Source organism: Eriocheir sinensis, chromosome 33, assembly GCF_024679095.1.
Source record: "Eriocheir sinensis breed Jianghai 21 chromosome 33, ASM2467909v1, whole genome shotgun sequence".
Lineage (NCBI taxonomy): Eukaryota > Metazoa > Arthropoda > Malacostraca > Decapoda > Varunidae > Eriocheir > Eriocheir sinensis.
Genome location: NC_066541.1, coordinates 4,349,748 through 4,420,833, shown reverse-complemented (window position 1 = coordinate 4,420,833; position 71,086 = coordinate 4,349,748). Strand labels below are relative to the sequence as shown.

Below are 71,086 nucleotides of genomic sequence, written 5' to 3'. Positions count from 1 at the left end.
AGGAGGAGGAGGAGAAAGAGTACGCTATCTCGATGCATTTTATGAACTAGGAAACGGAGGAGGAATAGGAGAAGGGGGACGGAAAATTAGAAGATGCAGGAGGAGGAAGAAGAGGAAGAGGAGGAGGAGGAGGATGTAAAAATGCGTGCTCACTTAATGGCGTCGTTAATGGAGATGAGACGCTGTAATTATAGGGTTCACCTGATCCGCCGGGCTCGTGTTGGTGTCTCTATTTACCTGAGCAGGTGAACCTAATTAATTAAAGACTCAAGGTGGGCTGAAGGTGGCGTAATAGAGGTGTGTGTGTGTGTGTGTGTGTGTGTGTGTGTGTGTGTGTGTGTGTGTGTGTGTGTGTGTGTGTGTGTAATGCAACTTTACTGTATATACTTCTCGGATTCTCATGTATGTACAGAATGTTCTTTTTTATATATATATTGTATTTGAACCATTTAATAACAATACATTTTGATTTCATGTATTTTGATTATCTTTGTTTGTTAGCACCATGTGGTCGTTTTTCATCCATATTGGGTCCGCTGGTGTTGAATATTTGCATTAATGACTTAGACTTGGGAACAAGTAGCGGTTAGCAAGTTTTAGGCGAACAGATCAAGACGTTAGTGCCTTGCTGAGCGACCTTTGCAAGTTGTACGGTAAGGCGGGGAAGTGGCGGTTGGAGTTCATTGTCAGGAGTGTAGTGCTCTGAACGTAGAATGAAGGTGCCTGCCCATCCACTACCAATGCAGATTCGCAGCAAACTGCAGAAACCTGAGCAGTCCTGTTCACGCCTCGTAAAGCGACAATTGCAGAAGTGACCGCGTCCCAGCGCTGGGCGTGGTGGACCGCCGTGAGTCTCGACAGGGGATGCTTGGCGCCTGTGTCCCTCTCAGGAAAGCATTTGCTTCAGAGCATCGTGAGACACTCTGGGATCTCTTGTAACTGCGGGTTCCTGTAAGGATTGTTGGTCTCTTGATAACCTAGGAATGAGAGTAATGTGGTGTGTGTGTGTGTGTGTGTGTGTGTGTGTGTGTGTGTGTGTGTGTGTGTGTAATTCGCCACAGCCTGATCACGGGTTGAACACATCATCGCCAGCAAGTGCCCTCCCGACCAGAGCAAGCTCATTATAGTCGATCTTTGGGTACTGCTGGGACCTCCACACACCACACATCCCATCCCCCGTGCTCAAAGGAAGACAGTACCGCTCCTTATCAATGGGAAAAGCCCGGCCTGAACGGGCTCTCTCTCCTCTCTCTCTCTCTCTCTCTCTCTCTCTCTCTCTCTCTCTCTCTCTCCTCTCTCTCTCTCTCTCTCTCTCTCTCTCTCTCTCTCTCTCTCTCTCTCTCTCTCTCTCTCTCTCTCTCTCTCTCTCTCTCTCTCTCTCTCTCTCTCTCTCTCTCTCTCTCTCTCTCTCTCTCTCTCTCTCTCTCTCTCTCTCTCTCTCTCTCTCTCTCTCTCTGTATATATATATATATATATATATATATATATATATATATATATATATATATATATATATATATATCTGTATCTACCTTATTCACTCTTTCTTCCCCCTGTCTCTTCCATTTCCTTCACCGTTTCTTCGTCACCCTATTTCACCCAAAACCCTTCAATGCCTCAAAAACTCAATTTCTTCACCTGCCAATTCGACACAATCTTCCAAACACCTATCCCCTATTCTTCGACAACACTCAGCTGTCACCTTCTCCTACACTAAACATCCTCGGTCTATCCTTAACTCAAAATCTCAACTGGAAACGCCATATCTCCTCTCTCACTAAATCAGCTTCCTCGAGGTTGGGCGTTCTGTATCGTCTCCGCCAGTTCTTCTCCCCCGCACATATGCTGTCCATATACAGGGGCCTTGTCCGCCCTCGTATGGAGTATGCATCACATGTGTTGGGGGCTCCACTCACACAGCTCTCTTGGACAGAGTACAGTCAAAGGCTCTTCGTCTCATCAACCCCCCTCCTCATATTGACAGTCTTCTTCCTCCTAAATTCCACCGCCATGTTGCATCTCTTTCTATCTTCTATCGATATTTTCATGCTGACTCCTCTTCTGAACTTGCTAACTGCATGCCTCCGCCTCACCCGCGGCCCCGCTGCACTCGATTTTCTACTCTAGCTCATCCCTATACTGTCCAAACCCCTTATGCAAGAGTTAACCAGCATCTTCACTCTTTCATCCCTTACACTGGTAAACTCTGGAACAGCCTTCCTTCGTCTGCATTTCCTCCTGCCTATGACTTGACCTCTTTCAAGAAGAGTGAATCAAGACACCTCTCCACCCGAAATTGACCTCTTTTGGCCACTCTTTACTTTTGTCTGTTGTGGGAGCGGCAAGTTGCGGGCTTCTTTTTTTTCTACACTCTTTTTTGTTGCCCTTGAGCCGTCTCCTTTGTTGTTAAAAAAAAAAATCTAACCCTTTCACCCTCCTCCTGTAACCCTTCTTGCACCAGTCATTTTTTGTTTTTTTTTATTCTTCCCATTTTTCAATCCTCCTCCCCTTATCATCGCTCTTGTTTTCTTGTTCATACTTTTTTTTTCTTCGTCTTTTTCCCACTCTTCTTGCTCTTGTTCTTCCTGTTCTTTTTTTCTTCTTCTTCTTCGTCATACCATTCTCGTTCGTGCTCGTATTCTTCTTTTTCATCATCATCACCACCGTTGCCAGATTGTCGTACTCAGAGCATAGTATTTGCCGGTTTCTGACGCTTAACTATTGCCACGAAACATCAGAATCTAACTTTTAACGATAACTATAAATGAGTTTCGCTATTGGAGCCCAGAAGACAGTTTTGGGGTAGGAAGTCGGGAAATATAAGCGGCTGAGTACGACTATCTGGCAACGTTGATCATCACTAACCTTAACTTAACTTATACATCACCCTTACCTCACCATTGTCCTTACCTTACCCTCTATCAGGTCAGGTGGAAGCGAGGTGGAAGGCAAGTGGAAGGGAGGTCGAGGGTTCACGTCTGAGGTTCTGCAAAACTCCTGAAAGACGTCGGTGAGAATTAAAGATGAGCGATAGAGGGTGTCAGGTAACTCTCCTCCCTCCCTCCTCTCTCTTCTATCACTTCTTCTCTTCTCTCACTCCTATCTTGGTCTCCTGTTCAGCTCGTTTCGTGAAGCTGTAGTACTTTTCTTTTCCCTTCCTCCCCCTTCTTGTTTGGGTTCGTTGTTAGTGTTTTTTTTTTCTCTTCTTGTTTTTAATTTATTTTCGTCATCTTGTTTTGTGCTCGTATTTTTATTTCTTCATCTTCTTCTTCTCCTTCTTCCTCTTTTTCTTCTTCTTCTTCTTCTTCTTCTTCTTCTTCTTCTTCTTCGTCTTCGTCTTCTTCTTCTTCTTCTTCTTCTTCTTCTTCTTCTTCTTCTTTTACTACTGCTTCTACTTCTTCTTCTTCTTCTTCTTCTTTGTCTTCTTTAGTTTCTTCTTTATTTTCTTCTTTATCTTCTTTATTTTTTTCTTTATCTTCCCCTTTTTCTTTAGCTTCATCTTTATCTTCTTCTTTATCTTCTTTTTCTTCTTCTTATCCTCTTTTTCTCCTTTTTCTCTTCCTCCTCCTCCTCCTCCTCCTCCTCCTCTTATCGCGTGTCCAAATCGAATCCCGTGTGTGTGTGTGTGTGTGTGTGTGTGTGTGTGTGTGTGTGTGTGTGTGTGTGTGTGTGTGTGTGTGTGTGTGTGTGTGTGTGTGTGTGTGTGTGTGTTTTCCTGAATTACCTTCTCACCTGTCTGTCCTGTTTCTCCACTTTACCTGTTGCTTTGTCTTCGTTTTTTTCCTCATTTATTTATCTTTTTTCCCTCTCCTTCCTCCTCCTCCTCCTCCTCCTCCATTTCCTCCTATTTCTCTTCGTCATCTTTTCACCGATTTATTTATTTTTTCATCATATTTATTTGTCGTTTTTTAATTTTATTTATGTCTTTATTGTGTTTTTGTTAACCTATTCTTTGTTTTATTTCCCACATTTATTATTTATCTTATTTTCTTCTGTTTTTCGTTAACCTTTACAAGTCAGTTTCTTAACAAAAATTTAATCGCAAGAAACCAAATAAAAAAATGCAATAACTCTTCAAAAATAACAAAATATGGAAGCGGTAAAAACAATAAAAGAATAACATGAAAAAACGACTAAAAAAATGAAAAAAAAGGCGTAAAAGAGAGAGAGAGAGAGAGAGAGAGAGAGAGAGAGAGAGAAGAGCAGGTACTCCATCCTTCATTATCTTTAGTGGCTCGTTAATTAGCTTATTACCTGACGTTTACTGCGCCGTTAAGCTTCCTTCGCGCGGGAATTTGCAAACTCATCGATGGCGCGCGGGGAACGAAGAGAAAATGTAAATGCTTCGTGCTTATCTCTATTCTTATTGTTTTTTAGTCGTTTCGTGTTTTTTTCCTGTTTTCACGCGTTTTTTTCTGTATAGCTCGTGTTTTTTTTTTTCCTATTATTTCGTGTTTTTCTATATATTTTGTGTTTTTTCCTTATATTTTAGCTTTTTGTTTGTTGTTTTGTGTTTTTTTCCTTGTTTTCACGTGTTTTTTTTTCATTATGTAGTGGTTTTTTGCATAGCTTTTGTTTTTTTCCCTCCATTTCGTGTTTTCTAATTATCTTGTGTTTTTTCCTTATATTTTAGTTTTTTGTTTATCGTTTTGTGTTTTTCCTGTTTTCACGTGATTTTTTCATTCTGTAGTGGTTTTCTGTATAGCTTGTTTTTTTTTCCCTCCTATTTCGTGTTTTTCTAATTATCTTGTGTTTTTTCCTTATATTTTAATTTGTTTGTTTGTTGTTTTGTGTTCTTTTCCTGTTTTCACGTGTTGTTGTTGTTTTTTTTTCATTATGTAGCGGTTTTCTGCATAGCTTGTGTTTTTTTCCTACCATTTCGTGTTTTTCTAATTATCTTGTGTTTTTTCCTTATATTTTAGTTTTTTTTGTTTGTTGTTTTGTGTTTTTTTTCCCGTTTTCACGTGGGTTTTTTTTCATCATGTAGTGGTTTTCTGTATAGCTTGTTTTTTTCCCTATCATTTCGTGTTTTGTTATATATCTTGTGTTTTTTCCTTATATTTTAGCTTTTTGTTTGTTGTTTTGTGTTTTTTTCCTGTTATCACGTGGTTTTTTTTTATTATGTAGTGGTTTTCTGTATTGCTTGTGTTTTTTTCCTTATTATTTCATGCTTTTCTATATATCTTGTGATTTTTCCTTAGTTTAGTTTTTTGTTTGTTTATTTATTTTTGTTTTTTTGGCTGTTGTATTTTCGTTTTCGTGTGTTTATTCTTTCCATATAATTTAGTGATCGCCTGGTTTTTTTTTTTTTCATTCATCAGATGGCATATCCTTGTTGTTGTTGTTTGTTATCGTTTTTTTTTCTATTTTCATGTTGCTTGTGTTCGTGTTGAATGAGTAGTTTGGTATGACTTTCTATATAATTTTATGTGTTTATATTTGTTTTCATTGAATTTTACGAGACACGTGAATTCTGTTTTAGTTATTGTGTTCCTAAGAAGGGAAGATTTTATTCAAACAGCCTCGTTTGTTGGTTTGCTTGATGATTTGTTTGCTTTTGAATCAAATTTCATGTGTTCTTTAGTCGCTTCCCTTCACACACAAAAATAATAGGAATTTAATTAAAAAAGACAAAGTAAATAAAATAAAAAATTGATAAAGGAAAGAAAAAAGAAAAGAAAAAGAAAAAAGAAACTAACCCAAAAATAAATTATAATGTAAATCGAAATAAAAAAATATCTATAAGGAAAAATAATAGCCTAACCCCAAACCTCTTCTTTACCTGCTCATTCCCTCCCCAGACCCGCTGAAGCCTCCCCTGCTGACGACACCCACCTGCTGACCTTCGCCTGCTGGGACGGGGCTCTGCTGACCACCTACGCCGCGAACAGGTGCCTCCAGGTGGAAAGGTGGCCAGTTACCTGAGATCACCTGGCCCCCTTCTTTCTCCTCTCCCTTAACCAGTAGACAAGTAAGCCGTGATCCGTGAGTCAATTAGATTTACCTGTGATTGTTTCTTTATTGAGGTCACCTGGTGCTGTGGGGCAAGCGTGGGTATTGGTGAAGCGCTTTTTATTATTGTCGTGTGAAGTTAAAGTCAAGGTTACACGGTGGGTATCGGACGAGGCGTAACAAATCAGGCAGCCAAAGTGAGATACGTCCGCTCGCTCGCGTTCGAATCCCCCAACAGTCCTGGCTTGGTTCACCCCCTCCTGCACCTCTTCCTCAGCCTCAGGTCACTCACACCGCACACACGAGAACGCTTCCCCGCCTCACGTCCGCCTGTAACGAGGAAATCATGTGATCGGCGACATGACCAGGTAAACACAGGTGACCAGGTGAGGGACACAGGTGAGGGTGAGTCTGGACACGGGAGAAATGAAGACGTTATGCCGCCCGTATCCTTACACCGGGCATAGGAAATGGAATATAAGGCTGTCCCCTCCCCCCCTCCCCCTCCTCCCCATCCCACCCCTTTCCCCCTTGGCTCTTTGGATTTATTGGGGCCTTTCCTGCAGTCCTTCACAATTACCGCCGCAGGAAATTTGATCAGACTGGAAAATTCCTGTTAAATTAGCTTTCTGGAGAAGGTGGAGTGAGTGAGTGAAGGTGGTGGTGGTGGTGGTGGTGGTGTCCGAATGCCTGGACGAGGACGAGGAGGAAGAAGAGGAAGATGACTAGGAGTGAGGTCTTTTTTCTGTGTGGGTCTTTTAACTCTCTCGTGGTAGGTTTGTTGCATATCAGTAAGCCTTGATGTTTTTAGTGGATATATGAAGCCATTTAAGAGAGGTAATTTGGTAGATATAGATAGATAGATAGATAGATAGATAGTGATAGATATATAGAGAGAGAGAGTAGACAAAATCATAATGAGCAAGAGGACGTTAGTTAATGATAGAAATTTTGAGATTAGAAGAGGTTGGCTGTGATTTTAACTATCCATTGTAAAACTTACCTGTCCAACGTAAGTGATTTGCCCTCCCCGACCCCCTTTACCCTACCTTACCTTCCCTTACCTTTTCTTAACTAACCTTAATTTCATCACTTTCCTTATCTTACCGCACTTCACCTAATATAACTGTTATTGATCTTTCCTTTCATTTCTTTACCTTACTTACCTTCGTCACCTTTCTCACCTTCGATTACTTTATTACCTAACTTCATCTCACCTTTCCTAATATTGCCTTGTCTTACTCTACCTTATCCTACCTAACCTCACTTTACCTTCTCTAATTTTAAACTATTGTACCTTGCTTTATCTTACAGAGCCTTACATAACCAAACCTTACCTTATCTTGCCTTACCCAACCAAACGTAACCTAACTTTACTTTTACCTAATATTGCCTTGTCTTACTTTACCTTATCCTACCTAACCTCACTTTACCTTTTCTAACCTTAAGCTATTGTACCTTGCTTTATCTTACAGAGCTTTACATAACCAAACCTTACCTTATCTTACCTTGTCTTACTCTACCTTATCCTACCTAACCTCACTTTACCTTTTCTAACCTTAAGCTATTGTACCTTGCTTTATCTTACAGAGCTTTACATAACCTAACCTTACCTTATCTTGCCTTGTCTTACTCTACCTTATCCTACCTAACCTCACATTACCTTCCCTAACCTTAAGCTATTGTACCTTGCTTTATCTTACAGAGCCTTACATAACCAAACCTTACCTTATCTTTGGGGGCTTCGTGGTGCAGTGGTTAGCACACTCGGCTTGCAATCGAGAGAGCCCGGGTTCGATTCCCGGGTGGAGTTGAAAAATTTGGGCGGCTTTTCCGATACCCTACGCCCCTGTCCGCCCAGCAGTGAATGGGTAGCAGGTATTAATCGGGGGTTGTGTCCCGTCTCCTGGGGTCTGTTCCCTTCTCCTATAATTCCTTCCCCCTCCTGTCTCTCTCCGGCATATGACCACAGATGTTGCGCCGACTAAACAAAACTTTCCAACTTTTTAACCATATCTTGCCTTACCCAACCAAACGTAACCTAACCTTACTTTTACATTGCATTACAATACCTAACCAAACCTTACCTCACCTTACCTTGCCTCGGCTTACCTCACTCTCTCTTCACCTCACCTTACCTCACCATACCTGTGATCAGTTCGTGTTCAGGTGTGGCCGGAAATTTAATCAAGGGATTGCCTTTTGTGTGTGTGTATGTGTGTGTGTGTGTGTGTGTGTGTGTGTGTGTGTGTGTGTGTGTGTGTGTGTGTGTGTGTGTGTGTGTGTTCCTTTACCACTTTTTCCCTTCCCCCATCTCTCTCTCTCTCTCTCTCTCTCTCTCTCTCTCTCTCTCTCTCTCTCTCTCTCTCTCTCTCTCTCTCTTATTAGAATAGAGCTGAATAAGAGAGAGAGAGAGAGAGAGAGAGAGAGGCGGGTTACTGTAAATCGCTCGTGTCCTGCAAATTATCCTGAGTATCGTGGGGGTCTTGTTTAAGCCCTGCACTTATGTCTCTTCCCGGATATCGTGCGGGGGGTGGCGGCGGCGGCTAGGGTGGGAACCTTATGAAGCGATTGTCTGGCCCTCCTTTGCCTCGCCCTGGTGTTCTAATGATAGGAATTGTGCACGAAATGTAATTGGAGGCTTTTGTAACTGGCTTGGGTTCTTATTGCGTTAGAATTGTGTGGCAGGTGAAGTTGAGAAGGGGAGAGAAAGAAAAGGCGGCCGATGAACATTATCCGAGTCTAAAAACTTGTCTTTATTGTCGTATTTTATGTTGTAGCGAGAATTTAAATGTTTAGGATGATTTACTTGTTCTTTTTATGTGGTTGATATTTTTTGTGATATTTTACGAAATATGCCAAGATGAGAAAGTAAGAGAATAAGAAAGAGTAAGTTTAAGCAAGAGAGGGAGGGCAGTGGGTGAGCATCTTTCTAAAACCACCTTCGTGACCTCACCTTCGCTCCATTTGCATAAAACATAACCGTAAAATGTGCAGAGTAAATGTAAATGGTGCATAGCCTATATAAATGGTTGAGGCTTCTCCTTCTTCTTACTTTTTTCGTTTTCGCCTATGGCGCCGGTAGGCTTTGATGGTAGGACCTGATGGTCGGCCACCAGCCCGTTGTGGCGCAGGCAAGTGTTTATAGTGGCGCCATCTTGCATTGGCTCATGCTGCCCCCCGGAGCTCATCTTTGATCCTAGAATCTAGAGTCCGGTTTGATAGGTGGCCTTCTGGACAGCATGAGGGTAGTCTTAGGCCACTCGGCGGTGACTGAAAAATCCCAGCTTGTGGCACCGGGTGGGGGCGATAACCCGCGTCGTCCTTGACGCGAAGCCGTCACGCTATCCACTCAGCCACCGCATCCCCAAGGTAAGGGCAAAAAAAGAAGATAAAAAAGACGTTTTGGTGGTGTGGGGGCGACAGGGAGGAGGGTGAATATTTAAAAAAAAAAAAAGACAGTACCATCATAAAACAAGAACATTTGGAGTCTGCAGAAGGCCGTCAGCCCACTGCACTCTCGCTCCTGTGGACCTAACCCTGCCTAACCTCACTATCCTTAATTTTATTTAACCTCTTCTTGAAGGTATCTATGGTATTGGCACTCACAACAGCCAAGCCTGTTCCACTCATCCGCCACTCTGTTGATAAACCAATTCTTGCCTACGACTTTGTTGAATCAGAATTTATCCAACTTAAACCTTAACCACCTTATTGAAGCCCTTCATTCATTTATAAGCTTCAATCAAGTCTCCTCGCACCCTTCGCCTTACTAGAGAATGCAAAGATAAATGTTTGAGTCTGTCCTCATATGGCAAGTTTAGTTTGTGATGATATCAGTGGAGGAAGCCATCGTGGGGATATCTTTGGAAAACCAACGACCTATAACTTCACCCATCGCCCAAGTTGCTACAGAGCATGGCCGTGAAGGGTGCAGAAAGTGTAGCCGGTGTTAATATAAAAGGCAGGAGCGGCGTAATGGGTGAGGGCGAGGTGAGGAAGCTGTCAGGGCAGGGTAGGCGAATCACCCATCGTGTCGTGTGGCCATTATCATCCAAACGGTGGACGCGGGTGACCGTCCTCCTAAGTGACTCACCCGTAATGGGCTGCGTGGCGAATTTAATAATACTGCGTCGAGGCTTTTTTTGTGTTTTCCGTTTTTTTGTATTTGATATCTTTGCTGTGGCGAGAAGGAGTAGATCACAGAGACAATGCCGCGCCCCTCCCTCCCTCCCACTTTCCCTTCCTCCCTCCCTCCATCCCTCCCTCTCCTTCGCTGCCTCTTTCCCTCCCTCTCTTCATTCCCTACTTCCTTCCCTCTTGCCCGCCCTCCCTCTCTCCTTACTCCTCTTTCCCTCCTTCTCCCCTTCCCGGCCATCTAGAAAACCAGCAATGCATTGATATCGATTTTACTCCTTTTTTTTTTAATAGACACTAGAATTAAAAACAAAAACTTACAAACACTGGGAATATAAAACACCTTAGAATTAACAAACGCTTGAATTATAAATGACACTAAAATAAATAAACACTAACATAACAAACCTGAGAATCAACAAATGCAAAAATGGATACAAACCTCGACTTTCTACCCTTGCTCGCCCATATACTGCCCAAATCCCTTATGCAATAGTTAACCAGCATCTCCATTTTTTTTATCCCTTCCGCTGGTAAACTTTAGAACAGCCTTCCTTTGCCTATATTTCCCCTTGCCTACGACTTCAACACTTTCAAGAGGAGAGTATCAAGACACCTCTCAACCTGAATTTGACCTCTCCTCTGACCTCTCCTACTGTTATCTTTTGTCGGAGCAGCGAATGACGGGCTCTTTTTTGTTTTGGTTTTCTTTTGTTTTCGCCCTTGAGCTGCCTCCCTTGCTGTCTGTAAAATGAATAAAAATGAATAAATGAGTAAGCAGCGGGATGGATTCTGCGTCGCGGGTTCTTATCACCGGGTCACACTCACGTCTCTGCCTCGCCTCAACGCTGTTCTTATCGCCCCTCGTGCTCTTCTCTCGATCTCGGGGATGTCATGCTCTTGTCCAGCCTGTGGGGGGGGAGGAGGTGGGGGGGGGGGGTTGAGGGGTGTATATGAGTGTTTGTGTGTGTGTGTCTGTATATGTGTGTGTGTGTGTGTGTGTGTGTGTGTGTGTGTGTGTGTGTGTGTGTGTGTGTGTGTGTGTGTGTGTGTCTGTCTGTCTGTCTGTCTGTCTGTCTGTCTGTCTGTCTGTGTGTGTGTGTGTGTGTGTGTGTGTGTGTGTGTGTGTGTGTGTGTGTGTGTGTGTGTGTGTTGCCAGGCTTCCAGGAAATTGACTTACCTTGACTCCTTGCTTCTTTTTTTTTTTCACCTAGTCCATGTTTTTTTCTTCTATTTTTTTTATTTATCTTCGTCGTCCGTCTTTCTATTTTTGTTTTTTGTCTATTGGCCGTCTGTTTTTTTTTTCTCTTTTTTTTGTTTTTGTTTTCTTTATATTTTTATTCATTGGTTCACTGTATTTGTTTTCTTTAATTTGTTTTCTGATTTTGTTTTGTTTTCTCTTTCCTTGTTTCTTTCAGTTTATTTTACTTTATTCCTTCGGTTTCTCTTTTTTTTCCCCACCTGTACATTTTTTTTTCGTATTTTCTTTTCCTTTCTTATCCTCTCAGTTCTTTTTTTCTTTCACTCTTGTTTCTTTTTTTCTTTTCTTCTTTTGTCTTCTTCTTCTTCTTCTTCTTCTTCTTCTTCTTCACCTTTTTTTTTTTTTTTTATGTACATTATGATTTATTTTCACTTTCTTCTTTGCTGCCTCCTCCTCCTCCTCCTCCTCCTCCTCCTCCTCCTCCTCCTCTTCACCCTTGGCCACGGTCAGTTCTCGTTCGTTGCTGCCATGAAAACCTTGCCATAAATAACCTCTTTTTCCGTCCCTCCTGGAGTCTGCGCGGCCCGGGAGTGAGTTACAGCCGCAGACGAGACCATCACTCACTTTGGTGCACAGACAAGGGTACAGACGAGGAGAGAGGCACAGACGAGGAGATAGGCAAAGACGAAAAAGAGACAGACGAAAAGGCAAAGACAAAGTGGCACAGAAGCGGAAACACAAACGTAGAGGCACAGACGAGATGACACAGATGAGGAGAGAGGCACCGACACAAAGGCAAAGACGAGGAGACAGACAGACAAAGGGACACAGCCAAAGGAACAGACGAAGGAACGCAGACTAAGGGACACAGACAAAGGGATACAGCCAAAGGGACACAGACGAAGAGACACAGACGAAAGGACACAGACAATTGGATACAGACTAAGGAACACAGACAAAGGGATACAGACTAAGAGACACATGCAGACAAAGGGACAGACGAAGCGACACAGAGGTAAGACACAGACATGGAGAGGCACAGGCGAGGGAGGGCAGAAAGGGAGGCTGGTGCAAGAAAAGAAAAAAAGGAGTCAGTCACGTATTCGAGGATTTTATAACTTTATCTACTCGGCGGAGGAGAAGAAGACCCACATATCATTGACCTTCGAACTCTGTGGTCCTGGTGTCTCTCTTCCTCCTCTCCTCCTCCTCTTCTTTTTTCTCTAAGTTGAAAGTCCTTGTGTGTGTTTCTTCTCTTCCTACTCATCTGCAATATTATGTCAGTGTTCCTTATCTTCCTTTTTTCTATTCTTCATGTGTTGTGTTTCTTCTTCCTCCTCCTCTTTTTTCCTCCAAGTTGAAAGTCCGTGTGTTGTGTTTCTTCTTCCTCCCCTTTTTTTCCTCCAAGTTGAAAGTCCGTGTGTTGTGTTTCTTCTTCCTCCTCCTCTTTTTTCCTCCAAGTTGAAAGTCCGTGTGTTGTGTTTCTTCTTCCTCCTTCTCTTTTTTCCTCCAAGTTGAAAGTCCGTGTGTTGTGTTTCTTCTTCCTCCTCCTCTTTTTTCCTCCAAGTTGAAAGTCCGTGTGTTGTGTTTCTTCTTCCTCCTCTTTTTTCCTCCAAGTTGAAAGTCCGTGTGTTGTGTTTCTTCTCCCTCCTTCTCTTTCTCCTCTTATTCCTCTTCTGTAATTTGGTATCCTGCCTTGTGTTTTTCTTCCCCTCCCTCTTCCTCCCGTTCTGCAGGTTATTGTCCTCTTTCTGATGTCTGTGTTCTTCTTCCTCCTCTTCCTCCTTTGCAGGTTGTGAGTCCTCGGTGAGATGGATACTTTCTCGTGATCGCTATAAAGTCGACGGTGTAAGCACGTCAGATCTTCATCACTCCTGTCTTCCTTCTGCTTCTCCCCCTCCTCCTCCTCCTACCCCTACTCCTACTCCTACTCCTACTCCTCCTTCACCTCCTCCCCCGCTCCCTTCATCACAGAACTGGTTAAACTTCTCTCCCATAATTTCTCTTGGTGTTGTAATTATTAAGTCGAGGTTTGAATAAATTTTGTCTTAATTCTATTATATTTTGCTCGGCTTCCTCTTCCCAGGCCAGACCTTCGAATAAAGTACGTTTAAACTCCTCTTTAACATTTATTTTACCCGTAAGGAGTCTTCTTTTGTGTTTGGCTTAGTGGTCCGTGATGGATAAAAGGATGAAGGTTTGAACTAGTATCACTCTCGTCCTCTACATCCTCGTCCCCTTCCTTGCCCAGACCCTTGAACGCAGCACAGTGTGACGGAGATGAGCACCGAGGCCACGCGCAGCTGTAGTCTATGCCCTCAACTTCACCTTTCACTGTCATGGCACCTCTTCAGCATTTCCTTACTCTTGCGGAAGTTGTCTCGGCATTTATTATTGTCGTGTTCGTTCAGGCAAGGTTGAGAGCCTGATCTGGTGTGCTTTTCAACCTCATCATCCTCGTCTTCATTCTCAACCCAGCGCAGGCCTTGGAACGCACTGCTCTCACAATTTGTCCAAAGCATTTTTCTCATTTTGGGTGTGTGATCTTCGTCATGGCCACAAGGTCGAAGGTTTTAATTAGTGTCCTCCTCATCCTCGTCCTCTCCACTTTGAACATAGGACTCTCAAAACTCTTCTTCAGCATTCCTTATATTCTTTTGGAGGTTCTCTTTGTTTTGGGACGTTCCTGATGATGCAGAAATTCAACGTTATTTCTAGTGCCCTCCTCATCCTCGTCCTCTCCACTTTGAGCATAGGACTGTCAAAACTCTTCTTCAGCATTCCTTATATTCTTTTGGAGGTTCTCTTTGTTTTGGGACGTTCCTGATGATGTAGAATTTCAACGTTATTTCAAGTGTCCTCTTTCTATTTTCTTCCTCACTCTCATCTTGGTGCTAGGACCTTCGTGATGTTTAAAAGGTCAAGGATGTAACAAGTTGCCTTTTTCTTCTTCACATCCTCTTCCTCATTTTCATCCTGGTATTGGGACGTTCGTGATGATTAAAAGGTCAATATTATAACAAATTTCCTCCTCCTCTTTTACTCATCCCCATCGTCATCCTTTTCATCCTCTTCCCCTTCCCTTGGTGGTGTAGACAAAGATATTATACGTTTCTTCCTTCTCCTAATCTTGTTCCTTATTCTCATCTTCGCCCTTGTCGCCCTCATCCTTTATCCAGCATAGTTTAGATAAAGTCAACGTTACATCAAGCTCAAGTTCCTTTCTCCTCCTCCTCTTTCTCCTTAACATTCTCATCTTCATCTCTTCGTCCTCATCCTCTTCCTAAACCTTCGAACACCGGGCTGTCATAACTCTTGTGCAGGAGGTGAGTGTCCTCTTCGGTGGGTGGCGCCCGAGATGACTACGAAGTCGAGGGTTTGAGCAAGTCACCTCCGCCGCGCCTCCCCCGGTGGGCCGCGCTTAATTGATTCTCGGGCCACGGAACGTCTTTATCATGTGTCCGAGGTGAGGCGGGCGTGGGAGGCAGGTAACTGTGCTACGAGAGAGAGAGAGAGAGAGAGAGAGAGAGAGAGAGAGAGAGAGAGAGAGACCCGTCACATCCCCTTCACCCTCCTCTCGTCCACTTCACCTCTCCCTTCCATTCTTACCTTCCACACTTCCTTCTTTCACTTCATCTTCTAACTTTACTCTTCCTTCCTATCTTCTTTACTTCCCGTCGCCTCCTTCCCGTCTCCTCCTTCCCTTCTCCCTTTCCCTTCCCTTCTGCCACTTCACTTCCAATCTTCCTTTTTTACCTTCCGTCCTCCTCCTCCTCCTCTTTTTCCTCCTCCTCCTCCTCCTCCTTGCCAGTGAAAAGATGGGGCGAACCGTTGAACTGTCATACAGGGCTCGACCTGTACACAAATTTATTAGAAAGTGATTTACATTAACACGTTCAAAAACCGACACGGGAAAATAATATACTTGACCTTATCTTTTCAACGACAGCTGATCTAGTTAACGAAGTAAATGTTGGTCCAATTTTTAGTTCTAGCGATCACCGAATAATCACATTCAGTAAAGAAAAGTAAAAGTAAAGTAAAGAAAAGTAAAGAAAATGTGCCTGATTATCAGAGAGCGAATTTCGTAAGACTCCGATCAATTCTAAATAATTCTGACTGGACTGTAATTTCTATGGAAACAGATATTGATAAATCGTGGGAGGTCTTCACCACAATATTGAACAATGCCATAAGCATATGCGTACCCTATCAACTTTTAAGAAGAAACCCAAATGGTGGAATAACGAAATTCAAAATAGCCTCTCTTAAAAAAACACGTATACAGTAGATACATATCAACTTAGAGTGAGACTGACAAACTAGAGTTCGACAGAATCCGCCGCGAAACCAAGAAATTATTAAAACGAAGCAAGAAAAAACTTGAAGAATATATAGCGGAAACAAGTAAATCCAATCCTAAAGAATTTTTTAGCTATGTAAATAATAAAAAGTCACTCACTTGTGGTATCGGACCGCTTGCTAATGAAAATGAAATGGCTACAATCCTAAATAACTTTTTCGCATCCGTATTTACCAACGAAGATTGTTTATCGCCCCAACCACCGGAGGTTTAGAAGGACCGAAAAGATGTTAAGTGGCGTGCTCATCGTAGAAAGTGACACTTTACGCACAATTGAAAAGATTAAAGTAAGCAAAGGTCCTGGTCCAGACAAAATTACCCCTAGGGTCTTAAAAGAAATCAAACATCAAAGTTGTAAACCGCTCTCCATCATATTCAATAAATCTTTAACAGCTGGAAAAGTTCCGTCGGATTGGAAACTTGCAAATGTCACACCAATTTTCAAAAAGGGGGACAAGTCTCATCCAGGAAACTATCGACCAATTAGCCTGACATCGATTGTTTGTAAGTTAATGGAGACTTTCATTCGCGATAATATGGTGAAATTCTTCGAAGAAAGTAATATAATAAATAATTCGCAACATGGCTTCCGTAGTAAACGTTCGTGTTTAACTAACTTACTTGATTTTTTTCATGATGTTTTTGAGGTGTTCGATGAAAGCAGATCAGTCGATATCATATATCTGGATTTTCAAAAGGCATTTGATAAGGTCCCCCACCAACGATTGCTCAGCAAACTATTGGCGCATGGTATCTCGGGTAACATTCACAATTGGCTTGTGGACTGGCTCTCTGAGCGGAAACAGAGAGTAGTTCTAAACGGTGTTTCATCTAACTGGCTCGATGTCAGAAGCGGCGTGCCTCAAGGATCAGTGCTTGACCCCATGCTCTTCTTAATTTATGTTAATGATATCGATGATGGGCTCACTTGCAAAATATCAAAATTTTATGATGACACAAAATCGCTAGTAAGGTAACTACGACACTCCACGAAGAAGCATTACAATCAGATCTAGATCAACTTGCACGTTTGGCCTATCAATGGCAAATGAAATTTAACGTTGACAAATGTAAAGTGTTACACATCGGAAACAATAACAATCGCGTTCAGTACGTAATGAATGGCCAACAACTTTCTGCAGTAAGTAAAGAAAAGGATCTTGGAATCACTATCTCAAGCGATTTAAAGCCCGGTCAGCATTGTTCAGAGGTTGTTAAAACTGCAAACAAAATGGTTGGCTTCATCGGACGAGTCTTTAATAATAAATCGGAAAAAGTAATATTAAAACTGTATAATTCTCTGGTTCGACCCCGTCTAGAGTACTGTGTACAGTTTTGGTCTCCCTATTACAGAGAAGACGTAGAAAAGTTAGAATGGGTTCAACAGAGAGTAACAAAAATTACTCCTTGGTTGAGAAATTTATCTTATGAATAAAGGCTTAAAGAAGTAAATTTATTCAGCCTATCAAAACGAAGAATGCGAGGCGATCTAATAGAAGTGTTTCAAATGTTTAAAGGATTCAGTGATATTAATGCGGAAGATTACTTTACAATTGATCGATCAAATAGAACAAGAAGAAATCACAATTTGAAGATAAGTGGTAAAAGATTCTCATCGCACGAAGCCAAACACTTCTTCTTCAATCGAGTCGTTAATGTTTGGAACTCTCTACCCTGTGATGTCGTTGATAGCACAACAGTTACGGCCTTCTAGAATAGATTAGACAAGTATTTTCAATCCAACCAGCAACTAAGATATTACTCATTGTCGTAATAACGTTAAGTTCTTTCGAATACTGGTGTCCTTGTCCGTTTTTATCGCCCGGTTAGTGGTAGCAGTAATGGTAGTTCTTTCCTCTTTCCTACACAATTTCCATGCGGTTTTTCCATGCTGCATGGTTCTTTTTCCTTTTCTGCCAGCTTTGGCTGGAGGGATGGGGGGGGGGAGGAGCCTTCGCCTTTGCTGTCCTTCATCTTCCACCTTTGATTAGATAGTTAGTGTAGCTTGTCACAAACAGCCTCGCAAGGACCATCAGGTCTGGTGTTGTTTGTTCTTCCTTTGTGTTCCTTGTTTAGTGTACGTAAATGACATTGACGAGGGGCTATCGTGTAAAATATCGAAATTTGCCGACGACACAAAAATAGCCAGCAGAGTCACTACGACAATGGATAAAGAACACTTCCAAGCTGACCTCGAACGTTTAAGCAGTTGGGCACGAACACGGCAAATGAATTTCAATATTGAAAAGTGCAAGGTTATGCATATCGGAATCAACAACGATCGTATTCATTATCAAATTAACGGAGTGCGACTTTCTGAAGCCAGCAAAGAAAAAGATCTTGGAGTAATAATTTCGAACGATCTTAAACCGAGTCAACATTGCACAGAAGTAGTAAAAACTGCCAACAAACTGATCGGATTTATCGGTCGTACATTTGAACATAAATCAGAAAAAGTAATATTGACACTGTACAATTCGTTAGTTCGCTCACATCTTGAGTATTGCGTTCAGTTTTGGTCTCCCAATTACAGAAAAGATATAGATAAACTCGAGAGGGTGCAGCGTCGAGGTACTAAAATGATCCCTAGACTGCGAAATAAACCGTACGAAGACAGACTTAAAGAACTGAACTTATTCAGCTTATCAAAGCGCAGACTAAGAGGTGACCTTATCGAAGTGTTTAAAATGTTCAAGGGATTCGACAACGTTAATATTCATGATTATTTTAGTCTCTCAATCAAGCGCAACAAAAAACAATGGATACAAAATAACGAGGAAGCGTTTCAACTCAAATGAATCAAAACACTTCTTCTTCAACTGTGTCATCAATGTATGGAATGGTTTGCCTCAAAACGTCGTCGAAAGCGAAGCTATGGCACGTTCAATAACCGACTAGACAAATATTTAGATGCTAACCCGAACATCCGCTATTTTGCTACGGTCTAACAGAAAGTAGTGTTAGCTTAGTCGTCGTGTATGATCTTCCTTCTCTCCATGTAAAATTCCATTGTAGTTTTTCTATACTACATGGTATTCATCCTTTTCTTGCCAGCTTCGGCTGGAGGGACTGGCGGGAGGGGAGGAGCCTTCGCCTTTGCTGTCCTGCGTCTCTGACTCGTAGATTAGAGTAAATGGTAGGAACAACAAACAGCCTAGTTAGGACCAAGAAGTCTGTTGCTGTTTGCTTTTCCTTTGTACTTCCTTTGTTCTCCTCCTGCCCTGCCACAGAAGATGTTGACAAATAGCATCAGAAACACAGACTCGTCCGGCGCCTTTCCCCAATTTTTGAGAATGACCCGACAAAACGAAGCGAGAGAGAGAGAGAGAGAGAGAGAGAGAGAGAGAGAGAGAGAGAGAGAGAGAGAGCGTCGTGGATTAACATAAGAATAGCCTGACGGACGGGGTAGGAGCAGACAGTGATAATTACCTTTAATTATTGCATATACCTGAGCTTGGCGGCGTCACTGAGGAGCCCCTGGAGGTGGTGGTGATGGTGATGACGATGATGATGATGGTGGTGATGGTGAAGTGACTGTGGTGAGACTGTGATGAGTGTGTGAATGCTCTAGTCATGTTAGAGAGAGAGAGAGAGAGAGAGAGAGAGAGAGAGAGAGAGAGAGAGAGAGAGAGAGAGAGAGGTTAAGTGTGTGATTACTTCTTTATTGTTTTGGTTTTATTGTTATTGTTGTGATTATGACAGTCGTTATCGTGTGTGTCTGTGCGTGTGTGTGTGTGTGTGTGTGTGTGTGTGTGTGTGTTTCGTTGGTTCACGCTTGGTCAAATGGGTATCAGAGGAAGTGCTCTCTCTCTCTCTCTCTCTCTCTCTCTCTCTCTCTCTCTCTCTCTCTCTCTCTCTCTCAAAAATAGCAAGTCTTGTAGGAAACGTTTTGCCTACCTGTGTATTCAAACCAATCAGGGTGGTCAAGGTCATTTCCTACCTATTACTATGCAAGGAAAGGTAAGTAAGGCAAAAAAAAAATATGAAGAACTATGTATTTAATCATTTGAAGAGATTTTGGAAGCTTAGAAATTTTTTTTTTTTTTTTTTTTTTTTTTTTTTTTTAGATGAGGCGTCGTTGCTTTTTTTTTACTTTTCTCTATCAGGGTGAATGGTTTCTATAAAGTGGAATGACTTGTGATGTAAATTTTCTCCCAGGGTGAGTGGTTGTCGTCGTTGTTTTCTATGAGGCTCAATGGTATCAATTAAGTGGAATGGCTCGCGATGTAAACTTTTTTGCGGTCTTGTGATAGAAATGTTTGTGGTTGTTCATGCGTGTATCTGTGTTATGCCGTCGGGCTATGGATCTGGTTTCCTCCTCCTCCTCCTCCTCCTCCTTCTCCATCTTCGCCTCTCACAGTAGCACCAACATGCGTCTCAGTATGACCACCACCGCCACACCACAACCGCCGGCCCTCCATCATAATATTTCTCCGAGTGAACTAAATACTCTGGGAGGCGGCGCGGCGGTGTGTTCCCCTGAAGCTCGGGGATGAGTTGTCGAAGTCACGCTGTAATGAACGGGTAGCGGCGGCGGCAGCCCCACTCAGCCCCCAGCCCCTCCACCAGTCCCAAGCCGCCCATAGCCCCTCCACCAGCCCCTCCACCAGTCCCAAGCCGCCCATAGCCCCTCCACCAGCCCCACGCAGCCCCCAGCCCCGCCACCAGCCCCACGCAGCCCACAGCCCCTTCACCAGCCCCACGCAGCCCACAGCCCCTCCACCAGCCCCACGCAGCCCCCAGCCCCTCCACCAGCCCCACGCAGCCCCGCAGCCCCACACAGCCATGTAGCCCCTCCATCAGCTCCATGCAGCCCCCAGCCCCTCCACCAGTCCCACGCCGCCCACAGCCCCTCCAGCAGCCCCACGCAGCCCCGCAGCCCCACGCAGCACCGCAGCCCCACACAGCCATGTAGCCCCTCCACCAGCCCCATGCAGCCCCCAGCCTCTCCACCAGTCCCACGTCGCCCCCAGCCCCTCCAGCAGCCCCACGCAGCCCCCAGCCCCTCCACCAGCCCCAAGTAGCCCCCAGCCCCTCCGCCAGCCCCACTCAGCCCCGCAGCCCCACACAGCCCTGCAGCCCTTCCAGCAGCCCGACACAGCCCTCAGCTCCCGCCGCTGCACCCCCGCCCCGCCGCCGTCGTCAGCCCCGTACCTGCTGAAACTAATCTCACTGCTTTTATTTATCAGCCCTGCCTCGTTACGTGTTGCTATCATTGTGTGTGTGTGTGTGTGTGTGTGTCAATCCCGCCGTGACACGCAGGAGCACACGGCAGAGGAGGCGGCCCCGGGAGTAGCAGCAGCAGCAGCAGCAGGGCGGCGCACACCTCAGAGGGCCGCGGGAAGGAGGAAATCAGAGGGCATAATATTAACTCAATTAGTCTGACCGCAGACTCTGTTACTTTAACGACGCCGCCGTGCGGTTAGGCGGCCGCGGCAAGGCTCGGGGCGTGAGTTACTTCGTGCCGGGTAGATTTGTTGTGCACGGGGCCGGGGCTGCCAGCTCCGGGCTGCCGCGGGGCGTCAAGTGCCCGCGCTGCGCCGAACAAGACATTGGACCCAAATAAACGCAGATTATTGCGTGTGTGTCGCCGCGGAGGGCTGGAGTGGCGGGCCGCCTGGTGGTAACCGCTGCAGGGAACACCGGCGGGCGGGCCACCTGTGCCCCTCCCTCCCTCCCCCCCTCGTCCAGCTTTGTCAGTGTCACCGTGCCAGGGTGCAGTGCGGGGCGGCGCGTTTGTCTGTCTATAGGCAGCTCCCGGGACAACGCCAAGCAACGGTCAACACGGGCAGGACGCCGCCGCAGGATGGTTGCATCGGAGGTCATGCGGGTGCAGCAGGAGCAGCAGCATGACAACCTTTGCAACACTGCCCCGAAGCTTTATTCACACGCGTGTTGCTTCTCGGCGGCAACAACGAGTGCATGTCTCATCTTTATCACCGTCTGTCTGCCGCCCCGCGTGTGTGTGCGGCGGGAGAGGCAAAACAGGCGCCGGACAAGCAAACAGCTGTTCCGTCGAGCACTGCAGCGGCGGGAGGGGGAAGTAGGGAGGGCCGGGCAGCCTTGATGGGCTGTGGGCGCTGGCAGGCAGGTGGCAGTGGAGGCGGCTGCGCGGGGGCTCGTAAAGCAAGGTAATTAAGTCATTGAGTCCCGCTGATTAGTGGTTATAATCGCTTGTGATGGACACATTGCGGATAGTTAAGAGCCGTCGCGGCAGCCTCACTGAGAGCTCGCCGTCAGCGCCGAGAGGGAGACGCACAGACGCAGCTTAACATCTCAGCCCCGAACTCTGGACTGAAGAAAAGATGGACTGGCTGTGACCCGGGGAATGTAACCAGACCCTTCCCCACTCCCGCCCGGCCCGGGCCGCCCCTGTGGCCTGGGAAACGGCGGCTGAACGAAGATAAATGGAAAGCGTCGAAGGGAGTGGGAAGGGCCTGGAGTCTCATACTTGCCTGCCCTAACCTTCTCGACTTAATCAGCCGGACTCAGTGATTACTGCAAGCCGCCTAAACCCACGGTATTTAAGAGCTCGTTATTAGTGCTAAACGAGGCAAGTCATTAATTTTGTGAGGAGGAACGGTGGAGATGGCGGGAGAACAGCGCTTCCTACCTTGTGTTCTGATTCTGATGTGTGTGTGTGTGTGCGCGCGCGATCATTATTTACGATTTATTGGATATGTTGCAAGAAAAAAATGTATACTGATATTTAATACGTGTTACTCTCACTACACAGACACCCTGAACTGTTTGTCTGCGTTGTTTTGGATGACTCGTTGACTGACTGTGATGATTTAAGTGCCCCATAATCTATTCCTCCATCAATCAATCAGTCGGTCTTTGTTGCCGGTAAACTAGCAGAATGAGGGTTGAACTGCCGTAGATCTGTAATAGTTTGCTTTACTGGGCGTCCAATTGGTGAAGATTTTAGCAGCAGTGATTGGACTGATTGGGCATCTTAACACTCAGCTTTCCCATTGACGTCTGGGTATTGATACCATACTGCCTGACCGTGTAACTTACTCAGCGACTGTGACAAACAGACTGATCAACTGACTTCGTGATTGACTGACAAGTTAACTGATTGACCGATTTATTTACTTGACACTAATCGATTGACTGAATAATTGACAAGCTAACTGAAGGAAACTTACTGTGAGTGACAAAATAACCCAACAATCAGACCAGTTAACTGGATGAAGCTTGACATTATAGAAAATGAATGAGAAATGAATGAGTGACTGAGATACTAATGGAGAGGGTCAGGCTGGTCACTCTTAGATCTCCGTTATTTTTATTTTATTTATTTTATTTATTTTTTTTTTTTTTTTTTGCATTTTCCTATCTTCCCTATTACGCATATGTTTGGTGTGGACACCGGCAGTCAGTCCCATTTCGTTGCGGGGGAAGATTTTTGTATTTGTGGTGCTGCAGATATTATCTCTGTGTTCATGCAGTTCCCGGTACTCTCTTTGATAGTAGCAGCAGGACCTGAGGCTGATGGACAGCATACAGCTTGGGGACTATTACCACGACTCTTACCGAATGATACTTAGGTCGTTCTATTTAAAGTTTACCTCGCCAACCCAAAATTTAAGAGGTACCCGATGGCTTTGTATTTACCTGAAACTCTTCGTGTCCACTTTCTCCATTTTTTTTTTTTTTTTTTTTTATGGAGTAAACAGTATTTTCATATTTAGCTCCCTTTAGTGTGTTGGTCCTGGTTGAGTCCCCTTCGTCGCTGTTGACCACGGAGTGACGTTTGACTCCGCATTCCCCCACGATAGCTACAGGGAAGAATGAATAACAGTGTTTTTTCCTCATTAGATGAATAATTTAATTTGGTCAAGTTCGTCTCGTTCAGTGCATTGGTTTGGCACAAATGAAGCACCCGATCACACTCGAAGCACCACTTTGAACCACAGTTAAAAGTAGAGTCAGGATGTCACGATAAGGGACCAACCGTACTATATGCTTAATCAATGAGGTACGGCTACGTGAGATCCCTTTAAACCTACATAATATAGAGCAAAACATAATAGTTTAAATCCCTTAGTGAAGAGATACAGACGGAACGAACCTGCTTCAGTCTTACACTTTGTTTCAGAAGTCGGGTCTTGAACATCGAATGAAGCTCCGCGTGCCAGGGGGAGAGGAGGGGGTTGGGGGAGGCGGAGGTGAGAAGAGCCGCAGACTGCTGGAGGCGCCGAGGGTGGACGGACGGCGCGCGGGGAAGGTCAGTGTTGCATCGGCTGTAGTGTTTTGAGGGCAAGGAAGGCCATTGGGAAGGTGAACTTTACGGAAAAGCTTACAAACATTCACAGTGGCGCCATCTATTGTGCGAGTAGCTATAAACTTGAAGGATATTAGACCACTATATCAATCAAAGGAGAGATCGCCTTCCTTCCCATAGCCTGTTTTGTTTTTGTTTTTAATCAAGAGTATAGCAAGAAGAGGAAGTGGGTTAGTGGAGATGGCACTGGAGGAGGAAGAGGAAAGACGGTGAATGTAACCTACAATTGAATGATAAAGGTCTCACTCAACTCCCTCCCCTCTCCCCATCCCCTCCTCTCCCCCGTCCCCTCCTGTCCTCCCCATCCTCTCCTTCCCCATCCTTTCCTTCCCCCTTCTCCCCCTGCCTCTCATCTCAGTTTTTTCCTGCTTGTGTTTTCCTGCTAATAGATCACCTTCCCATATCTTCCTTGGTTGAGAGCGTCCTGTGTCCTTGCTGTAGTGAGTAGGTACGAGAGCAACGAACATTTTTTTTTTAAGGAGTATATGCTGGTTTTTTTTTTTTTTTTTTTTTTTTTTTTTTTTTTTAGCTTTCGATTTGTCTCATTTTGGAGCCACTTCTTATAAGCTTCCGAGGCACTTACCGCAATGCATAGAGTAATTAAGCATCGTTAAAAGTTGCACATGCCTGTTTTTTTCTTCGTAATATAATTCAGGAGCAGCATGTAGCAGGTTTTTTTATAGTTTCCTTTTTTTGTGCCCTTGTGCTGTCTCTTTAGCTGTAAAAAAAAAAAATAGCTATCTGCTTGTCGTGGGTGGTGTCGACGTGCTATTGTGACTTGTATGGGAAGAAAATAGCACACAGTCTTAGGGAGTAGCATTGCCGGGCCTTTTTTTCAACCCTTAGTGTGTTGGCGTAAGTTTTATAGGCCTTTATTGCAGCGGGTATGGAAAGGCTGAACAACCCATTTTAAGAAGTACTATTTAGGGGGTAACATTAAGGGGGCAAAATGTTGTTTCATCATTTTAGCTTTGGGCTGTTTGGGTCTGTAATAATCATCAGAGTAATACGATCACTGAGGCTCACAAAGTATAAAACATGCGCGTGAGACAAAAGCCCGTATTTTTAAACGTCTCGGCGCCTCCGTTCGCCTGTTTGAAAAGCCTCTCGTAGAAGTTGCTGGGGTTTTCATGGACTGTTTTGTGATCCTGGTGATAGTTTTACACGACGTCTGCATCTTGAACGGGAAAAACACCCATAAACACCAGAGGCTGATTTTATTTCCATCCATCACTTCATACTCAGTAGCTTAGGACCAAAGACCCACAAGACACCACAATATTCTAGTTCCGGTCAGAGCTCGCGCGGACAGATACCGGCTTAGCACGATCCCGGCACTTGTGCAGGGCATAAATACCTCCATGATCACATGACCCCTCCACGCCGACACACACACACACACACACACACCACCCTTCCCCACCTCCCCCATTACTCATCACATATTGTATTTTGTGTATTTTCAGGCTTATGGCTGCCAACAATTGAATAAACCATTTATTATTATTATTATTATTATTATTATTATTATTATTATTATTATTATTATTATTATTATTATTATTATTATTATTATTATTATCATTATCATTATTATCATCATTATCATTATTATTATTATCATTATTATTTCTAAACGCATTCCACTACGCCTATTTCCCAAGGCCACAGAAAAGATCAACCTGTCTCGGTCTCCTGTAAAAATCGTTAAGGAAATAACCATCGACGTTCTCAAACAATAATAGCAGTAGAGAGACAAAGCCAGCGTGTGTAACGACTAGTAACTATTAAGTGATGGAAGTACTCAACTCGGTCGTGAAGGGATTCATCTATGAACTTGCTGCGGGTCTGTGGGAACGTATGTAAATCGGTCGTGGCAGGCGGGGAGTAGCGGGTCAAAGGTCACAGTAAGGGAGGCGGGTAACGTCTGTTTTGAGTTGCGACTCTAAGCTCGATCCGCCCACTACCCGGCGTCAGTTTCCTTGTTGCTTACCTCTCATCTCCTCTCCTTTCCACTCCTTTTACCCTCTCTCTCCTCTTTAATCCCCTTTCCCCTCCCCTCTCCTCTCCTTTCCCCTTCCTCCCTCCCTCTCCTCTCCCTCCTCCTCCTCCCTCTTTTCTCCTCCCTCTCTCCTCTCCTTTCCCTCCCTCCCCCTTCCTTCTCCTTTCTCCTCCACTCCTGTCCCCTTCCCTCTCCTCTCCTTTCTCCTCCTCTCCTTTCCCCTTCCCTCTCCTCTCCTTTCCCCTTCCCTCTCCTCACCACTTGGGCAACTTCATTATTACTACTGGCACTGACAGGGTTGGCTGTGGGCTCTTGTGAGTTCTTTGCAACTGACCATAGGCTTGTTTTTGCAACACTCTAGCTTCATATCAGGTCAAAAAGAATCTCAAGATGCAGCAATACTGTGTTCCATCTCGAGAGGCACTCTTGAAGACCCTGCAGAACTGTGGGATACCTTCAAACGTGAACTCCAAGCTGCCAAGGAGAGCATGCCCTACCCAGCTCTTTTACAACCAAAACCCTATTAATATTCCCCTTATTAAAGCCTTTCATCAATTTAAAAACTTAACCAAGTCTCCTCTTAGCCTCATTGGGAATCAGGACCAATATAGGGCTCTGTCATGTAGGACTAAAGCTCTCCTGGGGAGACGAGGAGGTATGTCAGGAGTCTCTCTGGGGATGTCAAGGGCCAATTCAATATGAATGACCAACCTACTTATTAAGCCCTGATGCTCCGTTCCGAGCCTCCCTCTCAGGTGAGCGCTGTCCAAACAGCAGACGGCTGCCTCAAGTCGAACATGGAAGGGACAAGGGCTCATTGGGCTTAGTACTTTGCTTCCCAACCCATCACCTCCTCCACCTTCACTCGGAAGCTTAGTTTTCCTTCACCACTTAAAGCCTGTCCACACATGCCAGCTGTGCCACATTTTTAAGGCAATATTAAAGATCTTATTCAAGTTATTATAAACTTTATTATATTTATTACACATGTTTTGTTTACCAGCGTATAGTTTATTATTCCTGAGGCAACACATCTTTACACTGTACACCCGTTTCTTCATGCTCACCCATCACACACTGCACTACTGTACAATCTTGTACATGGGTTACTTACAAACAAATACTTACGAAGCACCACTTGTACCTGAGCCTGTTCATAAGTAAGGGCTCTGTGCTTATTAAGAGAAATTGAGCTGAATTGATGATGTCCCAGCTCAAGTGTTGTGGTAAACAGTCTTTTATGGCTTGTGTTCTCTCTGCTCCAGGGTGCTGCTGCAGCACTCCCAAGTGTGGTGGAGAAGACTGCAAAGCAATGTGTGGTGGTGCTCCAACCTCTCCCTCACTAAGAGATGCCACTCATTAAAAACTCAAAAACCGACAGCAAGTTTGGGACACACCCCATACCTGTACATGGCCAGGTACTCATCTCCATCACACTGGCCCGTGAGCTTGTACTGAATAAGAGCCCATCACCCCGGGACACATGGCAGGTGTGACATCCAGGTTACTTCAGTTTACCTTCCCCAAGTTCCCATTTATTAACACACACACACTTGGCCAGTGTGATGGAGATGAGTACCTAGCTATGCACAGGTATGGCACGTGTCCCAAACTTTGCCTTTCCTGAAAGAAAGTTTTGAACTTGCGGTCGGTTTTTGAGTTTTTAATGAGTGGCATCTCTTAGTGAGGGAGAGCTTGGAGCACATCCACACATTGCTCTGGAGTCTTCTCCACCACACTTGGGAGTGGTACAGGCTATGTCAATAAGCACATTTAAGGCCAAATTAAACGAAAGTAGTTGGAAAGATGGGATAACATGAGCATAGCTCCGTTTTTGTAAATCAAAACTAGGTAAATACACAGAGAGAGAGAGAGAGCAGGATCCACAGGATGTCCCCCACAGTATGTTGGATAACCTCACAGACATAAAGGACTCTCACCTCTAATCGCCTGCCACACTTATCCAGGCACTAGCAAGACTAAACCTTCCTTTCCATCACAGACATCATGCTGAGGGCTGGGAATTCACCTTGAGGCTTCAGGATGAAGGCCAGGCAGCACACCAAATGAAACGTGCCTGGGCCATGCCTGCCACACAGCCAGCACCGTTGCCCCTTGTGCCAGAAAGAGAGGTGACCACGCCCACACTGGCAGCAAACAGCCAAGCGTGTGATCCACCCAGGGGGAGACACTCAAGAGTTTATGTACAGCAGAGAAACTCTGTGAGTGTGTCTTCCTGGGAGGGTAACATGCCTGGCCGTCTGTTGCCAGTGTGGGCATGGTTCCCTCCCTTCCCGGTACAAGGGGCGTGGTGCCAGGCCATATGGCAGGTGTGGCCCAAGCAATGTGCCCTTACAGGCCATCGGTGGTCCAGTTGGTGTGCTGTCTGCCTTCACCCTGAAGGCTTGGGTTCAAGTTCCTGCCCTCGGTGATGCACCTTTCAGGATCCTTCACTGTTGTTAGCTCCTGTGAACCTTCCTCACATGTTGTCTTCTCTGCAGGTCATCCCAGACTTCTGGGCAGCCCACACACTGACCTCGGTGCTATAGAGCCACCAGCCAGCCGTGTAAGCAGTCCTACCCGGGTGGCCTGCCTCCCCAGGGCTGGACGGATGCAGGAGGTGCAGGACAGCCAGGGTGTTCCAGCAGCCATGGAGCCTGAAGGACCTTCTCTATCCCTTGTGGAGGGGTGGCAGTGGCAGCTGTTCATCCCATTAGGAGCTGCAGGACAGCCAGGGTGTTCCTGGAGCCTGAAGGACCTTCTCTATCCCCTGTGGAGGGGCGGCTGTTCACCCCATTAGGAGCTGCAGGACAGCCGGGGAGTTCCAGCAGCCTCTGGTCTCCAGGGAACTTCTCACCCGGCATTGCTGACCTCCCAGCACCTCAACCTGAAGAAGGAGAAATATTACACTGTTTGTTCCTTACAGAATAAAGTATAATGACACACAGTCTGTAAATGATCCTACCTGTTTCATCAGCCACACTCCTCCCTCTTCCACACTAAGACACGTCAGCCATGACAAATTGTATATGTACTAGTGGCAGCTGCTAAACAGTTTACCAAAAAAAAGTCACATACTTCATACAACTGTTCTAGTCTTGGCCTTGATCAACTGTTCCTGGTTGGTGGGGTGGGATGAGATGCTGTGCCCAGAGCCAAGGAAGCAGAACATAGGCTTAGGATGGCTACAGTGACAACCCACCTTACTCTATACTCTGTGACTGTGGTATTTCACGTGTGTGGGGGAGATTTACAGAGATAGATGTACATAGAAAATCAGACCACAGAGACCCCATGGTCCAGACTAGGTGGTCTGTCCTTAAACCTAAGTGAATCTACACTAATCAGATGGCTCCAAAACATTGCTTTTCTACTCTAGTTAATATTAAGTTTAAGGAAGTGACGGTCGAGCTTGTTTTTAAAGAAGTCAGTCATGTTACACTGGACCACTGACGGTGGGAGCTTATTCCATTCTCGCACTACAATGTTGGTGATGAAAAATTTGGTGCAGTCTGAATTTACTTGTCTACATTTGAGTTTGGTGCCATTGTTCCTCGTTCGCAAAGTGTCATCGATCATAAACAATTTTGTTCTGTCTACATTCGTGAAACCATTAAGTATTTTAAAACATTCGATCAGTTTTCCTCTGTTTCTCAAGAGAGAACATGTTAAGGGTGGAAAGCCTTTCTTCGTAGGATTTGTTGCGCAAGGAAGGGATAATTTTTGTTGCCCGACGCTGAACACCTTCTAATTTAGCAATGTCCTTTGCATGGTGAGGAGACCAAAACTGTACCGCATATTCCAAGTGGGGTCTGACTAAACTATTGTAGAGCGGAAGTATTACATCTTTATTCTTGAATAAAAAGTTTCTTTTAATGAAGCCCAACATTCTGTTCGCTTTATTTGCTGCAACGATGCATTGATGTTAGAATTTGAGGTTTGACGCGATTTTGACCCCCAGGTCCTTAACACACTGAACGCTTGTGAGTTTAACGCCGCGCATTTCGTATTCACTCTTCTTATTTCTTGTTCCAACTTGAAGGACCTGGCACTTGTCTATATTAAAGGGCATCTCCCATCTGTCCGACCAAGCTGAAATTTTCTGCAAATCCTCTTGGAGGCTTTGCCTGTCTTCGTCAGTGAGAACCGAGTTACCAATCTTCGTGTCTGCAAATTTACTAATGCGATTATTGAGTCCAACATCCACGTCGTTGATGTAAATAATGAAGAGCACTGGGCCAAGAACCGAGCCCTTAGAGACGACACTAGTGACTGGCGCCCACTCTGAGTTAAATCCATCAATCACCACTCTTTGTTGTCTGTTGCTCAACTAATTCGCGATCCATTGGTTTACTTGACCATCAATACCTATTTGCTTTAATTTATAAAGTAATTAATGATGTGGGACTTTATCAAACGCTTTCTGGAAATCAAGATAGACTACGTCCATTGATTTGGTTACGTCATAAACTGAGAAGAGGTCGTTATAAAACGTCAATAGGTTTGATAGGCAGGATCTTTTGTTACAGAAGCCATGTTGTGAATCCCCAATTAATGAGTGGCTTTCAAGGTAACTCACAATTTTGTCTCTAATTATGCTCTCAAGTAGCTTACCTACAACTTAAGTTAGACTAATGGGTCAGTAGTTACCTGGTATTTTTTTTGTCTCCTTTCTTAAAAATCAGTGTCAGGTTAGCCTTTTTACAATCCGAAGGGACGATGCCTTGTCGCAAGGACATATTGAATACGCTTGTGAGGGAGGAGAGTATTTTGCTCTTTGTTTCTTTAAGCAGTAAAGGATACACTTTATCGGGTCCGGGACTTTTATTTGTTTTAAGTGAATGGAGAGCTTTAAGGACTTCATGGGTTGTTATTTCAAAATTAGGCAATGCATGCTCGAGATTTACAATAGTACTGGTGTTGGTGGTAGTGGGAGGAAGACTGTTAGTATTAAACACCGAGGAAAAGTAATTGTTTAAGAGGTTTGCAACGTGTTGGCTGTCAGTCACTAGTGCACCGTCGCTGTTTGTTAAAGGTCTAATTCCACTTCTGATCGCCTTTCTGTTGTTTATGTAACTGAAGAAAAATTTAGGATTATTTTTACAGTTGGCTGCAATATTTTCTTCATATCTATGCTTTACCTGACATACTAATCTTTTTACTCGTCGCCTGGCATCATTATAAAGTCTAATGTTTTCGGGCGTGCTTTGTTCTTTCTTTAACCTGTAAGACAATTTTCTCTCCTTGACTGAGTGTTTAATTTCGCTATTAAACCAAGATGGGCTGTTATTAGTGTTATTTCGCTTCTCGCACAAGGGGACGAATGTGTTCTGCTGAATGAGTAAATGATTTTTAAAGCTTAGCCAGGCTTCCTCTACATTGTCGTCATCTGATAGTTGTATTTCTGTTAGTTTTTGTTGGATTTCTACGAAGTAAGCTCTTTTGAAATTGGGCACCTTTATTTTCAGTCACTGATGTTTGAGCTCTAATGTCGATGCGCACTAATTTATGATCACAAGAACCGAGGTGTTCTCCTACCGTGACATTACTGACTAGGTTATCTTGGGCCGTTATAACAAGGTCGAGTACGTTATTTTGTCGAGTTGGTTCAGAAACCATTTGGCTTAGATAATTTTCTTCTAGAAATTCGATCATTCTATGTGACCCGCCTTCAGTACCTGACAGTGTCGCCCAGCCGATATGGGGGAGGTTAAAGTCTCCTAATATCAGGGAGTCGTCGTTATTAAGTGACTGCCTTAAAACGCTGTACATTTCAAGGACGTCATCGAGTGATTGCCCGGGAGGCCTGTAGGTGACAGATATATTTAAATTGACTTTTGCAAAGTTTACTAGCACGCACAAATGTTCAACGTAACTGTCTCTTGGTGTTTTGTCAGTGGGTTGCAAATAGCTTTTGACAAAAAGGGCGACGCCACCGCCTCTACGGTTTACACGATCTTTGTTGAAGAATCTGTAGCCATCTATGTTGTATTCAGAACTTAAATCAATATTTGTGGTGTCGATAAATGCTTCGGTTATAGCAATTATGTCAAAATTTTCTGTAAGAGCAAGACATCTCAGTTCATCAAATTTGTTTCTTAGGTTACGTGCATAGAAACTAAGGATTTTTAAGTTATCTAGAGGCTTGGTAACAGAGGTGATGGTACTTGTGGGATCACGGTTACGGGTTTGTTGCGATGTATGGTGTCTATTTACACGGGCAGGGTGGAGGGACGTGGCTGAGGGTCGTTTTTTTGATCGGGTGGGAGACTTCTGTTAAATGCAAATATTTTATAGGTTAGGGGGTAAACATTTACATAACTGCTACTACTATAAGGTGTCAAAGCTATAGATTATATTGTACAACAGATTTAAGAGACCAACATTTAAAGAAGAAAGGCTTTGTACTGAGCAGTTAAGTAATTTCCAAACATAAGAACACCTAAGTTACTTTAGCCCTGACTCCCAACTTCTCCCTTCCCAGACCAAGAAACTAGCAAATCCTCTATTTCAATGGAGATGAGTTACTGTTTCAATGGTCTTAGGTTACTATTCTAAGAAGCGATGGCCCATATTATTGAACTATTATTATTGGCCTCCCACTATGATTATTTTCCAAGGCCACCGAGAAGTTTAAATGTGTTATCATGGGCAATTTTCCTGTTCATGGCACAGGAGTCGGATAAAACTGTCTCTAGAATCACAAAACAGGCCATGGAAACCCCAGTGACTTCTGCAAGAAGCTTTTTAAACAGGTAAACCAAGGAGTCGATACGTGTAAGAATACGGTCTAAGTTACTCCACCCTGACTGTTACTATTTTACTCATCTTAGGTTACTGTTTCTTGAGGGTAACCGCTGTATTATATTTTAACATTTTGTCCTCCAAGCATACACATTTGACAAGGCTCTCGCAGGATTTGTGAGCCTCTCAACGGATAGTTGTGGTGGTGTTCGACCCTTTTTCTGTACCATGAAATGAAAATACCACTCGTGAGAACCCAACTAACCTTTACTTGGCCTTGGGAAATAGTTCATGTGAGGCAGAAGCATCTAACAATACTGACCTATGTTACTTCTCTCTTCCCAGACTAACTAACTAGCAAATGCTGACTATTTTGATGGAGAGTTCATGTGAGGCAGAAGCATCTAACAATACTGACCTATGTTACTTCTCTCTTCCCAGACTAACTAACTCGCAAATGCTGACTATTTTGATGGAGATAGGTTACTATTTTAAGAAGATGAAGTCTGTATTCTTAAAAGTCTCAGCGCCTCAGGTCACCTGTTTGAAAAGCCTCTCGTGGATGTTCCTGGGGTTTTCATGAACTGCTTTGTGACCCAAGTGATAGTTTTACACAACTTCTGCGCCACAAACAGGAAAATCACCCATGAAAATCTGGTTAACCTTCTCTGTGGCCTTGGGAAATAGTAGTCATAATGGGAATCTCATAAGTTTAAGGATATGGGCTTAAGTTACTCCACCCAACCTTGAGTGGTGAGTTGCGTAGTCAAGACTTGCTGTGTGCTGACACGCCTCAACTCTTGGTGTAAATGCAGCCTTGGTCGCCACTGACGTGTTGCTGTTCTGTATCATCGCTGAAGTCCAACCCAGGAAGTCTGTTAAATGTAATACAAATTAGCAGAGGTGGGCACACTTATTTTTTGTAAGTCAGCAATTCATAATTCCACTAACTTTGTTGGGCATTCCACTAATTGCTAATCCACAAATTTTCCAGCTTCACTGGTCCGCTATCACAAATCCGTTAATGCTAACGCTAATAATTTTTTTTAGTCCACTAATGAAGTCTGCAATAGTCCATTGACCAGTTTTTAGTCCGCTAACCTTTTATTGGTACTCTGGCACTCTTTGGCACTCTGGCTCATGGTGCTGCCAGGCCGGTTTGAGCAAGGCGACGGCGTCAAAAATTGTTCCATTTTAAAATGTAAATCAATGTGAAAATATCAAAATAAATCAAATACAAATACTGCAAGGAATACGTCTTTAAGACTCAATGAGTTAATGTAAACTGGCTCCCATGCTGGCTGCTGGGACAGTCCGACGCGCTACAGACAGTTTAAGAATATTACCGCCACTGCAGCCTGGGCAGCCTGACGCGCTGACCGGCTGCGCATCAGACAGATCTAGAATAGGGTAACCAGATTTCTGGAAGTGAAATCCAGGACGCTTTAACAAAAAAACATTTTTCGGAACTGCATGAAATCCAGGACATTTCTGGGACAACTTTATTTCCTGGACAAACTATTAAAAAATCCGAGGCTGTCCCAGAAAATCTGCGGTCTGGCCACCCTAATCTAGAAGTTTCTCCACACTTTCAAGAATATTCTTGAATTTCCTGGAAATTTCATTGTTGGTGGTTTTTGAAAGTTTGTGTTAGGGGACTATAATTTTGGCATTCCGCTAACTGCAAATTCGCTAATTTCCGCTAACACTATTCCGCAAATTTTTTGTTAGTCCGCCCGCTATTAGCAGATTAGCGATTAGCGGACTTAAACTGTGGAATGCCCACCTTTGCAAATTAGTTCCTTAACCTTTGACTTGCTCATAAGAACAGGTAAGATTCCCATATGAATAAGGAAACGATTAATACAAGGCCCATATTCTCAAACGTTTAAAGGCTCACACACCCACACTTGACAAGACTTTGGTGGAGGTTCTTGTGTTAGCATTTCCATGGGTAGTGTTATGAGCCTGGTGATAGTTTGATAAGGCTTTAGTGGAGATTGCTGTGTTAGTATTTCCATGGTTAGTGTTATGAGCCTAGTGATAGCTTGACAAGACTTCTGCACCATGAACATGAAACTCTCAAGACAACCTGACTTATCTCCTTTGTGGCCTTGGGAAACAGTGGTTGTGAGAGCCCAAAGCATCTGAGAATGCAGACCTTAGATTTAAATCATATACAGACACTCAGAAGATACTAAACAATGATCGTAGAATGGTAAGCAAAGGAAAAGTTTGGGGCATACACCATAGCTGCACATGGCCTCAGTGCTCATCTGTCACATTGCCCCTTGAACCAGTGGGGGGCAGGAACCCATCACCCCAGTACACAGGGCAGGCATGACATCTGGGTTAGCCCAAGAGGGAGGATGAACAGGCCAGGATTTGAACCAAGGTCCAGGGATTTGTGTGTAGGCACGCTAACCACTATGGTCATATAGACGAGGTGGGAAGCAGAAGAAATAAGCTGACAATGTTAAAAATAGGATCATAATTGGGAGGAATGGTTAGAAAAAGTGAAATAAAAAGGACAACGAAAGAGTTCAAACAAGTGGGAATGCTGAAAAAGGTAAAATTAGGCAATGAATAAGTAACAAAAAGATCACACTGGCAGAAACAGTCAGGAAAACAAATGTAAATAAACTTATGATCATATCCAGAAGCTAAAAATTATACCCACAAAAAAATTATCCTACAATTTAGAACCATCGAGAAAACAAATTGAGGTAAATATCTACTTCAGCCCCACATCATCAGCTTACCACATACCACCTCATATTAGGGCATGTTGTTTTACCCCAGTGGCCCACCTTACCAGGTTCTTACCTGGTTGGGCTCCCACTGGGGGAACCCCATATGGCTAGCATGCCAGTCTTTAGAAACCACTGCCAGAAATATTGTTCATCAAAAGGAAAAGACTGGAAAGTGTGCTATGAGCCTAAGAACAAAGCAATAAAATGACAAGATTGGCAACCAATTCACAGTAATCAAATAGAGCAGCACCCAGGAAATCCTTGAGTCCACTTCTGAAAGCACCAAGGTTGGGTTCTTCTGCCAAATGAGTAGGAAGAGCATTCCATTCCAAAGTGAAACCACACGGACAGAAAATAATCAATGTCTGGCTTCACAGGAGCTTTGGGGAACAAATATCTTGTAACAGTGTCCTCTTGTACCCATGTTAGGAGCCATAGTAAATACATCAGGAGATACAGCACGCATACCATTAAAAATCTTCCAGCATTTAATAAGATCAGCACACAAGAGTCTTCCCTTGACTGAAAAGAAATCGAGAAACTTCAGACGCTGATCATAAAGACACATCATCCAAAAGGAGACGTATGTGAGTGATAAGCAACTTGATCATAAAACTTGCCAACCGACACAAGGTGGACTTCAGCAGGTTGTTAGACAGTCCTGCAGCCTTGCTAACTATTGATCGAATATGATTATGAAACCTCAATGTTGGGTCTATGATTATACCTTAGTCGACAGCTTCTGAAGTGAAGCTGATAAGTTTCCCTTTAATTGAATAAAGGCCTAGATCATGTATAAGTCGAAGATTTGGACCAAAAGACATAATCTTAGTTTTGTCAGCATTGATTCCCAGATCCCATGATTCAGCAATTGTAATTAGGGTATCTATGTCTCTTTGTACTACACTTATGTCCTGTAATACTGAGGATGGATTACTGGGTCTTATCAATGAGTATAATTTTAAATCATCAGCAAATAGTTTGACATTATAGATAGTAGAGTAGAGGCAATGTGATTTATATATATATAAGAAACAGAACAGGACCTAAAACAGAACCTTGGGGTACTCCACTTGCCACAGGGAATAATAGTCCAGTGGCTGAGGGGGGTCCTGTGTGCACTTGTAGGTCCCCTAAGTTACTCAAATGTTTGATGTAAGAGACCACATCAGGGTTAAAAAAAAACTTGGGTAGACATGCTGGATCATGGTAGCAACTTGGGAAATCATTATATTATATATATCCCTAATACAGCTGCCAAGGGCAAAACATGGATTTCAGTTAAGGATCTTTCTTCAAAGGCAATATGTAAGTTACATGCCTAACATCACTTTTCTTTTAATATACAATTTTGTACAGGAACAAATTTAAAGCATTTTCTAGTACAATGTGGGTGACATTTATCTATATCCTTCAACTACATGTTCAACCAGAGGCAGCCACAACCTTCAATACCACATGTACCAGACAATATTTGATAATAAATCATATGAATTACATTTCACTTACCTTTACCTTATGCAACCTCTTTACTTATAATGATTTACAGGTAGTATTGTAAAGGTCTATGCTAATAGTAGTGTAGTACTCTGACAGGGGAGGTTCAGTTTTTATGAGTCCTATGGGTGTTATACTGACCTTTACGTTTGGTTTTCATTAGTGTCCATGAGTCATAAAAAGAATTAGCATGTATTCTAAAACTATTGTTTCAGTAATACTGCAAGGTGAACTTGAGACAGGAAAATGACTAAGGAGCTGCCTCGTACAGGCCTACCGGCCTCTTGCAGACTCCTGCGTTCTTATGTTCTTATGTTCTTATGAATAAGGTGAAATTGTAAAATACCTAGGTACTAATATGTAGATGATCATGTTACTGTCAAGTTTTGTTGGGCCTGGCTAATATCTATGTTAGTCTGCTACAGAAAATTGTATACGTCTCACCTTTTACCTGCCAGCCACTGCTTTTTCTAAAGTGGAAGTACCGTAGTGTGGTGTTTGAATAATAATTTTATGTCGTGAAACAAGAAACATTTCTTACCTGTGGCAGCGAAGGCTTGCTTGTGGGCGGTGATGTTTTTCTTCGCCGTTGACTGGAGGGACTGCCACTTTTTTTGACAGTCCTTAATTAATGGTTCTGCCGCGGGGAAAGGCCTCTGTCAGGCGATCTACGATCTCCTTCCAGCCAGCCGCCTTTCCCCGGGCATTGCAGACAGCGAAATCTCCCTTTATAGGCGCCTTACGCTCATGAAATAGCTGGGCCAGGAGGAGCATTTCCTCCTGAGCCCAGTTATCTTTCCTCCTCCTCTGCTCGGCGCCGTCGGCGGAGAGAGAAGAAATAACACACGCAGCGGAGGCAACTTAAACTTCCTGCCATCTTGAAATATCTGCCTTACTTAGTTTTAACGGCGCCGACCGCCGATGTCAACAATGCCATTATATTTACAAATCTCATCATTACCTTCTAAAACAACTATATAACGGATGTGGTGTATTTTTAGTAAATAGTTTTAACCATTTTACGGTATTATTTAGCCTAAATATTGATATAAAAGAACTGAGCTGATAAGGTACCTCGCCCTGTCATTAATAAGCCGTGAATTTTGGAAAATCAACCGCTTTGGTGCGAATCGCCATAACTCCCTTATTTCTGGGGCTACAGAAATGTTTTTGGGATCAATCGACGGCAAAATGAAAGGGCTATAAACCGACTCGAAAGGGTAAAAGAATGAATAAATTTGCAAAAAAACGACTCTGAAAAAAAAAAAAATTGAGTTCCTAATCTTGAAACCCACTCAATTTTTGAGAATTTAAAAAAAATATTTAACAAATAATTTAGCCCTACCAATGTGCTTTCCAATATGATGCATAACATTTCCCTACTCCCAGTAGTTTCGTCGCTAGAGCTCAAAAAGTAAACCCTTTTGAGAGCGATTTTGACGAACTCCAGACACTTTACCGTTTTTGTCTAGAGTGGCATTGCTATTGCCTCTAGAAAGCTGTAATTTGGCATGTAGCCCTTCTTGGCAATGCAGTTTGACCAGCTCGAAGGATTTTTTGATAGCTTGATTTCAAGTTTGTCGTCCAGCCGTCACAAAATAGCTTGTTTTTCGGCCCTTTTGCCGCGATTTGGACACGTCCTAGTTTTTTGCTTATAACTTTTTATTTATTTATTTAGTGCTTTCCATTTTTTCTGATTATTAATCTGTATTAATAGAGCTTTCATTTGCCATCAATCACGCCTTCCTAGCTTCAGTAGTTTTTACTCGAGCTTGACCAGAAGTCGCGACGAAAATTCGCCGAATCTGACTCGTTTCACGCGCCGCGACGAAAAACCTTCCTGACGCCACAAAAATTAATATATCTGCATAAAAATTCATATATGAACACTTCAATATGTTGACTATCTTGTATTAAAATCATTTTAAGATATCTATATAAAAAGTTACTATTTTTATATAATCATTTCACTATATAAATCAACCTATATTAAGCGCCTTATTATACATGTTATTTTTTTTTATTTAGTATTCAATCCTACTTCTTCCCATTTATGAATAATACATTTAATTTGCTTTCTTTTGATACCATATATATATATATATATATATATATATATATATATATATATATATATATATATATAATTATATAAAAATAGTAACTTTATAGCCCCAGAAATAAGGGAGTTATGGCGATTCGCACCAAAACGGTTGATTTTCCAAAATTCGCGGCTTTATGACAAAGGCGACGCAAAATCAAAAGAGTCCGCCGTCCATTACTTGAGATGTCACTGGTTATGGCGATACTTAAGTCAGAGACACAATATCTTTATAAGTATGGTCCCTAATGTTTTTCCTTTTCTTGACCCATACCTCTTGCAAAAAACATCAATAATAAACGGTTGTAACAATAACTTTGAATATCGTTACGACAATAATTGCTCTGGTAACGCCTCACGTGACTCAAACGATATGTATTCTCAGACGCTGTCGGCTCTCGCAGCAAGTATTTTCAAAGGCCACAAAGGAGATTATTCGGATTCTCAAGATTGTTTTTCACATTCAAGATGCAGAAGCCTTGCCATACTATCACTATATTTAGCCTTATAAAACTACCCCTGGAAGTACCCACAACCTCTGCGAAAGCTCAATATCAAATGTGTGTGTGTGAGCCCGGAAAGATTTAAGAATATGGACCGTACTTGGTGACTTCCATTATCTATACAATGATGAATACACAGATTTTTTTTTATAGGACATTTAATTGGTATTCATATCAACATTATTTCAGCTTCAGGGTAGATTTTTAGAAGTTACGTCGATACACAGTGAATTTTAAGACATTTAAAAGAAAGGTACGTAGGCCTATATATTTACAAGGAACTTACTTACTCTGTAAATATTCATCTGTATGAAAAAAGAACTGATAATATAAATGTATGTGTTCTTTCCGACACCCTCAGCCCCGTTGTTGGTCCTCCTCCACTTGAAAAGAATTGGGCATCTCTCATTGCAACCAGCCGTCTGGGTGGTTGCGCGGCATGCACCGCCTTCCTCCCTTGAGGTATATCCCCAACAAAATACCGAAAAAAAAATTTATGTATAAATGAACAGAGCTAACGTTGGAAACATGAAGCAGTTTCGAATCTCTCTCTCTCTCTCTCTCTCTCTCTCTCTCTCTCTCTCTCTCAGATAACACTGACTGATATCATATAAAACATACAAATAAATAAATAACATACATGCACAGACCCAAACAAACGACACGCGATCGACGCACGGTGATGAAAAATAAGCAAAAACAAATAACTACGCAAATATCAACGTAAATAACCAAGATATAACGGGCCAGTCAGTCGTAGATGAAGACGATGATGCCCCAGAAGATAGCGTTGAAGATGATGATGATGGCGGGGTAGACGACGGTCCTGGCCATGAACATGACCCACCTGGCCGTCCACCTGGGCGAAGAATGCGACGATGAAGGTGACGAAGGTGACGATGAAAGTGATGATGGTGATGACGATGACGAAGAAGGTGACGATGAAAGTGATGATGGTGATGACGATGACGAAGAAGGTGACGATGAAAGTGATGATGGTGATGACGATGACGATGAAGGTGACGATGAAAGTGATGATGGTGATGAAGATGACGATGAAGGTGACGATGAAAGTGATGATGGTGATGAAGATGACGATGAAGGTGACGATGAAAGTGATGATGGTGATGAAGATGACGATGAAGGTGACGATGAAAGTGATGATGGTGATGAAGATGACGATGAAGGTGACGATGAAAGTGATGATGGTAATGAAGATGACGATGAAGGTGACGATGAAAGTGATGATGGTGATGAAGATGACGATGAAGGTGACGATGACGAAGGTAACGATGAAGGTGGTGGTGATAATGAAGAAAGTGAATTTGAAGAAAGTGATGAAGCCGAAAAAACTAAAAAAAATATAGTGAGACGACAAATTTGTTAGTGATGAAAAAAAAAGAAGAAAGCAAACAACGACGAAAGGATGAAGCGGAGGAGATGATGAAGAGATAAACGAGATAATGAAGATCCGGATGAGTAGGAGGGTGGGATGAAGAGCAGGAAAATAGAATAATGAAGAGATGAAAGGAAACAAAACGATGATGAAGAGGAGGCAACGAGGTGAAGGAATGAGAAGACGACGAAAAGATGAAAATGAAGGGGATGGAGGGAAGGAAATGATGAAAAACGATGATGAAAACAGTGAAAAGAAGGATAAAGAAGGGAGGAAAGGAGAAAACAACGATGAAAATTAAGATGTACGGAAGTAATTAAGAAAATGCAATGATGTTAAGGTAAATTGATTGAATGACCGGGATACTCAACCATACCTCCGCAACAACAAGGGTGATATGGCGACGATATTAAGCTTTATGAAGGATGATTGCAGGAATAACTTGTAAAAATGAAAGCAAAGAGTGTCTATGAAAATTAAATCAAGGAAAAAGATCAAATTAAAAAGGCATTATTGAGAGTAGCTTTATATAACGAACCCATAGGAGATGGAGATGCCGTGCTCCTGTAGATAACAGATAACATTATTCTCGATGAAAAGGTGAAAAGTAGAGTAATTAAGGGAAGCGAAGGCAAAAACAGAGTGTAAAAAAAGGGTGATTGAAAAAAAGAAAAAAAAGAAAACGAAGATGAACAGGCGAAAAGGAGAATAATAAAGAGAAAAAGGGTGATGAAAAAAAAGGAAAAGAAGAAAACGAAGATGAACAGGCGAAAAGGAGAATAATAAAGAGAAAAAGGGTGATGAAAAAAAAGGAAAAGAAGAAAACGAAGATGAACAGGCGAAAAGGAGAATAATAAAGAGAAAAAGGGTGATGAAAAAAAAGAAAAAAAAGAAAACGAAGATGAACAGGAAAAGGAGAATAATAGAGAAAAAAGGTGATGGAAAAAAAAGAAAAAAAAGAAAACGAAGATGAACAGGAAAAGGAGAATAATAGAGAAAAAAGGTGATGGAAAAAAAAGAAAAAAAAGAAAACGAAGATGAACAGGCGAAAAGGAGAATAATAAAGAGAAAAAGGGTGATGAAAAAAAGAAAAAGAAGAAAACGAAGATGAACAGGCGAAAAGGAGAATAATAAAGGGAAAAAAACGGAAAAATACGACGATAAAAATGTGAAAAAAAGAATAATGAGGAAATAAGGAAAACGAGAAAACGATAAGGAACAGGTGTAAAGGAGGATGATAAAGAGAAAAAAAAAGGGAGAAAACTATGATAAAAAGGTGAAACAAGGACGATGAGGAAAGAAGGAAGAGAAGAAAATTGTGATGAATAGTTGAAAAGTAGAATGATGAAGGAAAGGAAAGGCGGAAACGATCATCAGGTAAAAAGTATGACGGGGAAAAGAGAGAAAGGGTGAAGACGATAATGAATAGATAAAACGTCGAATGATAAATGAAGAAAAGGAAGAAAACGATGAACAATAAGTAAAAAAAAAAGATAGAGGAAAAAAGAGGAAAGAAGAAGCTCAGAACACGATGGTGAATAGGTGAAAAAGAGAACAATAAAGGGAAGAAAAAGGAGAAAAACGGTGATGAAGGAATGAAGAAAAAGAAGAAGAAAAAAAGAGGAAAAAAGGAGCTAAGAACACGATGGTGAATAGGTGAAAAAGCGAACAATAAAGGGAAGAAAAAGGAGAAAAACGGTGATGAAGGAATAAAGAGAAAGAACACGTCACAACATACCTTGCCTGACATGACCTTGGCGGCGAGGGCGAAGGTGACGGGACGGAAGACATCAAGCGGGGCCGAACCTTGATGACCGAAGTTGTAAAGTGCGCGGAATGCCGAGACCGAGGCTGCGGAGACGAAGACGAAGACGAGGACTTATCAGCGTTCCCTTCCGGCAGGTGCTCGACGGTGACGTGGAGGAAGATGATGCTGAGGATGAGGAAGATGCAGAAGAAGAACCAGGTGTCCAGCATCTTGATATAGGCCGTGTCCGGAAGATCGTTGGACACCTGGCTGAAGAGCGTGTACATCACCAGCATCGTCGTGAGGGACATGATGGAGCGAACCTGAAGTGAAAACCTGAAGAAGTGGAAACCTGAAGAAGTGGAAGCCTGAAAGTGTGGAAACCTGAAGAAGTGGAAACCTGAGGAAATGGAGATCTGAAGAAGTGGAAACCTGAAGAAGTGGAAGCCTGAAAGTGTGGAAACCTGAAGAAGTGGAAACCTGAGGAAATGGAGATCTGAAGATGTGGAAACCCGTTGAAGTGGAAACCTGAAGAAGTGGAAACCTGAAGAAATGGAAACCAGAAGAAGTGGAAACCTGAAGAAGTGGAAACCTGAAGAAGTGGAAACCTGAAGAAGTGGAAACCTGAAGAAGTGGAAACCTGAAGAAGTGGAAGCCTGAAAGTGTGGAAACCTGAAGAAGTGGAAACCTGAGGAAATGGAGATCTGAAGAAGTGGAAACCTGAAGAAGTGGAAGCCTGAAAGTGTGGAAACCTGAAGAAGTGGAAACCTGAGGAAATGGAGATCTGAAGAAGTGGAAACCCGAAGAAGTGGAAACCTGAAGAAGTGGAAACCTGAAGAAGTGGAAACCAGAAGAAGTGGAAACCTGAAGAAGTGGAAACCTGAAGAAGTGGAAACCTGAAGAAGTGGAAACCTGAAGAAGTGGAAACCTGAAGAAGTGGAAACCTGAAGAAGTGGAAACCTGAAGAAGTGGAAACCTGAAGAAATGGAAACCTGAAGAAGTGGAAACCTGAAGAAGTGGAAACCTGAAGAAATGGAAACCTGAAGAAATGGAAACCAGAAGAAGTGGAAACCTGAAGAAGTGGAAACCTGAAGAAGTGGAAACCAGAAGAAGTGGAAACCCGAAGAAGTGGAAACCTGAAGAAGTGGAAACCTGAAGAAGTGGAAACCTGAAGAAGTGGAAACCTGAAGAAGTGGAAACCTGAAGAAGTGGAAACCTGAAGAAATGGAAACCAGAAGAAGTGGAAACCTGAAGAAGTGGAAACCTGAAGAAGTGGAAACCAGAAGAAGTGGAAACCCGAAGAAGTGGAACCCTGAAGAAGTGGAAACCTGAAGAAATGGAAACCAGAAGAAGTGGAAACCTGAAGAAGTGGAAACCTGAAGAAGTGGAAACTTAAAGAAGTGGAAACCTGAAGAAGTGGAAACCTGAAGAAGTGGAAACTTAAAGAAGTGGAAACCTGAAGAAGTGGAAACTTAAAGAAGTGGAAACCTGAAGAAGTGGAAACTTAAAGAAGTGGAAACCTGAAGAAGTGGAAACTTAAAGAAGTGGAAACCTGAAGAAGTGGAAACTTAAAGAAGTGGAAACCTGAAGATGTGGAAACCTGAAGAAGTGGAAACTTAAAGAAGTGGAAACCTGAAGAAGTGGAAACCTGAAGAAGTGGAAACTTAAAGAAGTGGAAACCTGAAGAAGTGGAAACTTAAAGAAGTGGAAACCTGAAGAAGTGGAAACTTAAAGAAGTGGAAACCTGAAGAAGTGGAAACTTAAAGAAGTGGAAACCTGAAGAAGTGGAAACTTAAAGAAGTGGAAACCTGAAGATGTCTACGAGTCTCATCAGCTATCAAGAGCGATGATGTATAGATTTTTCCTTTGCCTGTTAACATATTAATGCTACTAAAAAAAATCAACAAAACTTTCTGCTGTATAGGAACTGAAATGTTTATCATTTGAGAATTACTTGTTAAGGAGGGCACGTGGCTCCACCCCAAGGATTCACTGTTATTATGGATATTCCAAAACTATTTCAAAGTAATTACAAGTGACTTTATAATGACTCCGACCTCAAAATCGTTTAAAAAATCGAACACATCCTCACGTAGACGACTTTTTAAAAAAATCGGGGGATTGTTCTATTTTACAGTAAAGAAAGCAGCTCAAGGGCGAAACCAGAGAAAACAAAAAAGTCCCGCTAAGCACTGCGGCTGTAAAAGAAAACGAGCTACCAGAGGAGGGGTCAGTTTCGTGTGGAGAGGAGTCTTGATACTCCTTCTTGAAAGAGTTCAAGTCGTAAGCACGAAGAAAATAGAGACAAAGGAAGGCTGTTCCAGAGTTTACCAGTGAAAGGGGTGAAGGAATGAAGGTGGTTATATTACGCTTGCTTAAGGGATTTGGATAGAACAGGGATAATCTAGAGAGATAACGTTGTTTGCAGCGGAACTGCGGAAGGAGAAACATGCAGTTAGCAAGTTCAGAATATTTGTCAGCATAAAGATATCGATAGAAGATAGAGAGGCAACATTGCGGAGGAATTAGAGAGGCAGAACAGTGTCAGTAAAAGAGCTGGAGAAATGCTTTCTATTCTGTGGCTTTGGCAGGCTCTCTCCTCGGTCTGCTCCTCACCTGGAAGGCCGGCAGCTGGATGTAGAGGGTGGTGTAGCCGACCAGGATGAGCAGGAAGGTGGGCACGAAGATGGTGAGCACGAGGAGGCTGTACCGACGCTCCAGCTGAAACTCCACCTGAACAATCATGAGAAAAATAAATATCGTAAAAAACGCGCAACTTAAAACACTTAAAAACCTCATCATAAAAACATTCCATTTATCTTAAAAAAAAACTTACTAATAATTTTAAAACATCTAAAAAAGCTTCTGAAAAAAAACTAAAAAATATCTTGAAATATTCATCTTAAATCACTTTCCTATTTTTTGGAGTTAGCGGGAACAGCAGAATTCCCTGCTTCCAATCACCACTCCTCACCTGGTCTCTCTCACCTGTTCTCTCACTCTCTTACTCTAGCCTGCTACCCCTCTCCTCCCCCACTTGCCCCCCTCCCCCCTCCTCACCTTGATGACCGAGTAATGAGTGTCGTTGAGCAGCGTCGCTTCCTCGTGCAGAATGATGAATTTGTGCAGGTTCCTCATGCCCCGATAAATCGCTGTGGCGTTCTGCAAGGGGACGGACACACACACACACACACACACACACACACACACACACACACACACACACACACACACACACACACACACACACACACACATTATTCTTTTCCATATGACTTTTCATTTATATATATATATATATATATATATATATATATATATATATATATATATATATATATATATATATATATATATATATATATTTCATTCGTGGATATATGTATATGCGTCAACTTGTTATTCAATCAATCAAAGGGGACATAGGTCGGGAGCGTGTCGTCTCGTGTCATTGAGTGTTTTTTTTTTTTTTTTTTTTTACTGTGTATTAACAAATATAAACCCTTGGCAACAAGAATAGGAGAGGAGGAGGAGGAGGAGGAGGAGGAGGAGGAGGAGGAGGAGGAGGAGAAAGAAGAAAAAGAGAAGGAAAACGAGGAGAGGGAAGGAAAGGAGAACATCAACGACAACAAAAACACCACGAACAACAACACCAACAAAAAAAGCACACGAACAAGAACAAGAAAAAAAGGATAAAAGGCACAAGAAAGAAAAAAAGAGGAGTAAGTAGAAAAGAAAATGAGAAAATAACAAGGGGAGGAGAAGAACAAAAACAAGAACAAAAAGAAAACGGAGATAAACAAAAAACGAAAAAAATAGAGGAGGAAAAAGAAGAAAAAGGTGAAAACAAGGTGAAAAGAACGTACCTGGAAGACCACCACGTCCCTATCAGCCGAGGCGAGGCGGAGGAGGATGCTGCAGTTCTGGGTGTCGAACGGGTAGTTGAAGAGGAGGAAGTTGCAGGAGAAGCTGGCCGAGTACTGCTGCCGCTTGACCAGCTGGACGTTGAGGGGCGAGTGGACGGTGTCTGAGGAGGAGGGGAGCCATTGGAAGCAGTGGAAACCTGAAGCAGAGGAGACATGAAGTGGGAGCCTGAAGAAGTAGAAACCTGAAGAAGTGGAAACCTGAAGAAGTGGAAACCTGAAGAAGTAGAAACCTGAAGAAGTGGAAACCTGAAGAAGTGGAAACCTGAAGAAGTAGAAACCTGAAGAAGTGGAAGAAGTGAAAACCTGAAAAACTAGAAACCTGAAGAAGTGGAAACCTGAAGAAGTAGAAACCTGAAGAAGTGGAAGAAGTGAAAACCTGAAGAACTGGAAACCTGAAGAAGTAGAAACCTGAAGAAGTGGAAGAAGTGAAAACCTGAAGAACTGGAAACCTGAAGAAGTAGAAACCTGAAGAAGTGGAAGAAGTGAAAACCTGAAGAACTGGAAACCTGAAGAAGTAGAAACCTGAAGAAGTGGAAGAAGTGAAAACCTGAAAAACTAGAAACCTGAAGAAGTGGAAGAAGTGAAAACCTGAAGAACTGGAAACCTGAAGAAGTAGAAACCTGAAGAACTGGAAGCCTGAAGAAGTAGAAACCTGAAGAAGTGGAAGAAGTGAAAATCTGAAGAACTAGAAACCTGAAGAACCAGAAACCTGAAGAAGTGGAAACCTGAAGAAGTGGAAACCTGAAGAAGTAGAAACCTGAAGTGGAAGCCTAAAGAAGTAGAAACATGAAGTGGAAGCCTGAAGAAGTGGAAACATGAAGTGGAAGCCTGAAGAAGTGGAAGCCTGAAGAAGTTGAAACCTGAAGAAGTGGAAGCCTGAAGAAGTGGAAACCTGAAGTAGAAACCTGAAGTGAAAGCCTGAATGATGGCAAGATAACGCCTCTATAAACACTTTCCTGCGCCACAATGAGCTGGGACCGATCATCAGGCCTTACCAAGAGAGCCTACCAGCGCCAAAGGCAGAACGTAAAAAAAAAATTTTTTTTAAAAGTCCATATGCTCTTTTTCTCCTTTTAGCGCTTCTCTTGTCACTCCTATCACCTCTCTCCTCTATTCCTCTTTCTTTTACCATCTTTTTCCCCTCTTCTGCCGCCCCAAATGTTTCCTCGTTGCCTTATTCTATCTATTCCTATCGTTCACTCATTTGTACGTCATTCATCTCCTTTCTCTGACCACCCATTCTCGTTCTCCTTTTCACCCATTGTACCATCTCCTCGCGTTCCCTCTTTACCTCTCTTCCACTGTGGTGCAGTGGTTAGCGTGCCTAGTTATGAAATCCGCGGAGCCGGACATGCGGAGCACAGTTCATCCAGCTGTTCATCCTCCCTTTCGGACTGGCCGATAAATGGGTACCTGGGGAAACCTAGAGAAGGAAAATTGTGGTACCGCGGATGACACACTAGCCCTGTTTATCAGTGTAATTGTTTTTTACTCACTATAAACTCAAGGACCAGTGCAACGAAGATGAGCACCGCGGCTGCGCACAGGTACCATTGACTTACCTCCCATTCGTTCCCCCAACTGGCCCACTCCATTCTGCGGCCCCTCTCATTCCCTCTTCACTTTGACTCACCCATTCTGACGTCGTTGAAGAGCGGCGGGTCGGCGGGTCTGTTCTCCCTCACCACCACGGACAGCTTCAGGTCCTGCTGGCGGCCGTCGTAGATGTTGAGGAACTCTACTTCGGGCGTCCACACCTCCAGCACCTGGCTCTTCGATAGTCTGTTCTTCCCCTCCTCGCTCCTCACGTTGCGGAAGTTCAGGTTGCGGTCTCGCCACGCCAGAGTCACCTCGATCTCAATGTTGAAGGCCAAGTTGATGTCATCAATTTTCGAAAACCTCACCAGATCGACGAGGGGTTCGACAGGAAGGGGCTGGCCGAAGGTGCCACTCGGAGGAGGTCGATAGTTGAAGTATTTATCTCCGAACTCGATGATGCTGCAGTTGTCTTCGTCGCTTCCATCCGCACAATCGTCCTGAAGGTTGCAGCGGACAGAGCGAGCGACACAAGACCCGTCGGAGCACATAAAGTGGTAGTTGGTGCAGGACGACAGCCCAAGACTGACGAAGGAGCCAATGGGGTGGTGGCAAAATTTACTGAGAACCTCCCAACGGCGGCGGCCCAGCGGGTACTCGTTCTCAATCGGGGTGAAGGAGGCGAGAATAGCGTCTTCGCCCGTGTCCCGCAGCAGCCACGAGCCGTTGGAGAAGTAGATCATGAATTTGTATAAGCCGCGAAAGTAGGGTTGTTCGTTGATGTAGCCAGTTAGGTAGAGGCGCAGCGTGTCCTCCCGCGGCTCGCAGAGGCCACGGAGGAGCAGGTAGTTATGGGGAGTCCTGAGGCACGCGAAGCAGTACCGCTCGGAGCACAGCGTGTCGAACCACTTTCCATCAGACTTCCTCATCACGACGCAGTTCCCCTTTCGGCCCCCGTTAGGCTCTCCGGGCGCCCAGTTCTGGAAAACGAGAGGGCGGCCGCTGCTCCCAACCACCCAGCGGTCCTCCGTGGCATCGTCAGAGGCGTCGAGGAACAAGAGCCTGTAACTCCGGGCGCCGCACGTGTCCAGGAACATTCTGCTCTGACTAAAGAGTTTCTTGTTTGACTCCTCGTCCTCGGGGATAAAGAGAGAGGCGTTGGTGAGACCGCAGAAAGTCCGCGCCTCCTCAAGCGTCGACACGCGGGGGACGATCACAAAGTCCGGGACGCGCGTGCAGAAGGTGCTGATGTGAGCCGCCTCCACCGTGACGTTGGCTGCCTCCACCGAGTCATCCGTGTCGAAGGACAAGATGTTGCCTCGCGGGTTGTCTTGACACCGTGCCACCCTGCTGACGGTGGCGGGGCTGACGGCGTGGTCCCAGATGTTAACCTGACACGGGGGGGGGGGGCGTTATTACACCTGCTGCTGCTACAAGCCAATAACTACTACTACTACTACTACTACTACTACTATTACTATTATTACTACTACTACTATATTGCTATTATTGTTACTGTGCAAATGTCTTTTTCTTTTTTCTTTTTCAAGTCAAATAACCTAAATCCATAAAGAAGCGTGTTGTGAAAGTCCTACATGTCGACCCTAACAACCCCGTCCACAACCACCATTACAAAATAAATCCTTAAGCGGCCACCGCAACCTCCACAGCACAACAAACCACCCGCTCATCAGCCCTTAGGTAATGTCAACTACGGTGAACTACCTAAATGTTCTTTACTCAGTATCGAGACAATCTGGGCATAAGTTTGGAGATTATTTGGCATCTGAGTCTGTTATCTTAGTAGGAGTAGAATGTTGCACGAGTATCATTTTTCTCGCTTTTGTTCAGTCGATGGTCTATCTTGCCTGTCTTTTCTTACCTGGGCCATGTGAGCACTCAAGGACTGGGAGGCGTCGAGGCCGCCGTCGTACACGTCCTGGTCTTGCCCCACGTACAACGAGCCATTGAGGGGAACCTCCGCGCGCCGCCCCTCCATCCTGCCCTCCGCCGCCACCTCCCCGTCGATGTAAACTCTGAAGGGAAAGAAGGAGTTGTTGTACTTCAAAAACAGTAATGATGTTAGGGAAGTGATGATTATGTTTATATGTTATTACGGTAATGGACAAAACCCAAAACAAAACAAAAAGAGCTTTTGTAACACCGATCAGTTTATAAACGGAGACAGAAAAATGCCAGAACACAGCAGCGCCATCAAACTCCCCTCTTGGTGATTAACATTTGAAGAGAGTGTGCTGCTGATTAATATGATGAAGTTAACGAAGTGGAAATTATGATGAGGTGATTCTGATGTGGTGATTATGAGGTGAAGATAATGAGCTGGTGATTTTGTTTTGGTGAGTGGTATTTTGTGTTGGCAATGAGCACAACAACAACAACAACAAAAAAAAAAAAACGATTCAACACCACGACAAACAACTCTACGAACAACAACAACAACAACAACAACAACAACAACAACAACACCCAGACTCGGGGGCGCCTGCCTGAAGGAGGGGTGGGCGAAGACGAAGCAGTGGTGGTGCCAGCGGCCCAGCGTGTCGTCCACCTGGAGCCTCAGCCGCGCCGACTCCTTCACGTCGTTGTAGTAGAAGTCAAGGGTGTCGAAGATCTGGACTGAGGGCAAGGAGGAAGAGGAGGAGGGCGGGGAATGAGAACAGGAGTCAAACAAAGAATGAGAACAGGAGTCAAGCAAAGAATGAGAACAGGAGTCAAACAAAGAATGAGAACAGGAGTCAAGCAAAGAATGAGAACAGGAGTCAAGCAAAGAATGAGAACAGGAGTCAAGCAAAGAATGAGAACAGGAGTCAAACAAAGAATGAGAACAGGAGTCAAACAAAGAATGAGAACAGGAGTCAAACAAAGAATGAGAACAGGAGTCAAACAAAGAATGAGAACAGGAGTCAAGCAAAGAATGAGAACAGGAGTCAAGCAAAGAATGAGAACAGGAGTCAAGCAAAGAATGAGAACAGGAGTCAAGCAAAGAATGAGAACAGGAGTCAAACAAAGAATGAGAACAGGAGTCAAACAAAGAATGAGAACAGGAGTCAAACAAAGAATGAGAACAGGAGTCAAGCAAAGAATGAGAACAGGAGTCAAACAAAGAATGAGAACAGGAGTCAAGCAAAGAATGAGAACAGGAGTCAAGCAAAGAATGAGAACAGGAGTCAAGCAAAGAATGAGAACAGGAGTCAAGCAAAGAATGAAAACAGGAGTGAGAAAGAACAGGCAGGCGGAGAGAGAGGAACAGGAACGAGAAGGAAGAACCAGACGGAGAAAAGGTTACAGGAACGAGATGAAAGAGCCAGGCAAAGAAAGAGAACAGAGACGGGAAAGAAGAGGCAGGCGATAACAGGAACAGGGACGAGAAGGAAGAGTCAAAAGGAAACGAAAAGGAAGAGTCAGAAGGAGAACGAAAAGGAAGAGTCAGAAGGAGAACGAAAAGGAAGAGTCAAAAGGAGAACGAAAAGGACGAGTCAGAAGGAGAACGAAAAGGACGAGTCAGAAGGAGAACGAGAACAGGAACAGGAAGGAAGAGTCAGGCGGAGAACGGGAAAGAAGAGGCTGAAGGAGAACAAGAAAAAGAGCGAGAAGGTGGAAAACAAGAGCATGAACGAGAAGCAAGCGAGAACAGGAACAGGAACGAGAAGGAAGAGGCAGGTCAGAACGAGAAGAGGAACAAGAAGGAAGAGGCAGGCAAGAACAAAAACAGGAACGGGAAGGATGATGCAGACAGAGAAAGAGAAGGGAACGAAAAAGTAGAATCAGGCGGAGAACGAGAACAGAAAAGGGTAGGAAGAGTCAGGCAGAGAATAAAAAAAGGATCGGGAAGGAAGAAGGCCTGCAATGAGGAATTTCAAAGTAGGATTTGGATTAACCCCTAGACGGCGGATTTCCTACAAGAAGACCTCACCAAGCTACAGGAGCGGAACAAAAAGTGGCTGCTACAATTCAATGAAGAAAAATATAAAGTCCTGCACCTTGGGAGGGGATATCCAGCACACCAATACCACATGGGAAACACTCCACTATCCATCACTAAGGCAGAGAAAGACCTGGGACCATATGTTACCAGGCTACCAGTGAAGGCCAAATCCGTGCCAATCGCAGAGGACGGGTTAAGGAAGAAACAAAGGTACAAGATATTCTAATGACGATCAAGCATAAGAAGTAGGCTTAAACAGATCACATAATTGGTAGATCTGATAAAAGACTGACTACCAAAGAAAAAGAGCGGCAACCCAGGAATTGAAGAACTCAGGGCGGAGGGATACAGAAGAAGGGAAAACAGAACCTATGCTAAAACAATAACATCTAGAGAGGTGGAGAACGTTGGGGAAGGCTTTTCCTCGGTGTTCTAGTAATGGCTGGTGATTAAAAGAAGAATGATGTTAAGCAATTCCTTGTCACTATTCTAATCAGTTCTCATTATACATTTATCAAGGAAACAATAACAAAGAAGTAATTTGAAACTTTTTGAGCTGATGTATAGATTTGAAGTGTTATGAATAATGAAAAATTGCATCTATCTTTATATTGACTGTGTGTGTGTGTGTGTGTGTGTGTGTGTGTGTGTGTGTGTGTGTGTTAAATACACACACACACACACACACACACACACACACACACACACATATAGATTTACGAGGTGCCCAAGCTGATATATGACAGCACAGAATCTGAAGCGTAACAATGCTATACATATTTCGTAATCGAGTAAAGACGAGTGCAAAAGAAATATATATACGATGCAGATTACAAAACCCACAATAGCGAAACCTGCACATTTTCTATACCAGAGTACTGAATACTGAGATATGAAAATGAAAAATGAAGCAATAACCAAGTGAAACAAATATGAACTATAACAATGTGCCGATAAAACACACCTACAGAACATATTTTAATGAGGTTTACGTGAAAAAAATATATATAATGATTTCCAAAAGACACAGAAAGAGAAGTAAGTTAAAGTTATATGAAGATGGAATTCCTTATTAAAAAAAGAGTTGTGATGTAAAAAAAAAAATTACTAACACACTTTTTAAAGCATACAAAATAAAGAACTCTCACTTTCATTACGTTGCACCTTTCCAAATTGCTTGCCTACCTAACACCTGCGTGGATGAGGGGGCGGACAGGGGGGAGGGAGAGTGTGGGGGGGGTCTGCACAGGTGATCAGGTATATGGATTGTTTAATAATGAAGGAAAATAAATAAAACTAATCACTTGTTTCAAAGGAATAACTCAACGCTGGCCTGGACAAGTGGAGATGACTGATGATGGGGGAGTAAGATGGAGTGAGTGGAGTAAGGTGGAGAGTGAAAGATGGAGAAGGAGACCAAGGAGGAGGTGGACGTAATGGAAAGCTGATAATGATGCAACAAGAAAAATGGAAGAGAGAGAGAGAGAGAGAGAGAGAGAGAGAGAGAGAGAGAGAGAGAGAGAGAGAGAGAGAGAGAGAGAGAGAGAGAGAGAGAGAGAGAGAGAGAGAGAGAGAGAGAGAGAGAGAGAGAGAGAGAGAATAATGGAAAAAGGGAGAAAATAATGTAACAAGGAAAATGGAAAAAGACAAAATAATATGACGAGAAAGATGGAATAAAATGAAAGAAAATATAGTGACAAGAAAATTAAAAATAGAGAGAATAACGGATAAAAAGACAAAAGATGATATAACGAGAAAGATGGTGAAAAAAAATAAAGTAACAAAATGAAAGAGTAAATTATATAACAAGAAGCGTTACAAAAAAAGAGAGAAAACAATGTAACAAGGATGAAAAAAGCTGAAAAAGATAGAAAATAATGAAAAAAACAATGTAAAAAGAAAAATGGAAAAGAGAAAGAAAAAACAATAAAAAAATAATAAAACAATAATAAAACAATAATAATAAAACAATATAAAATAATAATAAAAATAAAAACAATAAAATAAAACAATAAAACAATAGAAAAACAATGTAAGAAGAAAATCTAAGAGAGAAAATAATGTAACAAGAAGGAAGGAAAAAAAGAGAGCGAAAACAAGATAACGAGAAAGACGAAAAAAAAAAATGTAACAAAAAAAAAGATAAATCGACCTTACACTTATCTCGTACTGAAAAGGAAAGAAAAAAAAAAGCAAACACTCCCGATATTAACAACAAAAAAGCTACAACAAATAAAAGAAATAAAGAAAGAATTAAGTAAACGTTGAAATAAGAAAAATCAAAAAATATATAAAAATTTAAAAAATATTAAAAAAATGAAAAAAAATCGAAGGCCCCAACAGGTGAGACATGCAGATGATACACGTCCTTACATTATTAATTAGTGAGGCGACTCGTAACTTAAGCAGGTGTCAGACAAACGCGGACGATACTAGACGCGTGAAATGGACGATACATTATATTCTCGGTAATCTATTTTGAGCTGTGTGTGTGTGTGTGTGTGTGTGTGTGTGTGTGTGTGTGTGTGTGTGTGTGTGTGTGTGTATCCTTGATCCTGCTTCATTGATCTCACCCAACGTACCCACGCACTCAATACCTTCAGAGTTTATCATCTTAAAATTGTTTGCACCAACAGATCAATAAACTCGAAATAACAAATTAAAAAGATATTCACCTTCATCAATAAACTCGACCCAAAATAACCAGACAACAAATACCTCAGGTTCATTAATGACCACACAAAATATTAAGGCTTCTCTTTATTTAAAACCCGGTAGCAGCGGGGATCATTTTTCTTAATGTTCCCTCTAAGCGAGAAAAAATGAGAAAAAATCATCACTCTCACAAATCATTTCATAATATATATCGAAGCATTTGTGATCAGTTTATGTATCATCTATTTTGGGGGGTTTAAATCACCGCACAAATTTGGCCCGTCGCTGCTACACGGTAAAGCCACAAATTTAGCCCGTCGCTGCTACAGAGTTAATGACTGATTGAAGTGCTCGTAATTAAGGTGGTCGTACAGACGTGACCGAACAGAGGAAGCAAAGGTAGAACTAAAAGAAGAAGTTCATTACACCCACAAGACATGAAAAAAAAGTTATGCGCGATATAATGATCGAAGTAAAAATGTATTAAGAGTTATTTGCGGCGGAAGTGGCTCAGTGGCATAGGTTTGGATAGGTTAGGTCAGGTCAGGGATGGAAATTATAAGGGAATGCAATATACCCGCTGTAGAAATTATTTACAAACACACGAAAAAGTCGAAACATGATTTAAAAAACGAAACGAGTAAAAATGTATTACAACAAATCTACGGCGCAAGTGACTTAGAGGTAGAGGTTAGGGTAAATCATCTTATAGTGAACCCAAATTGTCGAGTCTGTTTTGGCGTTGGCTCCCGCGGGTCCATTTCTTTCCTCTGCTTTTCCGCACAGTCCCAACACCTATTTTTTCCTCTCATATGTTACCTATAGCTTACATATGAGAGGAAGAGATAGGTGTTGGGACTGTGTGGCAGAGCAGAGGGGAGGAAAGGACCCGCGAGAGCCTACGCCAGACCGGCCTCGACATATTTGGAAGACTAGTCACGGATGATTATTGTACGTGAATGTAACACGTCCGTAGTAACTTAGCGCACACTCATATCTCTTCACCTGGGGAAGGGAAAGAAACGACGAGCTGCATGAATGAAGAAACGAGGTGAAGGAGGAAAAGAAAGGACGAGGTATGGGATTAATGAAACGAGGCATAGGAGGGTAAAAAAAAAAAAAAAGGACAAGCTCTATGACCAAATATGTGGGAGGGAAGGAGGGCAAGGAGTAATAACACAGTAAGGGGAGGAAAAGGATCAAATTAGCCAATGAGTCAAGAAAAAATACTAGTAAATAAAAGTGGCGACACGAGGGAGAAAATATGCTGGAAAATACTAGAAAATATAACGGGTGAAACGACAGGGAAAATATATGAAATCAGAGTAGTTGGAATGCTATAGTTCATTTTAGTGAGAAAAGGATAAGTGGTGTCGCGACTGGAAAGTAAAGAGTGTGATTAAACGGAAGAGAGGAGAGAAGTGGAGGCGGGCCTACGGAACGACACCAGACAGAGAGAAATGTATGAAAGCAAAGCAATGAGAAAACCGGGACAATTAACCCGTCTGCTGCGATTGGCACGGATTTGGATTTCACTGGTAGCCTGGTAACTATACTCCATGTCTTTCTTTGCCTCTGTGGTGGCTAGTGGTCGTGGAGTGTTTCCCATGTGGTACTGGTGTGCTGGATATCCCCTCCCAAGCTGCAGGACTTTACATTTTCTTCATTTAATTGTAGCAGCCACTTTTTGTTCCATTTCTGTAACTTGGTGAGGTCTGACTGTAGGAAATCCGCGGTCAAGGGGTTAAGATTATGTCCATTACTATGATATCGCAACAATTTATTAAGCAGAACAGACGAGTACGTACAGGAGGCGAGGCAAGTGTAGTCTGAGCCACGGGGAGAAGAACTGGTAGGAAATCCGTAGTCAAGGGTTTAACATAAAGCATGAAAACAAAAATGCGAAAATGGGAAGACAAGACATCAGTAAAAGACAAATATGAATAACACAAAGCCTGGCACAAGCAATAAATCTCAAGCCTTCAGCATACCGGAAAACACGCCACAAGTACAACAATTTATCAGCTATTGAAGAGGCTACTTGCTTCCTACATCACGTTCTTTCTTTCCCTTCCTTTCTTCCTATATCTCTCATTTTCTCCCCCTTCCTATCAACCCGTATCTAAGAGAACAGAGGACGGAAAGGGAACTCACAAGTAAACAAGAAAAAAAAAAACTCAGACAGACAAAACAGTGACGGGAACAGTAAAAGCAACAGGCCACAACTTACAGAAGAGCAGAGCGTTGTCCATGGTGTCGGAGTAGGCGTAGGAGAGGAACATGGAGCCCGCCTCTCGGTACTGGGCGAGGCGGAACCTGTAGCACGCCGTCATCTCCCGCACCACAAGAGGCCTCCCGATGCTCCCCTCGCTGCCGAACTTGTACCGCAGAAAGACGTCACTTCTGCCCGGCCCCATTGCCTCCGTCTGCAGCCCGAACACCCGCGTCTCGTCATCTGGGGAAGGGAAAGAAACGACGAGCTGCATGACTGAAGAAATGAGGTGTAGGAAGGAAAGAAAGGACGAGGTATGTGATTAATGAAACGAGGTGTAGGAGGGTTAAAAAAAAAAAAAGACAAGCTGTATGACCAAATGTGTGAGAGGGAAAGAAAGGAGAAGCTATATGACTAAAGAAACGAGATGTGAAAGGAAAGGGAGACAAATGGCGATGTAAAGAAAGGAAGAAAGAGATATAGAAAGAAAGGGTGAAAAAGAGATGATGAGGTATAGGATGGGGACGCTATATAGGAAGAAGGAAAGAAAATATGAGACGAAATGCAGGGATATAGGAAGGGGGATGAGGACGGGATATATATGAAGGAAAGAAAGGGCGCAATATAGGTAGAAAAATAAAGAGCAAGATATAGCCAGAAAGGAAGGGAAATAATGGGCAAGATATGTTCAAGAAGACAAAATATTGGTAAAAGGAAAGGGAACGAAATGACGAAATGGGGGAAGACGGGATGGAGAAAAGTGGCAAGATGGTGAAGAAACGAAGGAAAATGAAGGGTGAGATATCGATAATAAGAAAAGGAAAGATAGGACAAGGATATATAGCTTCGATAAATAAAGGACGATATATTGGAAGCAAGCAGACTTTTTAAACACAGGAAGAAATTAAAACACATACTGGGGTCGTAAACACTGCCAGAAATAAAGAAGGAAGGAAGGCCAGAGGGCGGGAAAGAAATTAGGTACCAGCAAACGACAAAGAAAAGAAAAAAACGTCTTGCATGGAACAAAGGGAGAAAGTCGTATTAAAGCCAAAAGATTTCTAGAGCATGTCGGTTTATTAGATATAATCTGTCTATCTAAAGCTTTTGAATCAATCCTTAACCGGAATATTCAAAAACACCTTTCCTCTTCTAACCTTCTATCTGATCGCCAGTGTGGGTTCCGCAAGGGGAGTTCTACTGGCGATCTTCCTGCTCTCTTAACTGACTCTTGGTCATCCTCTCTTAGCCGTTTCGGTGAAACTTTCTCAGTTGCACTAGACATATCGAAAGCCTTCGATAGAGTCTTTGCTTTCTAAACTGCCCTCTTTCGGATTCTATCCTTCTCTCTGTTCCTTTATCTCCAGTTTCCTTTCCGGCCGTTCTATCTCTGCTGTGGTAGACGGTCACTGTTCTTCTCATCAACCTATTAACAGTGGTGTTCCATAGGGCTCTGTTCTATCACCCACTCTCTTCCTGTTATTCATCAATGATCTTTCCATAACAAACTGTCCTATCCACTCCTACGCTGATGACTCCACTCTGCATTATTCAACTTCTTTCAGCAGAAGACACTCTCAACAGGAATTACATGACTCCAGGCTGGAGGCTGCAGAACGCTTAACCTCAGACTTTACTATAATTTCCGATTGGGGTAAAAGGAACCTTGTGTCCTTCAATATCTCAAAAACCCAATTTATCCACCTATCAACTCGACACAATCTTCCAAACACCTATCCCCTATTCTTCAACAACACTCAGCTGTCACCATCTTCAACACTAAACATCCTCGGTCTATCCTTAACTCAAAATCTTAACTGGAAACTTCACATCTTGTCTCTCACTAAATCAGCTTCCTCGAGGTTGGGCGTTCTGTATCGTCTCCGCCAGTTCTTCTGCCCCGCACAGTTGCTATCCATATACAGGGGCCTTGTCCGCCCTCGTGTGGAGTATGCATCTCACGTGTGGGGGGGCTTATTTAAAGGAACGGGCATCATTTGAATATCCCGTTTTCTTAGTAAATATCACTTTTCCCTAATTATTTGTTGTTTTTTACGTACGCCTGGCCCTAGTACTGCACACCATTGTCAGTAACCAAGGCTACAATGTCTTCTCTGCATTGGCAGCTTCAATGAAACTGCTAAGTGGTACGAGTCCCTTGCACAGTATCTCTTTGAGAAAATGGAAGAATTCTACACCACCACCATCAAGGAAGGCCACAAAGCCGTAAGACAACATTATGCCAGGCTTGGGCAGAGGGATAATGGCCTTATGGACATCGACGTAAGCTATGACGGCTCCTGGAAGACTCGAGGTATTGGTCTTGTGATTGAGGTGGACACCAGATTATATAGTATCCTCATCAAGAGGAGGGGACCAGTAGCTACGAAAATCAAATGCTTTCATTCAAACTGCTGTAGAATACAATGAATAATGATATGATGATATCTGTTGGCCAAAAGAAACGCCTAGAAAAAGATGAAAGGGTGGCGAATTAAGTAAAAACTTTAAATGCCCATAACTCAAAAAGTCATTTTCCTAACTTCAAAATTCCTGAGACTGGAAAGTTTTCAACCGATTATAGATCTGTTTGCAGTTTTGAGAAGACCATTAAAAGAACTCTATCGTTTTGGCAGATTTTCCATCTAAGTTTTATAGGTTAATCACAAGAAAGGGGAAACTAAAAAAAAAAACGTGGAAAATGAGTACGTTGATTTGAAACTTCTTAAGTATTATGTTTAGTCGAATCCATGGATGATGTGGCAAGACAATGTAAAGGAAGGTCTATGCTACAATCCTATCTAAAATAAATTGAATTCGGATGAAAAACACAGGATCTCATCTCATTTTACCGATGATAGTGATGATACGAAAAAAATGTTTTTAAATTCATTAAAAATAAAATTCTTGAGATATCATCTTGACATTTGCCTTTGAATAATCAGTATCATACTGACATCAACCCATGCACGTGTCATGACGACTAGAGTACTCCTTCACTATGGCCTAGTCAGACCCCTTAAAACTAAGCTCCCATCTTCAGTGGTCCAGTGTAACACGATTGACTCCTTTAAAAACAAGCTCGACCGACACTTCCTTCAACTTAATATTAACTAGAGTTGAAATGCAAAGTTTTGGAGACAACTGATTAATGTAGAATCACTTTGGTTTAAGGACAGACCACCTAGTCTGGACCATGGAGTTTGTGTGGTCTGATTTTCTATGTAAATCTATCTACGTAAATCTCTCTCTCTCTCTCTCTCTCTCTCTCTCTCTCTCTCTCTCTCTCTCTCTCTCTCTCTCTCTCTGGCAGTAGGGGAGACCAAGGCTACTTGTTACAATTTTAGCATTTTTTGTTGCCCCATGAAAACTACACACGATAATTAAAAATAATTCCTACTGCTGGAAGTTCATAGTGTCTGTTATAGTAAACATTAAACAAAAACATAGCAGCTTTTTTTCATTCCTGAGAAATAGCAAAATATATAGTGTTAACTCATTGTATCCAACTTGCCCCATATGAGGGGGCAAGTTGTTACAGACCGTGAGGTAAGTTGTTACAGATATAAAATAAAAAAAGCCTTATTAGAAACACCATTCAGCAATTCAAATTAAGTAATACAGTAAATTATTAACTAAAGAAACATAATTTCCGATTAAGCGATAACGGGAAAATTTATAAAAAGAACAAAACTTGCTCAAGATTAATAATGATCTGTAACATTAATAATGATCCTTCCTCCTTCACGTTGGGCGAGGTGTCACTCATTTTTTATTCAACATTAGAATCACAGAGGCGGCATACATAACAATCATCCCCTTTTGTGCATTCCTCATGGGACTATTCCTTGCATTCCACGCCTTGTAACAACTAGCCCCGGCCGGACTTTTTTTAATTTCCGACGCAATTTAGGTCATGCAATCAAATTCTCGAAAACAATGTCTACACGTATATCAAACATGAAGACAACCATCTAAACTAGTCCAGTAAGCTTTACTGTGTTATGTTTTCTGCAAGGTGTATGAAAAATTTCTTTAGGCGAGAATAATTACTAAAGGAGTGTAAAATCAGTTTTCTTGACCCAATTTGCAGATACTTGTTCGAGGTGTCCTGCAAATTATGCACAATGTAGCCGATGTGACGTATGCGCGCACCGAGAAGCTCGGAGCCATCCATTGTTACACAGTGAAAAAAGTTAGTGTATCAACCTACCCCTGCATGCAGCTAGCCCTGATCTTCCCTAAATATATCACTCCCATTCATTCTACTAGCATGATTCACTTGCCGATAATAACAAATTTAGTGGCTCGAAACCCATAAAAAACAGTTGTACGAATTTTCGGAAATCCCTCAACAGCGCCTCTTAAAATATGAACAAGTGAAGGAACTTGATTGACAGGTTTCGTTATTGCTGCGTCGGTGCATATAACTCGCCACAACGTTAATGCATGAAGGTATGAAGACAACACAAATATCACGCACGAGGCAGCTGAATATACGTTAGTGTGTTCAGCAATGGTTCGAACCTTTCAAGTTGGATCTCTTTTGGAGGCCCCACCCTGCCTCTTTATTCACTTATTTTCTTTTACTATGTATTCACCCCACAAATTATATCCCTGCCCTAAGCAATGTAAAGTAAATAAATACAGTAGTTTATTTATATATATATATATATATATATATATATATATATATATATATATATATATATATATATATATATATATATATATATATATATATATTAACTTTTGCTTGAATTTCCTAAATATTACTATTTATATAACTTTTTCACGGGGGAATTATAAAGCACCATCTCGACATACACTTTTTTTTTTACACATCTTGAGCCCCCCAGTAATCAGAGGCCCTACGCATTGAGCGTAGTGTGCGTATAGGAAGGGCATACGCTGAGTGTGTGTGTGTGTGTGTGTGTGTGTGTGTGTGTGTGTGTGTGTTGAAGTGTATTAGGCTAACAGTCTCTCAAACTACAAAGAGTTCCAGAAAATACCTAGAGATACAACACTTGTTATTATTTGCATGTCCCATGAAGACAAGAAAAAATCATGTCGAATTCGAACACTTGCGACCCTACGCAACAGGTTTCCGACTTTCCGTATTTACCTGCCATTAGCCTTCACAAAACCCTGCACAGGAAACAAAAATGATGAGCAACCAGCCAGGGATATAGACGCTTCCGCCTCTCACATCAGCTATTTCTAAAGGCAGAACAGATTAGTCGGGGTCTGGTGAGTATTTTTCTTGGGTCCATGCTACAGAAGGATGATCAAACTACCAAAAGGGTCATAAATCTACTGGAAATACCAACAGTATCTACGAAAACCTTACCAAATGAGTGTGTGTAAGCCCCGAAATGTTTGAGAATGTGGGTCATGGTCCAACGACACTCGAGATCCCACGGCCCCGTCATCACTCATCACTCACTTTCCAGATCGCGGCCCCGACACACCGCCAGCACCGCCACCAGCAGGAGAGGGGAAGCCCGCGGCGTCCAGCAGAGCGTCACGCCTGCCATCACGCTGCCACGCCCACACCGACGTCCTGCGGCCCGCGGGAGTGAACAATATCAGGGCGTTAGGTGGCGGGTGTGAGGGTGGTGTGAGGGTGGCCGCTGCTGCTCTTCCTTCCCCATGAAACGTTGATCAGCGACTGAACACAATATAAAAATTACCAGTCCACATGCAGCTGCCCCGCCCCGCCCCTTCCTCCTTTCCTGCCCCCCGAAACACGCGTCACTCCTCTGACTTTCTTAGAATGCATGCAGTTTCGTTAAAAATAAAATTAATTGAACGTTACTTTGCACCAGGTACTCACCGCTCATTGGTCACGGGTGAAGGAGATACTTGATGAAAGTCTGGACGCTATAATGCACTGCACATAGTAATAAAGCCGCCTTAAAGGCGGCTTTACACCTTGCAATTCCTAGTCGGCAATACAGGCGCTTGATCTTGATCTTGATCTTGATGTCACAGGTGGCTCGGGATTTCTCCCCAGCCAGGCCTTTATATCGGCAGCTATCTCACTGTCATTCCATGTCATCATCATTCATACATACATACAAGACACAACATCTCCCTTCCAAACCTCACGGATGACATCATGCTTGCTCGCTCTCATCCTGCTCCTGGTTCTCATCCTGCTCCCTCCACATCTCTCTCCCTGCACCTCCACAATTCAACCTCCTCTCCATCCTCCTCTTTCCTTCCCAATCTTCTCATCTTTTCCTACTTCCTCTTCATCTTCTCTCAAATTCCCTCTTTTCATTTTCTCCAAATATCTTCCTGCTCCACCTAGTACCTCCCTTCTTTTCACCTTTCCACTTTATTCCTCTCACTCTTCCCTTCACCTCTAATCTCCTCCTCACACCACATCCTCTCCTTTTTCTCACCTCTCTCCTCTCCTCACACCTCTTTCTCATCAATCTCTCTCACTCACTTCCTTCCGCTTTGTCTTTCACACCAACACCTTCCCTTTTTCTGTCCATCTCATTCTCCTCATCTTCTTTTTCACTCCTTCTTTGCTTCTGTCCCTCACTTTCTTCACTCACTTCTTCTTTCTCTTGCCTCTCTTCAGTTCTCCACCACTCTTTCCTTTCCCTTTCTCTCACGGTTTCTAATACCACACTTTTCCTACACTTCCTCTTTCATTCGTTTCCCACATCGCCTTCATGTTGGACTGCAGCTCCTCTCACATCATTCACTGATTCATTATTCCATCCCACATCATTCTCAATTGCCCCTCCTTCTCCCTTTCCTTTTCCACTACCTCAAATTTTCTTTCCTTTTCTCTTTCTCCTCCTTTCTTCTTCTTTTCCCTCTTTTCATTCTCTTTTTCATTCATTCCTTTCTTCCACACTTTCACATCATTTCTCTTCATTTCTCCACATGCGTCAATCACATTCATAATCATCACATTCCACATATTCCCCATTCATCTACACACTCCCATTACCAATCGCACATTCCTCGCTCCCTCCTCCAGAGTCTTCACTTCTAGTCTCATATCAGCCATCTATTTCATTTCATTCCTCAGCCATTCAGTCCATTTCACATATCGTTCATTTCCATTCACCTGTTTCATCATTTTCTCCTTCACCCTCATCACTCTCTCTCCCTGCTCATCTCTTACTGCTCTTTCTCATGCCTCCTCTTCCTCTCCTCAACAATTCTCTACTTTCTCCTCTTTCCCTGTTATCCCAACCTGCTCTTTCACCTTCTTTCTAGTCTGCCTCATTTTTCTTGCATTCCCTCTTCTTCACGCCAATACCAATACATGCCCACACCTCACTAGCCATCCCTCAGATTCTCATTTTTTTGATTCTTTTTGAAGGCGGTTCCTGTTCCTAGTTCTCTCTTCTTCTTCCCCTTCCCAATCATCCTTCTCACTCCCCCTCAGTCTGCTCCCATCACCTCTCTCTGTCTCCTGTGTCTCTCAATCAATATCCCATCAGTCCAGTTTTCATTCATCATGTTCTTCAGTCCTCCTGTCCTCCAACCTCTCCACACCCAACCATCCAAACATTCATTCTTTCACTGGGTCTTCACCCACTTTCCTTGTATCCGGGTCTGTTTATACCTGTTTATAACGTCCCTCTCCCACTTCCACAGTGACATCACACGCACCGCGCCGCGCTCCCTCCCATCTCCTCCTGTTCCTCTGTTGCCGCTCAGGTGCCGCCCATCACGTCGAAACGCCTCCTCTCTCCACTCCGTCCATGTGTCGTGAAGCTGATGACGTCTTCTCCCCTCGCGTCCATTCAATCTCTTCATCATCATTTCTTCTTCTCTCCTCTTGTTTGATCGGATCCAGTGTCTCTCGTACTGTGGTCCTTCCTTGGGCTGCATTTTGGTCTGGGTCTGGGTCTGGGAGCCCTTCTCGCGGCAAGTTTTCTGCAGCTGAGCGCGTCCGTCTTGTATTGCCGACTGGCGGCTGAGTACAACATGTCGGCGCCTATAAAACAAGAAATGACAGATACAGACAACAAGATTTGGAGCCAGGAGGCCGAGGTGGCATTACTAGAAGAAGTTAGGCAGCATAGATACTTGTGGGACCCACAAGATAAGCCGTATGAGAAGCTGAGTCTACGCAAAACAACTTTTGAGAGTGGCAGCAACATCCGAGAAATGTTTATCTCTGCGAGATATCGAAAGAGGTAAGGAACGATTATTTTCGTGTATTATATAATCACACTATGTAATGCCTGGGGGTTGCGATGGCATGTTCCTCCCTTCTCCTTTGTTGTTAAATGCAACAATGAACAATGCAATCAATCAATACTACTGAAGGTAAAACTCATTTACTTAAAGTATTTCTACAATATTAGGCTAATGGACCAAACTCATTGTGGTTTTAATATATGGTAGTAGCCTTTTGGGGTGTCTGGGATGAATTCATGCCCTTGCATTTACTAGCAGTTTACGTCTTGATGCTCCCGGCGGCTCCTCCCACGTGTGAACGTACTTGCTCCCGAGAGCACCCAGCTGGTCTAGCCGCTAGATCGTCGCGGCTGTATTGCCGGCCAGGAATTGCCAGATGTAAAGCCACCTTTACAGCATATTCGATCATACAAGAATGAACATGTAGTAAAAATCTGGGCGAGTTGGCAACACTTCCCGCCTGGTGCCTGGCTGTGCCCCGCGGGGCGCGGGTGGAGCCATTGCTCCCCGCCCCCCTGCTCGCTCCTCCCGGAGTCTTCCAGAGGCCCATAGACCCCGGGAGAAGCTTCCAGCACAACAGTATTATAGCGTGCACCGTCCGTACTCTCAGGCGCTTTCGGCTCTCACAACTACCATTTCCAAAGGGCACACTGAAGATTAGTAAAGTTTTCACGAATGTTTTTCACGCTCATGGTGCAGAAACCTTGTCAAACTATCAATGGGCTCATAAAACTACCGATGGATATACTCACATATCCTCTACGAAACCTTCATCAAGTGTGGGTGTACGTGTAAGCCTCGAAATGTAAAAAAAAAGAAAAAAATAGGCCTTGGCCTTCGTGTTTAACAGTCGTTTTGACTGCACTTGTGTTTGAACGTTAGTGAAGTAACCCATACCCGTAACTACACCTACACGTGGCACCACTTTCAACACTGAAGAGCTAAATGAGGGAGCACGGTGGTCTGGTGGTGGGTTAGAGCAGTGGTTCCCAACCTTTTCAAAGCCACGGACCAGTCGAGCAAATGAAGAAAAAAATTGTGGACCAGTGCCATAGGCATAGATTCAAGCATCCACTGACATTTCAATAGTCCAAATACATATTTCATTTTTTCAGCAATTTAAAATTCAGTAAGACAATACCATGTAATGTAATGTTTCACATTATACAGAGTAAAGTGATTATTAAGGCTAAATTATTCAAATGGACGCCATGAGGGAAAAAAAATACACTAACTACAGCACTTGGTACTACAGTAGACATGGACAAGACTAGCTGTCATGGTAATAGATTCATGTACCAATTGCAAGGTCTATCTATTACCTCTTGAAATTCGTTAAATAATAACTGGATCCTTTGGAAATTACGGTCCCTCGTTCCACTTCGAACTGCTGAATGCTGGAGCAATTCGGTGCAGTGTGCACATTTCCCATCATTACAGTATACATAACTACCATATTTTTTTAAGGAGTAGTATGCATCATGTGACAAAAACGTTTGAGTACCACTCAGCTTTTTTTTTTTTTTTTTTTTACATATAAGGAGACAGTTCAAGGGCTCAAAGAAAAAAAGAAAAAAAAAGCCCGCTACTCACTGCTCCGGAACAGAGGTCAAAGGAGTGTCCTAAAAGAGAGGTCAATTTCGGGAGGAGGGGTGTCCTGACACCCTCCTCTTAAAAGGGTTCAAGTCGTAGGCAGAAGGAAATACAGATGAAGGAAGATTGTTCCAGAGTTTACCAGCGTGAGGGATGAAAGAGTGAAGATGCTGGTTGACTCTTGCATAAGGGGTTTGGACAGTATAGGGATGAGAATGAGTAGAAAGTCGTGTGCAGCGGGGCCACGGGAGGAGGGGAGTCATGCAGTTAGCAAGTTCAGAAGAGCAGTCAGCATGAAAATATCGATAGAAGATAGAAAGAGAGGCAACATGGCGGCGGAATTTGAGAGGTAGAAGACTATCAGTATGAGGAGGAGAGCTGATGAGACGAAGAGCCTTTGACTCCACTCTGTCAAGGAGAGCTGTGTGAGTGGACCCCCCCACACATGAGATGCATACTCCATGCGAGGGCGGACAAGGCCCCTGTAAATGGATAGCAACTGTGCGGGGGAGAAGAACTGGCGGAGACGGTACAGAACGCCCAGCCTTGAGGAAGCTGATTTAGTAAGAGATGAGATATGAAGATTCCAGTTGAGATTTTGAGTTGAGGATAGACCGAGGATGTTTAGTGTTGAGGAAGGTAATAGCTGAGTGTTATCAAAGAATAGGGTATAGTTGTTTGGAAGATTGTGTCGAGTGGATAGGTGGAGAAACTGCGTTTTTGAGGCGTTGAAGGACACCAGGTTCCTCTTGCCCCAATCGGAAATAATAGTAAGGTCAGAGGCTAAGCGTTCTGTTGCCTCCAGCCTTGAACCGTTAAGTTCCTGTAGGGTGGATCTTCTATTAAAAGAAGTTGAGTAATGTAGAGTGGAGTCATCGGCGTAAGAATGGATAGGACAGTTCGTTTTGGAAAGAAGATCATCAATGAACAACAGAGAGTGGGAGATAAGACAGAACCCTGTGGGACACCACTGTTAATAGGTTTAGGGGAAGAACAGTGACCGTCTACCACAGCAGAAATAGAACGGTCAGAAAGGAAACTGGAGATAAAGGTACAGAGAGAAGGATAGAAACCGTGGGAGGGTAGTTTGGAAAGCAAAGATTTGTGCCAGACCCTATCAAAAGCTTTTGATATGTCCAGCGCAATAGCAAAGGTTTCACCGAAACGGCTGAGAGAGGATGACCAGGAGTCAGTTAGGAAGGCAAGGAGATCACCAGTAGAACGCCCCTTGCGGAACCCATACTGGCGATCAGATAGAAGGTCAGAAGTGGAAAGGTGCTAGACTATGGATACTTGCTAGTTGGCTAAAGAGCCCTCTGTTTCACCAACCTGAGCTAACAAACAATGTGAAGGCAGCGGCAGTCTCCCGCATTACTCACCTGCAGTTACAGCAAGAGCAGGAAGTAACTCTTCCTCCGCCTGCTCTTGCCTTGAAGGCTGCAGCGATCATTATCTTGGTCCCCTTACTATGTGAAAAAAGCTGCTTATATCCATAGCCTCAGTCTCAGGTCTTGCTCGCTACTACCAATCAACAAGCTCTCTCGCTCACACGTGCGCGGGCCGGGATATGCACCTTGGCTGGCGCTTGGCTCCACTGCCTGACTGATGGCCGACTCGACTGGCTAGTGGCCGTGAATACGTGATAGGAACGTGAACCGGTCGGGAACAAACCGTATGATCTCCGTATGAGATCTATGAAATCTAATTTCAATTACTAACAGCTTACCAAGAATGGACCGTATTGGTTATACAGGCAGCGCCACATGTGGCCACTCAACTCAAAGTTGTCCTTTCCATAGAGGTCACGTTATAGACTATGCGTCTGAGGCTGTCTCCGGGATACACGGCCATGGTGCCGCCATCGCTCCAAGCCGATGATTGCACACACTTCACTCCTACCAGATTTCAGTTTTTCTCCATGTCAAATAGTAGAGTCAGGAAATCGGGTAGGAGTAAAATGTGTGCAGTCGTTAGGTTGGAGCGGTGGAGGCACCAAGACCCTGTATCCTGGAGGCAGCCTCAGACACACTCTAGTACAGTGGAAAGTTTACGTACTGCTTTGACAGTTCACCGACTGGCCACGTGTGGCGCTGCCTGTATAGCCAATACGTCCCATTAACATTTTGTATTGGCCTGGCAGGGGCTATTTTTGTTTTTTTCGGGGGGGGAGGGGTATTTCGTTGGGGATATATAACTCTGAAGACATTCAGATATTATAAGGAAGAAGGGCTAGCCCCCAAGCCTAACTGCCACTGGTGTGTGTGGGTGTGTGTGTGTGTGTGTGTGTGTGTGTGTGATCCTGTGGCTGATCACGTGCTGGACTCATATTACCCAGCAGGTACCCTCCCGTTGCTCTTTATCGTCAGTTTGCCGTCAGTCTATCACACACCACACCACCCATCTCCCCTTGCTCAAGGGGACAGGGGGGACAGTATACTTAGTCAACGCAAAGAATCCGGCCTGAGCAGGCCAGGAACCCGCCGCTCAGACCGGCCGTGAAGTCTGGCAGTCTGCGCTCTAACCGCTCTAACCAGTTGTGGTATTGTGTGTGTGTGTGTGTGTGTGTGTGTGTGTGTGTGTGTGTACCTAGTTGTATTTTAGTTGTAGTTTTACAGGGCCTGGGCTTTACGCTCGTGTGGTCCCGTCTCCGTATCTACATTTATCCAATTTTTCCTTAAAGCTTTGCACACTCCTCGCCGATACTACATCCTCACTTACTATAGTAGTCTGTTCCAAACCTCTATATTTTTTTGCGGGAAGCTATATTTCTTTGACTCTCAAGCATCTTCCCTTCCTCAGTTTTTTACTATGTCCTCTTGTGTTCCTGGTGGTAATTTCTTCTTTTAGTAATAACTCTTCGTTGTCTACTACTTCCATTTTGATCAATACTTTGTAGATTTGTATTAGGTCTCCCCTTTCTCTTCTTTGTTCTAGTGTTGCTAAGTCCATTTCTTTTAGTCTTTCCTCGTATGTCAATCCCTCCAGCTCTGGAACCATTTTTGTTGCCATCCTTAATTTGTATTCTTTCTAGTTTCTTTGTGTGTTTCTTCTTATGGGGAGACCACACTGCCTCTGCATATTCTAACTTTGGTCTGATCATAGTGGTAATTAATTTTTTCATCATATCCTTATCCATGTAGTGAAATGCTATTCCTATATTTCTCACCATGCTATACGTATCACCGAATATTCGATTAACATGACTCTCTGGCTGTTTATTATCTTGCATTATTACTCCCAGATCTCTCTCTTCATGTACTTTCTTTAATGTTTCACCATCTCCCATTTTATATGTCCATTTTGGTCTTCCTTCACTTTTTCCCATTTCCATAACATGACATTTCTTCACATTGAATTTCATCTCCCATTCCATACTCCATTTCCAAGTCTTGTTTAGGTCTTCTTGCAGAATTTCGCAGTCTTTACTGTTTCTTATATGTCTTAGCAGCTTTGCATCGTCTGCAAACAGGCTCATATAACTATTTACTCCCTCTGGCATGTCATTAATATATACTAGGAAAAGTATTGGTGCCAATACCAATCCCTGAGGCACTCCACTCTCTACAGTTTTCCATTCCGCACTGTTCTCATCTCTCTTCCCCTTAGATAACATTCCATCCAGTTCTTCATTTTCCCTTTCAACCCTCCTTTATTTTTTAGTTTCCATAGCAGTCTTGTATGTGGAACTTTGTCGAACGCCTTCTTCAGGTCTGAGAAGACGCAATCAACCCATCCGTCCCTTTCCTGTATTTTATCTGTCACTCTTGAGTAAAAGCTCAGTAAGTTTGTCACACATGAGTGCCCTTTTCTAAATCCATACTGTTTACTTGTGATTAAATTTTGCTCCTGTAGAAATTGTGTCCATTGTTTCTTTATCACTTTCTCACATATTTTACATACTACACTGGTCAATGATAAGGGTCTGTAGTTCAGGGGTTCTTCCTTCCTTCCACTTTTGAATATGGGGACCACTTCGGCCCTCCACCACTCCATAGGCACTGTACCAGTTGTTATTGAGCATTTAATGATGTCATATATCGGTCTAACCAGCTCATTTCTGCATTCTTTCAATATATACCCTGAGACTCCATCCGGTCCTACAGCTTTTCTCTCTTCCAGCTCCCCCTACAACTCATATATCTCCTCTTTATTTACTGTAACTTCTTCCATATGAACATTTATCTTGTTTTCTTGGGACTCATTAAATATTGATTCATTAGTAAAAACTTGCTGGAACTTTTTGTTTAGTAACTCCGCCATGTCTTTAGGTTCATCGATTGTCAATTTTTTCTCTTGGTTTAATCTTACCATTTATGAATCTATAAAATAGTTTAAGTTGTTCCTTGCATTT

General features: G+C 43.1%; 2 protein-coding genes, 1 long non-coding RNA gene and 1 other non-coding gene across 12 annotated transcripts; 2 read left to right on the top strand and 2 right to left on the bottom strand.

Annotated features, from left to right (window-relative positions):
* Positions 1–7,692: 7,692 nt before the first annotated feature.
* Trnaa-ugc (transfer RNA alanine (anticodon UGC)) lies at positions 7,693–7,766 on the top strand. Its single transcript has one exon. It is a non-coding gene; the product is annotated as a tRNA-Ala (tRNA).
* Positions 7,767–14,687: 6,921 nt separating this feature from the next.
* On the top strand, positions 14,688–28,893 carry LOC127006595 (uncharacterized). Of its 6 annotated transcripts, XR_007759658.1 has the most exons (3): positions 21,882–22,173; positions 23,761–23,889; positions 28,450–28,893. XR_007759658.1 is itself a non-coding variant. In XM_050876676.1 (2 exons), the coding sequence occupies exons 1-2, from the start codon at positions 27,432–27,434 to the stop codon at positions 28,746–28,748; spliced, it is 306 nt and encodes a 101-aa protein (XP_050732633.1). In that variant the 5' UTR covers positions 27,416–27,431; the 3' UTR covers positions 28,749–28,893. The 6 variants fall into 6 exon arrangements, 1 of the variants encoding a protein (XP_050732633.1); XR_007759662.1 differs by lacking the exons at positions 21,882–22,173; positions 23,761–23,889 and adding an exon at positions 14,688–14,756; XR_007759660.1 differs by lacking the exon at positions 23,761–23,889 and having other exon boundaries at positions 21,385–22,173.
* On the bottom strand, positions 28,707–38,016 carry LOC127006596 (uncharacterized). 2 transcript variants are annotated; one of them, XR_007759663.1, is made up of 3 exons: positions 37,484–38,016; positions 33,438–33,567; positions 28,707–28,835 (listed from the first exon to the last, which is right to left on the bottom strand). It is a non-coding gene; the product is annotated as an uncharacterized LOC127006596 (long non-coding RNA). The 2 variants fall into 2 exon arrangements; XR_007759664.1 differs by lacking the exon at positions 37,484–38,016 and adding an exon at positions 35,914–37,192.
* Positions 38,017–39,169: 1,153 nt separating this feature from the next.
* LOC127006593 (uncharacterized) lies at positions 39,170–62,681 on the bottom strand. Of its 3 annotated transcripts, none has more exons than XM_050876670.1 (10): positions 62,315–62,681; positions 56,983–57,207; positions 50,659–50,788; positions 50,034–50,187; positions 48,249–49,542; positions 46,556–46,716; positions 45,750–45,851; positions 45,306–45,422; positions 42,681–43,012; positions 39,170–40,405 (listed from the first exon to the last, which is right to left on the bottom strand). In XM_050876670.1, the coding sequence occupies exons 1-10, from the start codon at positions 62,394–62,396 to the stop codon at positions 40,297–40,299; spliced, it is 2,706 nt and encodes a 901-aa protein (XP_050732627.1). In that variant the 5' UTR covers positions 62,397–62,681; the 3' UTR covers positions 39,170–40,296. The 3 variants fall into 3 exon arrangements, with proteins under 3 accessions (XP_050732627.1, XP_050732626.1, XP_050732628.1); XM_050876669.1 differs by having other exon boundaries at positions 62,411–62,681; XM_050876671.1 differs by lacking the exon at positions 50,659–50,788 and having other exon boundaries at positions 39,171–40,405.
* Positions 62,682–71,086: the final 8,405 nt, after the last annotated feature.

What these genes read in the sequence shown, in the direction of transcription:
- LOC127006593 (XM_050876669.1), bottom strand. Translation starts at nt 62,501, where the DNA reads ATGGCAGGCGTGACGCTCTGCTGGACGCCGCGGGCTTCCCCTCTCCTG. An exon ending in TCCAGCTGCCGGCCTTCCAG is followed by an intron (nt 43,013 to 45,305) that starts GTGAGGAGCAGA and finishes TTTTCACTTCAG; the next exon opens with GTTCGCTCCATCATGTCCCT. An exon ending in CCAAGGTCATGTCAGGCAAG is followed by an intron (nt 40,406 to 42,680) that starts GTATGTTGTGAC and finishes TTCTTCGCCCAG; the next exon opens with GTGGACGGCCAGGTGGGTCA.